Source organism: Tasmannia lanceolata, unplaced genomic scaffold (genome assembly GCF_043159265.1).
Source record: "Tasmannia lanceolata isolate RefF3 unplaced genomic scaffold, GAP_Taslan_0.1 ptg000003l, whole genome shotgun sequence".
NCBI lineage: Eukaryota > Viridiplantae > Streptophyta > Magnoliopsida > Canellales > Winteraceae > Tasmannia > Tasmannia lanceolata.
In genome coordinates, this window is record NW_027518680.1 from 13,810,925 (window position 1) to 13,883,013 (window position 72,089).

General features: G+C 38.3%; 2 protein-coding genes, 1 long non-coding RNA gene and 1 other non-coding gene across 7 annotated transcripts in view; 1 reads left to right on the forward strand and 3 right to left on the reverse strand.

The window, feature by feature from the left end:
* Positions 1 to 4,230: 4,230 nt before the first annotated feature.
* On the forward strand, positions 4,231 to 33,993 carry LOC143861391 (arginine--tRNA ligase, cytoplasmic-like). Of its 2 annotated transcripts, none has more exons than XM_077372316.1 (18): positions 4,231 to 4,389; positions 4,702 to 4,821; positions 6,724 to 6,854; positions 7,083 to 7,158; positions 7,289 to 7,390; positions 7,503 to 7,718; positions 9,455 to 9,535; positions 10,540 to 10,623; positions 10,803 to 10,907; positions 11,842 to 12,020; positions 12,145 to 12,229; positions 12,575 to 12,773; positions 13,017 to 13,086; positions 21,377 to 21,446; positions 22,843 to 22,932; positions 23,021 to 23,089; positions 33,084 to 33,182; positions 33,759 to 33,993. In XM_077372316.1, exons 2-18 carry the CDS (start codon positions 4,768 to 4,770, stop codon positions 33,867 to 33,869), a joined length of 1,821 nt encoding a protein of 606 aa, XP_077228431.1. In that variant the 5' UTR covers positions 4,231 to 4,389; positions 4,702 to 4,767; the 3' UTR covers positions 33,870 to 33,993. The 2 variants fall into 2 exon arrangements, with proteins under 2 accessions (XP_077228431.1, XP_077228429.1); XM_077372314.1 differs by having other exon boundaries at positions 4,235 to 4,389; positions 4,706 to 4,821.
* Positions 25,886 to 28,784, reverse strand: LOC143861385 (uncharacterized). Of its 3 annotated transcripts, XR_013239959.1 has the most exons (6): positions 28,761 to 28,784; positions 28,189 to 28,283; positions 27,798 to 27,899; positions 27,628 to 27,701; positions 27,431 to 27,482; positions 25,886 to 27,236 (listed from the first exon to the last, which is right to left on the reverse strand). It is a non-coding gene; the product is annotated as an uncharacterized LOC143861385 (long non-coding RNA). The 3 variants fall into 3 exon arrangements; XR_013239958.1 differs by having other exon boundaries at positions 27,798 to 28,283; XR_013239960.1 differs by lacking the exon at positions 28,189 to 28,283 and having other exon boundaries at positions 28,634 to 28,778.
* A 20,307-nt stretch (positions 33,994 to 54,300) lies between the features above and the next one.
* LOC143870198 (small nucleolar RNA snoR135) lies at positions 54,301 to 54,442 on the reverse strand. Its single transcript, XR_013244988.1, has one exon. It is a non-coding gene; the product is annotated as a small nucleolar RNA snoR135 (small nucleolar RNA).
* An 11,202-nt stretch (positions 54,443 to 65,644) lies between these two features.
* The window catches only part of MKK6 (MAP kinase kinase 6), a 12,920-nt gene continuing 6,475 nt past the window's right edge, over positions 65,645 to 72,089 (reverse strand). Inside the window, exons 7-8 of the mRNA XM_077361465.1 lie at positions 65,939 to 65,984; positions 65,645 to 65,859 (exon numbers count right to left, since the gene is read on the reverse strand). Coding sequence (XP_077217580.1) covers positions 65,767 to 65,859; positions 65,939 to 65,984 — 139 coding nt within the window. The 3' untranslated portion in view covers positions 65,645 to 65,766. The remainder of the gene's footprint in view (positions 65,860 to 65,938; positions 65,985 to 72,089) is intronic.

The window sequence follows — 72,089 nt, forward strand, 5'->3', positions numbered from 1 at the left end:
ACTAAATCAGTTGCTAAAGAGTACTTTGTGATAAAACTGTATCCTTTAAAAAGGATGGTAAAATAAACAAGTTTTGTGGGTGATGTCTTCCTCCTAGGAAAAGATAACTACAACAACAAATTTACAGGAGTGGGCATATCAAAATTAACAACAAGCATCACTCACGTCCCACCAAGTCTTCAGGATCTTCGAAGTTAGGATCCTTGGCGTCTATAGCTCCTTTCTTGAATTCCATTTCCACACCTGAGAAGCCATCACCAGACCAAGTGAACTTGCCCCCGTGACCTCCTTTTTTCGGGGCCCCGCTCATCCCAGTACCAGATTTTCTATCTTTCCTCCCTTCTTGACTAGATTTCGTTTGGGTCTTCTCACCTTTTCCATTACTCTTCATAATTCCTCCTTTTTCTCTCTTTGGTTTATGAGATGTTGCAGTAGAGAAGGTAAGGAAGAATGAGAGGGTGAATTATTTTATAGAAGATGAGAACATGGAGATTGCTTGGAGACAAAGGGATAAGAACACCGACGTTTAATTAAAAAACATGTCTTACATGGAGAGAAAACAAGAAGGCTGGTCTCATACCACCCACGGTTTTGTTTTCAGTTGAAAAAGTGGGAGAGGTGGGGACAAGTTGAGCTGGCACAATCTCCACGGTACAAGTGGCACTCGTATGATGATTAGATATGGTCAAAATGTGGGGCCTAAGTGGTGCTTATGTAAGCATGTGCACTCATATTGGCACTACCACGTTTTGATAATTGCCCTAACTCACCTTGTATTTTCGTTTTTAATTGGATTTCAAGAGCTTTTTTGGGAATCATAATCATCTTTGACGGCTCATTAAAAGGAAAAACAAGGTGAGTTAGTTAGTGCACTTATCAAAACAAGGTAGTGCCAATAATAGTAGCCTTTAAATATTGATGCTGATATCAGCACCCCTTGAAAATCTTCTCCCTAGGATGATCCTAACCCTCCAATTTAAGAAAAGTTTTAGCTTGTCACATTTTTAGCCTGGATACCGTTTGTGGTCCATTACTAATATCACCTTCAAACATAGGAAATTTGGCATTAAATTTTCTAAGCCATCTATTTTGCAGTAAATGTATGGGAGAGTTAAGAGAAGATTTTGGGGGCACAACATGTACATGGATGGGGACCTCTGAATGCTCTTAATTGGGCCTTCCAATATTTGAAGGAAAATTGTTCCATGGTAGCCAAACATGCTCTCAACGGCTATAATTTTTTGTAGTTTTGCGCATCTCAAATATACCGGGCAGGTCATGATATTATAAATTCCTTGACAACGATAAATTAAACATTTTTATGCATTTAATTTATCGATTTCTATCGGAAGGATGCCAATATTGATATGATATTGATATATAATAATACGGAAAACTGACCGTATTCGGTCGAGCTAAAAACAGTGGGGCCTGCATTGTTTGGGTGGTCAAAACCATTCATTTGAAAGGCCCTTGCCTACATAGGGTGTCCAGAAAAAAATAAGATCCATAGGATCATCCTAACCCCTCCAAATATTGAGGGAAAATGGGAAAAAATGGACAGACATATTTTGTTCACAAATCTGCCCATTTTATCCATTGTTGGATGGTTAGGATGATCCTATGGGGCTGATTTTTTGTGGACACCCTATCTAGGTAATGACCTTTCAAATGAATGGTTTGGATCACCCAAAATATGTGGCCCCACTGTCTTTAGCCGACCGAGTAGATAAGCTTATCTACTCGACCAAGTACGCTCACTTTTCCCTAATAATTTGCCTTATTTAAAACCATGTTAATAGCATAACAAGAAGAGAACACCTTAAACACATTCATTTGAGACACAATTACCTCTTTCATCCACAGGTCATCATCAATCTTTGTGTCAGGGTTACTTGTCAAAAGGGCAAAAGAAAGTTGACCATACGAAAACTTTCAAATAGGCAAGAGAAAATTGTAGAAATAGTTGGTAGGGAGATTGGTATTGCCACCCTTAGACCAGTTGGACTAGGTTATATGGTTGATTTCTTAGAAGGGTGGATAGCCGTGCTTGTCTTATTCTCTATTTGATACATGTCCGAATCCTAGAGAATCCTAGAGAAATCAAAAGCAAAAGAATATATAACTTTCTTGTTCCTCAAAATTTTCTCTTCCATTTTAGATGCATGAAAATTTTAGGTCTATCCGCACGACCATGTTTTGATAATGGGAATCTGACCCTGTCTTATACTTTATAATTGGCTACTGAGAGCTTTTTGGATTTTTATGGGGGATTTACTAGCGCCCTTCGCAGAAGGCACTTCATGGATGGTCTGTTGCATGTGAGAGCAGCCACCTCGTGAATGAAGACAAAATCTGCTGAAAAGTGAGCATGTGCAGCTGGTCTCACATGCAACAGACCATCCGCGGAATGCCTTTTGCGATGGACGCTAGCAAATCCCTTTTTTTGTTGTTGGAAAATAAATTTTCATCACTTGGTTAAGTCAATTATTTTAGGTTAGGACACCTAACCTGAAAGACGGCGTTATGGTCAAAACATGTCTGAGCTCTGCTCAAATCATTTTATTCTTTTCAAACAGGGTTAGACCATTCTTTAAACCCTAATATTCTTGTCAGCGGTATTTCCCTGTATTCATATAAGTCTTGGATCATAGGGGCAGACCTACTTCTTGACCCCTCATCAGTTCAAATTTGTAAAAATCATAAAATACAAAAACAAATGTTTTATCGCATTTTGATTCCCCGTCTCCTGTGTAGGTGGATCATGGACCCTCGAATGTTGGCTGATTGGATTCATAACTTCTATTCTGTTGAGAGTCTCGACTTTAACTAGTGGCTAACCAGTCCAACTGAGCAATTCTTTCCTTTGCTACCTTTTCATCGAGATTGATTAGAACCTCCTTAGGGCAGCTGCCTAGTTTTGGGATATGCTTATGCATAATCATGTCTTCCGATTCGGCTCAGAAGAAATCTATCTCACCTACAAGGAATTCTGCACCTTGCTTGGGGTTCTGCGTGAAGGTCCTACAGTCAAACCCACTATCAGGCCGGGCTACGTATGAGTAGTCAAGTGATTGTTCTGCTTGCAGTATCAAGATCCTGCCACATTCATGATCCCGTGCGATGAAAATTGTTTTTTCTTGTTTTCTAGGAAAATTGACAACCCTATTGTTCCGTGAAATTGTTTTTTTCCATGATATCTTTCCCCCATATCCAAATGTTCCCTAAGTGTTCCTGTTGGTCATATTGGATCATGTTAAATACCAAGAAATCCAATATCCCGAGATTTCTCGGTTGAGAAAGTTTTTTGCTTTTAAAATTATTTTCGAAACATATTGGTGGATAAATTCGAAAGAAACGGTCAATATTTTAAGAATATCAGAGGACACATTTATTCAAAAGACATTTTTGTTAAAAAAAGTCGTAGGATCTTTTTGTTTAAAAAAGTCCAATATATAATGTCTATTGACATAAGTAGTATTTTATGGATTAACTTGAAGTATTTTTCAAAAAGTTGATTTTTTTAACCAAACCTTAATTCTCAAATGGAATAAGAAAATGGCACGAGACAAGTTTTGGGGGAGGATGTGTGACCAAAGAGAATTTATATGGTGAATGCGCATGTAGATCAGTATTGGGGGTGAGACAGAAGCACCACCCTTGATATTTGATCCATCAGCCATGATTTTAAATTTTGATTTCGGATTAAATTTCGATGTAGGCCGAAACCAAAATTTCTGCCGAAATCCGGTAATAATAAAAAAACTATTATTTAATCGGTTACCAAATTTTGGCCAAAATTTCAGAGGCCGAAATGTCTGAAATTTCGGTTCGGTCTCAACCGAAATCTGGGCGGCCGAAATTTAAAATCATGCCATCAGTAGAGCACCTTAAAAAGTACACTGCTGTTGGATAAAATATAAAATCTACATGCCCATTCACCATATAAAATCTCATGTCCAAATAAGGTCCTAATTTTTCCCCTTTATATTTGTTATTTCATTAAAATACTGAGGTATTCTTATCATAAAAATATGATTATTAATGTAAGGCTTAAGGCAACTTCCCTAATACGAAGTATCTTCCTACCAGGTCTCATTTGGAACATTTTCACGTGTAAAAAAGAGTTTGGGAACAAACATATATTCCTTTTACAAAAGGTTCGGGGCGCGCCTATAAACTGTGGGGGGCGAAAATAGTAGTTTTTGCTCATAAAAATTCGTTAGCTTTTTTTCAATTGGGATAAAACCCTAAACAAGCGTAAGAGAAAGGGACAGAGAGGGTATTTAATAATGGCAGGGTCATCTTCCTTTTTACTGCCTCCCACCTCTTTTTCCTTTTCTCGCCTCCCTCATTTGCACTCTCGCCCCCTCTCCATCCCCAAAACTGGTAAGCACAAAACACCTTCTTCTCTATCTTTCCTGCTTTCATGGCCTTCTCCTTCTTTCTTTTTCCTTTTACATTTAGCTAGTGCATGTTGTCTTGGGTGGTTTTTTTTCTCTTTTCTGTCCTGGGTATTTTAGTATTGATTTAGCATAAATTAAGTGCAATGATTTTTATTTTATTTTTTTGAATTCCATTTGATTTGTTTGTTTTTCTTAATACTAGAGACAGTGACGAATACATTGTGTTTTTTTCATAAACTTTGATGAAAAATTGAGTATCAGTGGAAGTAATTTAGTGATGGTATTGTGAAATTAGACAGATTACTTGATTTCAAGAAGTAAAAGATTTCTTTCAAAGGGAAAAGTTCTGTTACCATCAGCCATGAGCAGTGAGGCCCAAATATCTGTTCCTTTGCAAGGAGGGGCTGTTGATACTGTAAGTAAAATTACCCACATTTATGATTTTTTTTTGAATGGTAAGATAATTTTGTTACTAAGAGAACAAGGGAACAACCATGACCAAGATGGTAGGACAATAAAAAAAGAAGAAGAATATAGAATACAAGAAAGCAAAGCCCCCCCTGATTTCAGGGTGGAAGAAAGGCAAAAACCTTCAAGAGGGGTCTAATAACCCCCACTCGGGCAAGCCTATCCGCTTCACTATTAGCGGTCCTTCTAACATGCCGGAAGGATATAGGGACGACCCCCACTAAATCCTGAATCTCATCCACCAGATACACAAACCTCCAAGCATCAATCTAATGACATTGAGGGAGTCCCACTCCATCAAAATAGCGGTCAAAACACTATCATTGGCAAGCCTAGTACCATGAAGGACCGATCATAGCCCAGTTTCATTAGAATCAGCTCTCCCAATCAGACCAGAGAAGCCCACTTGACTCCACCAATCTTGTATGGAGTCCTCCAACCTCGGCAGCCTTGGATTCTCCAAACTTGAGCCTTCAAAATTTAACTTGTACTTCCCAGGGTGAGGGGGATCCATCATTCTATATAGGGCGAGGAGTTTCCTATGGCTTTGCACTAACAATCCATAAGATTGTTCATGTGAGAAGGGAAAACCCACATGATCCCGATTCTTCGAAGGATAAGATCTCAAATGGTTCTGACGTACCTGCAATGAATAAAAATATGGTCTACTGATTCCCCTGCCTCTATGCAGTGGGAGCAACAACCAGTAATCAGCATTTGGCGATTTCTAAGGTGGTCCCTGTGAGAATTTTATCAAAGAAGGCTGTCCGCCCACATTTATAAGACTCAACTCAACTCAACTAAGACTTTGTCCCAAACTAGTTCGGGTCAGCTAATGAATCCTATAGAAAATTTTCATGAAGAAGGTGAAAGGATCTTCCCGGCTCAAATTGACTAAGTCTACTTCTGACACTAGTTGGGTTCATCTACATGGATCATTTTCTTCCATTCTATTCTATCCAAGGTCATGTTCTCTGTTATGTTCCTAGCCGTCAAGTCTTTCCTCACTATTTCTAGCCAAGTTGTTTTCGGTCTGCCCCTACCTCTTTTTACTCCATCAACTTGGCACGAGTCACTTCTTCTCACTGGAGCATCCAGAGGCCTACGTTGGATATGCCCAAACCATCTTAAGCGGTGCTCTCTCATCTTCTCCTCAATTGGTGCCACCCCCCACCTTTTTACGGATGTCTTCATTTTTAATTCGATCTAACCTTGTGTGGCCTCACATCCATCTAAGCATTCGCATCTCCTACACTCATCTTATGCACATGGTGCTTCTTGGTGGCCCAACATTCTGAGCCGTACAGCATGGCTGACCTCAAAGCTGTCTAATGCAACTTTCCCTTCAACTTGGTAGGTATTTTACGATCGCACAGAACTCCTGAAGCATGCTTCCACTTAAACCAACATGCTCTTATTTTGTGGTTAACATCCTCTTTAATCTCTCCTTCCTTATTTCTTTTGGTGGCTCAGCTATGCAGAATGGGTTTCTTGGGATTGAATTTGTGACCTTAAATATATCAACATTATGTTATAAGTAATAAGGTGCAGTGGTCGAATTTCAATGGGTTCGTTATCCCGATTGGAATTTTTGCTTAAAAGTAAGAATAGGAAGTAAAATACAATACACATCGCTATCATCCAACTGAAAATCCAATATCTATTGGCACAAGCTGATCCTTTAATCCATGTTCTTTACTCACAAATCAGCACAATATATTAGCACACCCATCCTTCTTTGTTTCTATTCTTTGTGCTTTCGATGGGTTTACTCTTGCAAACTATTCAACCTTGCTGCACTTATCTTGAAATGGAGCATGATCTTGTTTTGCTGATGTTGGTGGCACAGGATGGAGATGGAGTAGGAAGCGTTAAGCAACAACTTTCTGCATTATTCAAAGCATCTCTTAGAACCACATTCCCAGAGTTAGACATAGAGCCGATGATTGCTGCTTCTACAAAATTTGCCGATTACCAATGGTAGGATGTAATTTCTTTCCCCTTGCGCCCTATATTAAATTGTTGATTAATCTATGAACTTATGGAGGAAAGTAGATATTTTTACCTCTGGTTTATGTCTGCGTGTAGTTTTTAGTTTTAAAAAGCTTCTGTTCTTCACCTTTTTTGGGTGTAAGATCATTTTCAGTTGTAATTTGTGGTTTGTTTTAGTTTCATAGCTTAATCAGGGTGAACTGATTTTTTATGTAGTAATAATGCTATGAGCCTGTGGTCCAAGATAAAAGGCAACTCAACTGAATTCAGGAATCCCAATTCCATTGGGCAGGTACTAATGCCTTTCTTCATGAACAGCACTTTATTCTTATCTTTTGCTCATAAGACATTATTCATGTCTAGCAATGAATTCCTAATTACTGCTTGTATATATCATTGCAGAAACTTCTTTCCTTTTGCAGGCCATTGTGAGAAATCTTCCTCCATCTGAAATTATCGAACCTCCCTCTATTGCACCAGCTGGGTTCGTGAATCTTGTTTTGTCAAACAAATGGATAGCTAAGGTGCCAGCATAGCATTTAGGTTTTACAGAAGAAAATTATTTGTTTCTATGTGCATCTTTGCTTGTGCCGAATGGTACACTTTTTTTAACATGATGCTATTATTTTATTGCAGAGTATACAAAAGATGCTATTAAAAGGCATTGGAATGTGGGCACCAATGCTCCCAATTACTAGGGCAGTGGTTGATTTTTCTTCACCCAATATTGCAAAAGAGATGCACGTAGGCCATTTGAGATCAACAATCATTGGAGATACTCTTTCTCGAATGTTGGAGTTCTCGAATGTTCAGGTTCTCCGACGAAATCATGTTGGTGATTGGGGTACACAGGTAAACATGATAGTTGGAAATCTTGTTTGTCATCCTTGGTGGCCTTTTTATTTGGTTACCGTAATTTTATGTATGTGTTCTATTATATCTTGTTGCTGCCATCTTGTGAGTACCTATTAGGCAGTGATGCAATACATTATCAATGTGTCAATGTGCCTTCATCATTATGATATTTGTGGTGGGAATCACTTGTTTCAGATAAGATTCTCACGGAATGATTGCAAACATCTGATATGATCCCTCTTAGTCCCATTATGTCTGAAGCTCTCAGATTACATCCATTCATCTCATTTCATTTGTCAATTGATTTTTACATTCTCTTAGTTTGTATTGCATATATACTTCTTTTGACTATTTAATAAGAATGTAATTCTATATTGGTTGCCTAAATCTTAAGGCCGAAATTGGAATATTCTTCTATTGTTTTGCCAACTATGGTGCTTGATTTTCTTCTTTTGGACTATTAACTTTATAGTTGTGTGTTTGGGGGGGCTTTTGTGCCTCTGTTTATTCCATTGGTAGTTCTTTTGCATCTTCAAGGTTTTTTCTTTTCTTTTCTTTCTTTGGTGTAATGACGAAACCAAGATGCCTGATTTATAGAAGGGGGAGAATATCCCTATAATCTTTAGTTTTGAAAATTTTGCAATATGGAGCGGATGGTTGAGGGCTGTTCATCAAAGTGAGTAGAAGAGGAAGATCATTAATCAAAGTGAGTTTTTGAGGGCTATCTAGTTGTGTGTTGGTGGTTGAGGGCTGTTCTATTTATTTTTGGAACAAGGGGTAATTCACTAGTAACTATAGTAAGGGAACAGGGCATTTCATGTTCTTTCTGTTTGGCCATTTAGTTTGTCATCATCTTGTAGCTGTTTAAGCCCTATATACAGGGAAATCACTTAACAATCTCTGTCAAACCTGGAATCATCTAAGACGCAAAATATAATGAAGCTGAAGAAGTCTGGAAAGAGAGTCACAGTATTGGCTTGGTTGTTCATCCTTTTCAATACTGTTAATTTGGTATACCCGTTCTGAACTTGAAGCCGGTGACTGCCTTTGCAAAGAACAAATGGATACTTACGACATACAAGTTGCTCCAAAAAAAAAAAAGTGTTCCTAAAGCAACTTGATAGTTGAACATGCATGGGGTTAAAAGTTTAAAACTCTTATTTGTAGTTTCAGATCTTGGTAAACTAGAATATATCTGTTTCCAGATTCGTGGTTCTGTTAATTCAGCATGGATAGGCTGGCAAATTGGGGTACTGACACATATTTGAAATTCTAACGCTTAAATAGATCATGATGTCTACAATTTGTGGCGGCTCTTAGTTAAAGAGCACTTCCACAAAATGCTTGAGGTCTGTCTAATGATATTATTGCCCAGAAAAGGAAGATTGGATATTTCTGTTGTCATGTGCAATACTGCTAAGGGAAATAAATTGCGTCCTTCTTGGACTCAATTATCCGAATTTCTGCTTTTTTAAAAATTTTATCTTATCGCCATTTATAGAGCTTTTGGTGGTACCCTCATAGTAATATTGTTTAGTTTCATTGTCTCCTATGTGGATGTACTAGTCTCCTGAGAGAAATGTATTCTTTTTGCATGAAAATTTCCTGAGTTTAAAATCCTACTTATTGTTTACTTTTATCATCTCCTGTGTGGATGTACTAGTCTCCTGACAGAAATGTATTCTTTTTCCATGAAAATTTTCTGAGTTTAAAATCCTACGTATGCTGTGCAGTTTGGAATGCTGATTGAATACCTCTTTGAGGAGTTCCCAAACTGGGAGGATTCTGGGGAGCAAGCCATTGGAGATCTCCAGGTGAGCTAGGAAAGCATATTGATGCTTTTAAATTGTTTTATGGTAAGATCATAGTTTTGTGGTTCTTTTTTTAGGGTAATTGTTGTGCCATGATCCCACTATCAATGTGTGTGTGTGTGAGAGAGAGAGAGAGAGTGTGTGTGTGTGTGTGTGTGTGTGTGTGTTATATGCTTTAGTCCAACTAGGAATGCTAAGTTCTTTTTGAAAATATCATTGAAAAAAGTTCTTGCTGAAAAATTTCTCTGTGAACTTCTCATGTTTTGCAATTTTTTTTTGAACGGTAAGATTGATTCATTGAAGAAAACGGAGACCGAGGAGGTCCCATAAATTACGAAGAAAAGGGAGCAAATAAACCCGAAAATTAACAGAAAACAAAACAAAAGTAGCTAGGGAGGTAGGAAGTCGAAAATCTCCACTCTCTCCTTATGTACACCCTCTCTAGCAAGCTTGTCAGCCTCTCCATCTGCGGACCGCCTTATGTTATTGAAGCATATCGAGGATGATCCAATCCTGTCCCGAATTTCATCAAATAATGTGGCAAATCTCTAATGTGCAATATGCGAGCCTCTTAGCCACCTAGTGACATTGAGAGAATCCCCTTCAACCACCACCCTATTCATGTCTTCACTTTGAAGAAAATTGATTCCTTGGTGAATGGCTCGAACTTCCGCCTCATTAAAGTCTGCCCCCCCCCCTATTGGGCCACTAAATGCCCAAATCGCATCCCCATTCTCAAATAATGTTTTGCAATTTTTGATGATTCCAAAAATGAAAACTATCACATGGAGGGTTCAGAATGAGATGCTGCCTTACCCGCATCTTAAATGCAATTCCTTTTCTTCAGAAAGTCAACTGTTTTGGATTGGTTCAGTGTGGTTGGACTTTCTAAATGATAAAAGACATGGAAATGAAATTCTGCGTAAATTGAAAAATGTGATTTCTCCCAACCATACTCTTCTTTGTGGATGTTCATTTTGATTTCAATTTGGCCTGTGGTTTACCAGGCATTTTATAAGGCATCAAAAAAGAAGTTTGATGACGATCCTTCCTTTAAGGAAAGGGCACAGCAGGCGGTGGTCCGGCTGCAGGTAAGAGTTTCACTCCTGTTAATTTTACTTACTAAATGTAAGGGTAACAACATTATGGGTTTGATCAAGTTCTGTTAAAATAGAAAGAGCAATTCTTTTTCTTCTTCTTTTTTTTGGTTCTTGTCATTTTCTCATCTTGTCTATTGTTTCGTTTTTTCTTTTTACTTTTTATATGGCAGGGTGGTGATGCCCAGTATCGCAGGGCATGGAAACAGATATGTGAAATCAGCCGCAAGGAATTTGATCAGGTCTATGTGCGCCTGGGCGTACATCTGGAGGAAAAGGTAATATTCCCTTTACTGTACTCAATTTACTCGCTCTGAGGAGTTTCTTCATTTTACTGCACAGTTGCTTAGGTCGTGTTTGGATTACCCTGCTATTGATGTTGAAGTTGTGTGCACTGAGCCATTGCTGCAGTTGCTAGCTTGAAGCGTATGGGAGTGCACAAATGAAATTTGAAAATTTGTGCTTCCCATTCAATAGCCCACAAAATTGGTGGCCATTTGCACATTGAAGCATTTTAGCTCTGCTTGAAATGACTCCATCTGCACTTGGGGAATGTGTGCATGTGGGTTTTACCTTCAGTTTTTGAGACACCCAAACAGGTGCACAAGTGAAATTGGCAAATTTATGCTTCTTGTTCAAAATCCATCAAAATCAGTGCCCATTTGCACATGAGAGTATTTTAACTCTTAACTGAAATGAGTCCAAGTGCACCCAGGGGTGCACCCAGGGATGTGTGGATGTGGTGGCTTCACCCTCAGTTTTGGAGTCACCCAAACAGCACCTTAGTTCTTTTGGACATTTGATATATTTGGATTGCAAAACTGGTCTTTTTATATGATACTGCCTAGCTTGAAAGGTTGTGAACAACGCTCATCTTTGGCAAATAGTGTGCTTAATATAGATACAATGGCATAGCTTGATCTCACTGTCCTTGTCTATTAATATGTTGATGTACCCTTGATTAGATTTTTCGTTAACTGAGTGGGTTCTTACGATGTGATGAATTCTTTTATTGAAAAAATTATGTTTTTGGTATTTCAAATATCTGATTATGCATGAGTTTTGCAATTTTTCTTGGGAATTGAGATCCATGGATTTCAATCATAGGGTCATATTTGCTCTCTTATTTCATTAGCCCTTGTATCCAAACATAACTAATTTTACAATTAAGGTGCAATAATGTAACATGTAGAAATTTTAATGTTTTGGTAGGGGGAGAGCTTTTATAATCCGTTTATTCTTGGAGTTCTAGAGGAATTGACTAATAAAGGATTAATTGAGGAAAGCGAAGGTGCTCGTGTGATATTTATTGAAGGGCAACCAATCCCTTTTATTGTTGTGAAGAGGGATGGCGGGTTCAACTATGCTTCAACTGATCTAGCAGCTCTTTGGTTGGTACTTGGTATTTGGCAATTGAAGTTGATTTACTCTTTGGTTGGGTATTTGGCAATTGGAGTTAATTAAGAGTTGCTAGTTGGAAGTTTGCTTTTTGACATTGTTGCTTACCCTTCACAGGTACCGACTCAATGAAGAGAAAGCAGAGTGGATAATATACGTAACCGATGTTGGTCAGGCACAGCACTTTGAAATGCTATTCAGCGTATGTATCATATGCCACCTCTACTTATCCATTTTTGTCGTAATTGGCCGTATCTTAATAATATACGGTCGTTTTCTATATCTTATCTTTCCATTATGCCATGCCATACCATACCTTTTCCATCTGGGCATAGGAATATTTTTTTGTTCTAATCTAGATTGAAATATTATTTTCAAATGTCTGATCTGGCTGTGACTTCCAAAAGTCAATGTTTTGCATTAAACTGACATAAAAATGCTAAGTTCAAATGAATGCAATGGTCGTCACTTTCAGAAGCATTTTTTTTAAAAATATTGCTTTCCTCTGAATTAAAGGATTGTCGGTGACACTTGTTTCTTATTTTAGGCTGCCAAACGTGCTGGTTGGCTTCCAGTTAATGGTGGTTCATACCCAAAAACAAGCCATGTTGGGTTTGGTCTTGTTCTTGGATCGGATGGCAAGCGCTTTCGGACTCGCAGCTCTGAAGTTGTTCGATTAGTCGATTTACTTGATGAAGCGAAAACTCGTAGTAAAACGGAACTCAGTCAACGTCTTGAAAATAATGGTACTAATATGATCAAATTTATTTTTTCACCATTATCTTCGTGGGTCAGCTGTCTGTGTCACTTTTATATTTCTTGAATAATTATTGAGTTTATAACATCTATTTGTTTCAAACCCGAATAGTAAGAATCATGTTGTATAAGTCAACGTCTTGAATGTTTTATAAGCCATTTTATGTCTTTGCGATCATCCGAACTTTATGAGGCCGTTGAATGTTTTTAAGCCATTTTATGTATTTGGTCAGGTAAACTTGTAGAGTGGACCGATGAGGAGCTTGCACAAACTGCTGAAGCAGTGGGTTATGGGGCTGTTAAGTAAGTTCACTATACTTCCATGTTGTGTTTCATTTGAAGGATAAACTTCTGTTTTTCTCGAGGAATAAAATAAAGATAAACACGTTCCTTTTTAACATCTAAAGATTCTGAGCCCTTGAACATATATAATGGAGTGGCCAATACGTGGAATTTTTTTTTTAAGGAATGATTTTGTCTTCTAGTTGTAGAGTTTGCAAACAACTCTCAAGCTGCTCGTTTACAGCAGAATAGAAATATCACCTTCGATGAATTCCTTGTGAAACTATAATGCACTTTTTTGCCGAACTTCATGTTTTCATAAAATATGAAGTTATGAAAGTATAAATTCTGCTGGAGATAGGTTTCGAAGACTTTCCAAGTATCATTTCAGATCCAGCTAGTAAAATGACAGGTTTTTGGGGACCTTTGGGGACCACCGAGCTTCCTCTTTGCAAGTATCCTTGGAGCGTCGAAACCCCAAGGGTTTACAATCGCGGACTCAAGCCCATTTCTTTAGTTGCCTAAGGCCACGGGCCATCTAAGAATAAGTGACGCCCATTCTATATGTGGTCCACCCTAGGAATGGCTTTAGTTGCCTAAGGCCACGGGCCATCTAAGAATAAGTGACGCCCATTCTATATGTGGTCCACCCTAGGAATGTTAGTTTTAGCAGATGTAATCTATTTCTTTTAGAAGTTATCAGCTTCATTAGTTTAATAAGTTGTAAGATGTTTTATTTTCATTAGGAATTACATAGAGTTGAAATGGTTTGAAATGACTAGAGTCCACATGAGGGAGCCATGAAGCTGTTATCAAGGTTTTAAATTTCGGTTTCGGTTTCTGTCGTGACGGAAACAAGAACATTTTGGTTTTAATGGAAATTTCGGTGGAAATCTAGTAAAAGCACGGAAACGTATGGGAGTATATGCAAATGATGAAATTTTAAGATGAAACTTTGGGAAACGTTAGAATAAGCACAGATACATACTTTGAAACCATCACACAAGCAAGAAAGTCTCCATAATGGGTTAATCACATCAAACACCTTGTGACATGCGTTGCCGCACATGTCTGGAACAGTAAAGTCAATAAAGAAGTACATTGTATTGAAGTATAAGAAAGTACAATGACAAGTCTCCCCTCCAAGGACCCCTAACTCTGTCAATATCACATAGAGTTACGAGGTATTATTGGTCCCATTGCAATCTGACATCCCATGCATAAGATATGGCTACTTTGTTGTGACATCCCATGTATAAGATATACTTTGATGTGCAGTTCAATAACGTTGCTTACCAAATATCATTCTCTACATAATGAAATGAAATGCAAATCATAATATCTTTCCATTTTTTTTGTCGTTCAGACCATTTCGGTTGAATTTCTGGAATTTCAGTCGGAAATAATGACGTGGAAGGAATTTATTGAGGTTTTGTTTTGGTGGGTACGGAATCAGAAACATTTCGGTTGTTTCGGGGAAATATAAAACCATGGTTGTTATGATGCATGTGAAAGTTTGTTTGATGATATAAATTTATGAAAAAAGCTAAAAGTTTCTTCAATAATATAAATTTATGAAAAACAGCCACTGATTTCAGAGGTTCTTCTTTGGTAGATGCAACTCCTTTCTCTCTTAGTGATGAGATTCCATAAAGGATCCTTCCTAGAATAGTGAGCCTATATTCTAGATAGGCCCTACATGTGGCGTTCTATCTCTTTTCCATTGTTTTTCAATTCATATTGGTTGCTTTAGACCATTGAGTAGTTTTCTGATATTCTTGATTTAGATCTGCCCTAGACTCCTATTGTTTTATTATTTTCGTTGGCCTTCCTACATGAATTTGGTATCATAGCCAGGTTGAGCACTATCCTTACACAAAGTGGAAAATCAGCCTATGCCTCAAGAATGTCAGAAAGCCAACGTTATGAGTTATTTATTGTTGGAACTTGTGCATTAAAAAGGGAACTATCCGATCGGGTGGATTATATAGAGAGAGTGGTCCATCATAAATAGAATAACAAAACAAGTTTCAAACCTAAATCGAAACCCAAAATAAAATCAAGCACATACCTCTTAAAGGCGAGGAGAGCAAAATATTTTGTGCCTCAGAGAATATGATTTGGCCGACACTTCGAATTTATTGCCGACTCACGTGTCTTGCCGTGTCCGACACGACACACGTGTCCACAGGTGTTCACACGTGTTGACACTCCTTTGGACACTTGTACTTGTATTGCTGGAAGTGTTAGACTTAATGTGGGTGTGTGGACATGTTTTTGTACCGTGTCAAGTGTGACATTCTGTTTTTTTATTGAATATTGTGTTTACCTCATTTAGACAACTCGTATCCATGTCGAAACTGGACACACGAATCCATATCCACAAATCATGATTACATATACTTTCTATTTTAGCCGTGTCCCCGTTTCTAAAGTTTGGGGTTTTGCCGTGTTCGACACTCCGTTTCCGTGTCCACAAATCATTAGAATAAACTCTTTACATGAACTTCAATTTTCGTAATCTTCCATAAACCAATCCAAAGACCCTTACGTAGACCCCCATCTTGCCCTATTATGACTATAATCTTCCCAAGTGAAGACTCCTAATCCTATAAAATTTCCAGCTCTAAAAGTGTCCCAAAAGACTAAAAAACTAAATTGGATTCTTACTACACTTAAAAATAAAGACTTCCAATCTAAATCAGTTCATAAATAGGTCAAACTGAAACTTTCAAAACCCAAATAAAATCCATCCTAAAATTCAAATAAAATAAGAATCAACACCTTGCTCTGCCGACATGATCATTCAATAAGGCCACTTTCAATTCTTCTTCATTATCCAGATCTTGGTTGAGAGTTCCCCTACTTGGGTTAATGATTGGACTGCATCAATCCCCCTTGGTTGAGAAGAATTCGGCTCCGATGAATTAGTTCGAGCATATCTTTGGAAGATAGTTCTATCTTGCTTTCGCAACTCGTCTTCCCCAATCCGTGTGCTCTCAGTTGGTCCTTGTTCTTCCAATTAATGAGAAATGGAGTGTAAGTTCCTCCTTGGGTTCCCATGGTTCACATGTGTCAAGGATATCTTCAATCTCTTCATTAACTTTCTCTTGAAGCCGATCCCTTCGTTCATCAATATTTATGGCTTGTTCCTCATCATGCCCAACATAATCATATAAATCAGATATATTGAAGATAAGGCTGATGTTGATATAACTAGGAAGCTTGAGTAAATAGGCATATGGGCCTTCTTTCTTTAAAATCTTATATGGTCCAAACCAAGGAAGTAGGGAATCGCACCCTGCATTAGAGAATCGCGATTCCCCGGAACACAATTTCGATTCGAGAATCTCGACGTTTCCCAAAAAGTGAGAATTGCGCTTCCCTAAAATGGGAATCGCGCTTCCCAGTTGCTCCCCATCGTTTTAATTTTATGGGCATCACAAAAATGGAAAACACGCTTCCCCATTGCTTTCCCTTTGCGTTTCCCCGGCGCTTCTGCCGACGCATCCCCCGACCCATCACGCTTCCCACCATCCCGGGAGCCTTCGCTTCCTGCTCTGGCAACCTTGGTCCAGACCTTAGAAGCACGAAGAGCGTGCAGGAGCGGGGGCGGGGAAGCGTGGGGTCTAGAAGAGTTTAAGTTTGGAAGCGCCATAGGAGCGTGTATGTAATATTTTCTTTATTTATCTTTCAAAATTCAAGTTCATTATCATAGGTTTGATCTTTAGGTCTCCCTTGTTGATGTTTTGAAATGATTTGAAATCCCTTCTGTTTGAAAATCAAATCAAGATCAGGTCACAGGTTTCCTTCCGGCGAGGTCCTAGATGGATTGGAGGAGAGGATGGAATGGAGTATGGATTGGAGGAGAGGATGTCGAATTCCTATCCGATCATCAGCTCGACCAAAAGATTCAACGAATGCAATCTAATCTGGCTTTGCAATCCAAGTTACCAGACGGAGGTGCCAACTTCAAAGCCACTCTCACCTGCTTGGAAAAGGAGAGAGAGCGAAGGAAACCCTGCTGAGTGGACATGGTGAACTGTGACATGTCTGGAATGTGTAGAAGATTGTTGGGAAATGGCAATGGCGATCTGTCTGGAGTAGACAATAGAGGTTTCGTAGTGGGAGTCTCAGGCCAAAAAATTGTGGAGGGCACGCCTGATAACAGTGACATTGTACCTCTGGTGTCTATAAGCAATACCCGTCTGAGTTTATCGGGTATGATTCGGGAAGGCTGGTCTGGAAACATTCTGGCGCTTGAAAAATGGCTTAGACAAAGATGTGGCTCGAGAGCAACCCTAGATGTGTACAGGATGGACGTGCTAGAGGTAATGATAGTTCTTCCTCCGGGTTGAACATCCAGAGAACTCAAACCATTTGGAAATCTGCAAGGAACTCTCCGTTTGTAGAATTATTTCCTTGGGATGCAAAGTTTTCATCATCAGAGTCGAGAGATTGGTGGAGTATCTCCGGCATTCCCCCGCAGGCTTGGTGCGAGGAAAATTTCTTAAGGATTGGGAGAGTGGTTTCATCCGACTTCTTCTGTAAAGCTGGTAGAGGATATAAAACAGCAAAAATCCAAATTATTACAAGTGGTAATTGCCCAATCTCCGTTGTTGTTCCAACTTGTATGGATGGTACAATCCAGTGGGTGAAGCTTGAAAAAATGGCGGACTTGAATCGAGACGGTGTACCGGGAGGCTTGATTCCAGGTCCGATAGTGCCAGACATTGACAGATCATCGGAGGGTGAGTCGAAGGAAGGAGATCTGGATCGTTATTCGTCGGAAGATGGAGCATGGGAGAAGATGCCAGCGCACTCTAGCCAAATGTGCAGGGTGCACATTCTTCAGCGCAAGATAGAGAGCAGGCGCATTTTAACGAAGATTTTGAAATTCAAAGCTTGGAGCCAGCTGTTGCTCTGGTCTCCGTGCCAGCCCTTGGACACATGGTAGCTGATGCTGTTCCCCAAGAAAAGGAGCCACCCCAAATTAATTCAACTCTGGATGGTTCTTTGGAGAGTCCGCCAGCCTGGTTAGTGGTCCCTGATTTGAGTGTTTTCGTGGAAATGCAACCGGCTATTGAAAGTGGCAATATTGTAAAGGACTGGAGGTTACCAAATATAAGAAATCTTGGGCTTTTGAAGATGCCTTTGAACACAGCCCAATGGATCCATCCATTCTCAGAATCTGGGCCCGTGGGTCTTATTGGATACTTGAGTAATCTAATTAGTGTGCTGGTGGGCCTCATTAAGCACCTCAAAGAAGGAGAACCCATCCGGAGATCGGCATCTGGTTTGCCCCCTCTCGAGAGGGCTAGATCCCCCCTTATTTCCTTCTCGCCTAAGATTCGGGTCCTACCCATTCGGATCTGCATCTCAATTGCTCGAAGGGGGTCTGCAGCTCTCCATCTGTGGCTACGATGCTGAATTTTCTGGTAGGCGGCGTAGACGTGAGTATTGATGATATCCCTTTGGAGGCTGAGTCAGACGGGTGCCTTCCGAGAGTTGCCTCAGACTCTACTGATGTATCCAAGTTGCGGGACTCGACCTCGCTAGCTATTCCCAAGTCTCCACTAGTGCTGGAATCAAGTTCCGAGAAACTGCCTGAAGTTCTGGATTCTTCTGTTTGCACGCGAAAGACTTTCATGGTGATCGAAAATAGGGATCAAGATCGTAATCATGAATCAAAAAGCTTGGGGAAAGGAAAAAGAGAGCACAAAGCCTTACGACGCGCGAAGGTAAGGGGGTATTGTGGGAGGGGCACTCGTTTTCTCAAAAGAAGATCATAATTGGAAGATTAGGGATTTGGGGACGAAGAGGAAGAAGATGGTGGCAAAGGACATTCGCAATAGGAGAAATCCTGACATTTCTTGGTTTCATTGAATCTAAAGTTCGGGAGTAGCGGAGAATTCTATCAATGAGATTTGGGGTCAAAACAATTGTCATTGGTGCTCATAAGATGCAGTCGGAACCGTTGGGGGTATTATCGCAGTCTAGAAGGAGGATTTATTCCGATTAGATGAGCAAATGATTTGGGATATCAAGGACCTCGTTCGTGTAAATAGATCGATGATAGTACCAGGAGGAGGTTGGTAAATGTGATGGTAGATTGCTTGGCCAAAGAAGGTGTTTTTCCTGGAGGTCACGAGTATCTTTATCATACCTGACAGTGAGGATCACTGAATTGTATTCAGGGGGTTGTAATTACTGAATGGGCGTTATTATCATGGATATCGGGGACAGATCCTAGGAAGGTAGTAGAATTTGAAATTTTAGTTTTTTGTTTTAGACTGGTGACTGCAAAGATGAGGGTAATAGTTTTGGATTTTCTTTTAGGGCCCTGGAGTTATCTCCTAGGTCCTCATACAATGTAGTTCATGGGGGACTCGTGGTCCCTTCTTCATGTAATTCTCGTATGAATTATCAATATATTTCTGTCGCTTTTCAAAAAAAAAAATTCAGGTTCATTAACCATTTTCATATGTATATTTCAAAATTTGAGTACATAAAAAAGCAGTAATTTCTAACCATCTTCATTTTCGTGCACTCGTTCCTCGTGCCTTCTAAAGATGCAAAGCCTTTGTTTTTGTTCCAATGAAGTGCTTTGAAGAGTTGGAGGAGTTTGATGCAAGGAAGTTGGTGATGGTGGGACTTATGGAGTAATAGAAGCAAAATGGTAGCGTCATTGGAGCGGTTCTCGTCTCTTTGGGGTCGCGCTCCCTAGAAGCTCCTTCCTAAGGAGCGCCAAATTGAGGTTCCAAGGTGGGAGTGGCACCCTGAGGGAAGATTCCTGCTTCTAAGGTCCAGACTAGAATAGGGTTATGTACATTCTCATTATGAGAAGGGGTCATTCGAGCGTTGCTTTCCCGTCGAGCTTCCCCGGCACTTCCGTTGGTGCTTCCCTCGACCCTTCATGCTTCCCGCTTCCCGCTTCCCGCTTCCCACCGTCCCGGAAGCCTTCGCTTCCCGCTTCCCACCGTCCCGGAAGCCTTCGGTTCCCGCTCTAGCAACCTTGGTCCAAACTTCTTGGCTTGTAATTTGTAATAAGACCCTTGGAAAATATCTCCATACACAAATGCACCAATACCTGATCACATTCGTATTCTTTTGCTCATCGATGCTAATCAACAACCTTCGTATGCTTATCATTGCTTTCTTCTATGGCCCTTTGCACTTCTTCATGAGTGCTCCAAATAGTTCTCTTGAATCCATTTTCATACTTTATTTTGCCATCTGTTGGAGGAGAATCATCTGTCAAAAATTTTCATTTGCCTCGAACACCAAAATTATTTTTATAGATTGTTCCCAAATCAAATAATTTGTACGATCCAGTTTCACAGGGGTTTAATCCTAGCTTATCTACCACCAGCAAAAAAGAAGAAGAGGAAAATAGAAATTAATGAAAAAATATACATATTTCAGAGGTTCTGAACTGTTTGTTGGTAGGTGCGACTCCTTTCTCTCTTGATGGTGAGATTTGATTAAGGATCCATCCTAGAAATCTAGAATAGTGGGACACTATTCTAGATAGGCCCTACACATGAGGAGATGTTACGTTCTGTTGTTTTCCAATTTCTATTGATTGTTATAGATCTTAGAGTAGTTCTCTGCTTTTCTCTTTTTATATATGCCCTAAACTCTGGTTGTTTTATTCTTTTCATTGACCTTTGTACATCAATTATGTTAGAAATATACCCATTATGTGGCTATCAGTTCCTTAGTGTTAATGGATCATAATATGACAACAAGGCTATTCTTTTCATCATAGAAACAAATTTGGTGAAGCTATTTGAAAATTACTAATGATATTATTATTTTACACTTAGGCCAGTTTGGCAACCATGATTTTTTTTTACATTGAATATTAGCTTAACCATTGGTGAGAGAGGGTGAGGCCTGAGAGGTATCGAGTGCGGAGGGAGTAAGAAAATAGTGAAAAGGGGGGAAAAACCTCCACTCAAAATACGATTTTTTTTGCCTGTTTTTAGCCACTTCTCATCCCACTTTATTCATGCCTCTCAATCCCCCCCCCCCCCCCCCCCCCCCTCTCTCTCTCTCTCTCACACACACACACACACACACCCTCTACCACTTTCTGAACACTTGACAAACTAATATTCCTTGGACAAAATTCCATGGTTGCTAAATGTGGCCTATTTATTCAGATAATCAAATGATGTTACCAAAGCTGTGAACTTGTGTAGCTCATGGAGTTGTTGGATTTTTTTTGACTTGCTTACATCTCTGGATGTGTTCATCTAAGCCTTCCCCATTTTGTGTTGTTTGACTGGGATTTGAAATTGTACAGGTATGCAGACCTAAAGAACAATAGGCTGACCAATTACACATTCAGTTTCGATCAGATGCTTAATGATAAGGTTTGTTCATGTTAGCAGATTTTATTGACAACTTATATGAAGATGTAGTACAGTTTCATATAGATTGACGCAAATGGACATATGCAGACCTGTATTTATTTAATAGATATTATTTTTGAATTTTAAGATTTTTGCTAACTAGTCCCTACATGGCAAAATAATTGCTTAATAGTCCCTAAGAAACGCATATTATCCAAGCAGTCCTAGTTTTAGAAAATAATTGCTAAAACGTCCCTAAAACTAACATACGTCAATTTTCTCCGTTAAAAATTTTAAAATGGCAAATTTGCCCCAACCCTATTAAGCGGTTTTAGCCTATTTTGATTTCCCTTCAAACATTTTCTGAAATAAAAAATAGCAGAAGATAGGATCTCTTCCAATATTTTCGACAAAAGTCTTTCAACAAAAAATTAATTTAGATCAATTTCATAATAAATTGAAAACCCCTCTCTTTGGATCGGTTGGAGTTATCTTTTTTTTATGTGTAAATAAAGTAAGAAATTTTAGGAATATTTTTTCCTTTGAAATTTTTCCAGATAATTCCTATCCTAGTTGGATTCCAAGAAAATATTTCTGATGGAAAATTATTTCTTAGGAAATTTTTTTCATTAATGATTAAAAGGGGAATTATGTCTGATTAATTTAGAGGGATAACATCATAAACCGAGGGTAGAGTTACAATTCGATAACATGTTAACAACTTTGTAGGATTTTACAAGATTTTTGTCAAAAACATTGGAAGAGATATGCTTTTCTTAGGGACTATTAAGCAATTATTTTGCCATGTTGGGACTAATCATCAAAAATCACTTGAATTTTTTGTTTGGTTTCTATTTTCTCTGTTATATTAAAGCCTTTCTTCGTGGTAGGAAAAAAATTTCTTGTTATGAGTATTTTCTTTAGATGCGACCATGGTTTTAAATTTCGTCCGATTTCGGATTTCAGTTGGGTTTGAAACCGAAATTTAGCTGAAATCCGAAATTTTGCAAATTTCCAAATTTCTGAAATTTCAGTAATTACAGCCGAAATTTCGAAAAAATGATTTAAAAAAAAATTATTATTCTGAAATTTCGGCCTCAATTACCAAAATTTGGAAATTAATAAAATAAAGCTTTTTTTTTAATTACCGGATTTCGGCTGAAATTTCAGAATTGCTTCCAAAAATTCGGAATCGAATCGAAACTGAAATTTAAATCCATGGATGTAATACGAAACATATTGCATTTCATACATCTACTTTCTTTGTTTCCTCTAACTGGCCTGACATTATCATTCTTAGCTAGTGATACTATTTTTTATTTTTATTTTTTTATGTTAGTATCATATTTTTATTTTCCATTTCATTGGTCCTTTCCAGCCTAGCTGTCTTCTCTTATCTTGCAATTCTGATTAACAGGGAAATACTGCCGTTTATTTACTGTATGCGCATGCTCGTATTTGTTCAATCATACGTAAATCTGATAAAGATATAGAGGAGTTAAAGCAAGTAAGTTTTTTATTTCTTATGATGTGCCTTGTGAGATTGTTTCTTTCTTTTTTCCATGATTTGTGTTTCATATATTCTGGTCCATCAGACGGGAGACATTCTCATTGGCCATCCGGATGAGCGGGCTTTGGGACGTCACCTGATCCAATTCGCAGAGGTAGTAATTGGATTGCAGAACATATTTTTGCATATAGAATGATAGTTTGCATCTCTTTTGTATCATTTAAAGATTTTTCTGTTAGTCGGTCCATTACATTTCAGGTGGTAACATTCTAACATGAATGCTTAGTTCTCTGCTTCACACATCCGCAGAATCACTTGCAATCTTACGCGCGCGCGCACACACTCTCTCTCTCTCTCTATATATATATATATAGATATATATATATATATATATATATATAGAGAGAGAGAGAGAGAGAGAGAGAGAGGTTCCTGCGCAGATAGCTTATCTGCGCTCGAGTGCAGGAAACAAGGGTGGGGCCACATTGTTGGGGTGATCCTAAGCATTCATTTGAAAGGCCCCATCATGGATGGGGTGTGTACCAAAAATCAGCTTCATTGGATCATCATAGGGTGTCCATTTGCGGGGTGAAAATGGACAACTACTGTTTGTCCACTAAACTGCCCATTTTTTCACCCCACAAATGGACACCCTAAGATGATCCAATGGAGTGGACTCCCTATCCATGAAAGGGCCTTCCAAATGAATGCTTTGGATCCCCCCAACAATGTGGGCCCACCCCTGTTTTCTACACTCGAGCGCAAATAAGCTATCTGCTCTCGAGTGCAAATAAGCTATCTGCTCTCGAGCGCAGAAACAATATTCTCATTATATTGGATCATCCTAACCCTTCCATTTGTGAAGAGAAAAAATGGGCAGATTTGTGGACAAACAGTATCTGTCCATTTTTCCCTCCTCCCTCCACAAATGGACACCCTAAGATGATCCAATGGAGCTGATATTTGGTGGACACCCTATCCATGAAAGGACCTTCCAAATGAATGCTTTGGATCCCCCAACAATGTGGGCCCACCCCTGTTTTCTACACTCGAGCGCAGATAAGCTATCTGCGTTCGAGCACAGAAACAATATTCATTATATATATATATATATATATATATATATATGAGAAAACGGTTCCTACACATATGTGTAGATAAGTTATCTACACACTAGCTTAAAATACAGTGGGGGCCACATTATTTGGGTGATCCAAACCATTCATTTTTAAGGCCCTCACATAGATAGGGTGTCCATAAAAAATCAGATCCATAGGATCATCCTAACCATTCGAATTGTGGAGGCAAAAAATGAACTAATTTGTGAAGGTTTAAAGACATCCATTTTACCTCCACAAGTCGTAGGGTTGGGATGATCCTATGGATCTGATTTTTTGTAGACACATTATCTATGTGAGGGCCTTTAAAGTGGATGGCTTGGATCACCCAAACAATGTGGGCCCCCACTGTATTTTAAGCTAGTGTGTAGAGAACTCTCTACACATATGTGTAGGAACCGTTTTCTCTCTATATATATATGAGGAAATGGTTTGTGAGCAGCTGTTCGGATAGCTTATCTGAGCATGGATTTTTAAAACAGGGGTGGGCCCACATTTTGAGGGTGATCCTAAGCATTCATTTGGAAGGCCCCATCATGGATGGGGTGTGTACCAAAAATCAGCTCTATTGGATCATCCTAACCCTTCCATTTGTGGAGGGAAAAAATGGGCAAATTTGTGGACAAACAATATCTGTCCATTTTCCCTCCACAAATGGACACCCTAAGATGATCCAATGAAGCTGATTTTTAGTACACACCCCATCCATGATGGGGCCTTCCAAATGAATGCTTAGGATCACCCCCAAAATGTGGGCCCACCCTTGTTTTAAAAATCCATGCTCAGATAAGCTGTCTAAGCAGCTGCTCACAAACCATTTCCTCTCTCTCTCTCTCTCTCTCTATATATATATATATATATATATATATAGAGAGAGAGAGAGAGAGAGAAGGGTTGCTACTAACGTTAGCAGCACAAAACAAGGTCGGGCCCACATGTTTTGGGGATCCTAAGCATTCATCTCAAAGGCCCCATCATGGATGGGTGTGTACCAAAAATCAGCTCCATTGGATCATCCTAACCCTTCCATTTGTGGGGTGAAAAAAGGATCAGATTTGTGGACAAACAATATCTGTCCATTTCCCCACCCACAAATGGACACTCTAAGATGATCCATTGGAGCTGATTTTTGGTACACACCTGATGGGGCCTTTGAGATGAATGCTTAGGATCACCCAAAACATGTAGGCTCAACCTTGTTTAATGCACTCGTTAGCAGCTATCTTAGCTGCTAACGTTAGCAGCAACCCTTCTCTCTCTCTCTCTCTCTCTCTCACACACACACACACATACACACACACACACACACACACCACAACTTTGAATGCATACGGTTCAAAATAATAAGAAGGGATAGATTAAACAGCTTCTTGTTCCTAAAAGTGTTGCCACCTATATATATATATATATATATATATATATATATATATATGAGGAAAAGGATTGTACGCTCGAGCGTACCAAGCTTATGGTACGCTCGAGTGCCCAATCACATATGGCCCCACTTTATTAGGATGATCCAAAGCATTCATTTGAAAGTCCCTATCATAGATAGGGTGTGTACCAAAAATCAGCTCCATAGGATCATCCTAACCCATCCATTTGTGGAGGGCAAAATGGACAGACCACAAATCTGCCCATTTTTGCCCTCCACTTTTGGAGGGGTTAGGATGATTCAATGGAGCTGATTTTTGGTACACACCCTATCTATGATAGGGCCTTGCAAATGAATGCTTTGGATCACCACAAAAAATGTGGGGCCCATGTGATTGGGGCACTCGAGCATACCATAAGCTTGTGCGATGCACGGGCAACCAAAATGCAAAGGGCTATTTAATGGACTACATTACAAAAAAACTGTCATAATTATAATCTTCTTAAAACTTTTATTTGGGATAAATGAATGACAAAAAAGAGAAACTCACACTTATAGAAACAATTAAAAAGTTCAGATAGTGAAATTTGTCTGCAAATCACAGTAAACAGTAACAACGTTTTACTTCTACATAAATTGGAAAGCAAAAAAAGTCATTGGAGGAACAGAGTTGCACCACAAAAAATGAAATTAACCTTTTCCTTTGGTAGGTAAGCAGAGATTGAACCTCCGACCTCTAGGTTGAAGAATAAAGCCTTGATCATTGAAGAACAAAAGGAACAGCTAAACCTGTGGTGATGGCATCGTGCCTCTACCAAAATTTTCTAAATAATCAAGGATCCTTTGAAAATACAGGAAAAAATGTAAAAATGAACACTCAACAGCTATGCTTGTGCTAGTAGTATTGTGCTTCTGCTAAAATTTTCTAAATAATCGAAGAACCTTTGAAACATGTTACATTGACATACTATTCACAAATCTGTTTCAAAATGACATTAATAGTAGTAATTAATCATGATGCAGCAAGTATATACAATATTTTTTTATCTTCCTAAACATTGATACAATGAGAATATACATCAAAAAACAGCCATCAGATATAATGCATTCCAAATACAACATAGAATCCAAGAAGATGAGTAAAATAAAAAAGGAGAGACATAGATAACAGCACATCAACACCCTCCTCCAAAACCCTTCATCTTCAAAACCCTGAAGGGTCAAGTGTGATGATGGTTGATTTGAAATAGGTTTTGATAAATTCATGAAACATAAAATAGGGTTTAGACAGTAAGCCATTTTATATTAGGTTTTAATATTTAGGTTAAACAGTTTGTATTTTTCAGTTGTACTCCATGTAAATAAGGATGAAAGATAAAACCCATACTTGTGTTGTGCACTTTTCCTAAAATTTACTTTTGTCAGTACAAAACTGATTACTGTATTGAAAACTGCCTTATTTTGAGTCCAATAATCAGTTTTGGACTCAAAATCGATTCTCAAAATCCAAAACGATCGGGGCCTTTGGATTTTGAGAACTGATTGGGGGTCCAATATTTTGAGAACTGGTTGGGAGTCCAAAACTGATTAATGGACACAAAATTAAACGTAAATTCGAGTCCAATAATCTGCTTTGAACTCGCAATCGGTTCACAAAATCCAAAATAAACCGGGACTAACTTGAAAATAACTTGGAAAAGAGCAAATAATAATCTCAAAAGTCGGAATGAATGTTACCTGAAGTCATTACCTCATGATTAAAGCAACTGGGGCTGCAGCTAGCCCTATCATCCCACCCTACTAAAAAACTAAATAAAAAACAATTTCATTATTGATTCCAATGGTAAATTCCTCAGAATAAAGCATAAAGCATATAATTAATATATTAGAAAAGAAGAGATTTAAAAGAAAGAGATTTCTTGCATAGAGGACAAAAGAAAAATGAATGGAAGCAGGAATAATCTGATAGGAAGAACAACCTCTCTATACAAAGATGAATCACCATAATTTTTTCTTAATTATGCTGCATAAAGAGATGGGTTTAGCCCAAACACCTGCAAGAATTTCGGAAGTCTAATAATCAGCGATTAAGTATTAATTAACTACCATGTTGATAGTGATATAATACACATCAGAATCCTCAATCACAGGATGTAGGGTAAGTGTATATGTCCAAGATAAAAAGGAGGATATAAGTACACAATATTTAGCTCTGAAGCAACTGAAAAGCTATCATGGCACCTCAAATCCTTATGCTCCTGCATCACCTTCAGCTGCAAATAGAACAAAAATAAAAGGTACAGTCACCCATTAAAACGGTACGGAAAAATAAAAAACAAAGATCAGATTTGTTTCTCAGCAGCCCTTACCTTTGTGACAACATGGGCAAAGAGCATGACCAAATACTACAATGAAAACTCTCATTTGAAGCTTTTCTTCACTCGAACAACTCTTTCCAGCTCCAGCTTATGCTCTGTCAATATAAAAAAAGAAAAGAAAAGAAAAACAGTTAAATCTCCTCCGTTGGAGCAGCTATCAAACACTAAGGCCCAATGATCTATGCCAATCTTTTAACAAACAATAACTCTCTAAGGCATTTTCTCGAACACTTCCCCTGGAAACTTCATGGGTCTACCCATGCATTGGCATCGCATGAAAAACAGCAAAAATTACACCCACAACCACAAGTATACATGATAAAAAGGCCAAGCAACTGGATAGTAAGAAATGCTACTATGCATATGGGTTTAATAGCCTAACCTACGCATTCCCATAGAAGCATTGTCTCTGTGTGTGATCATAGAGGTAAAAAGAGCTTATCACCCAAACGAAATGTAAATGGATAATGCTGCAACCTACAAGTGAGCAGTTAGATTCCAGTCCCTGCAAGTGAGCAGTTAGAAAAGCAACAGAGTAATCCTAATTTCAGACTATTCCATCCCAAAAAAATGTCAGACTATATATATTTTTTAATGTAACAATCTAAAACAAAACAAAATCAAACTTGCAAAAGACAAATTTAAATGAATAATAAAAATTGGAGGATAAAAAACATAAAAAAGCTTAATCCTATAAAATACCCTAACCCTAGCTCCAATGAAGAGAAGCAGAAATGGTAAAAAAACCTAACCCTAAAATCATGGAAGACACTGTAACCCTAACCATAATGTCTTGAAAAGAAATGAAGGCATTAAAAAAATCCAACCTAAAAATTAGAGTATAACCCTAACCCAAAAGGCAAGAAAATGAAAGGGTGGCTTATCTCCTTGACCACATCGAGAAGCATAAGAAGAAAAACAGAGGTGGGTTACAGGTAAAGGTGAAAAACGTACCAAGTAGAGCAGTGAGGGATGAAGATGTCCACACATTGGTTGCTATAGCAGATGTGGAGGAGAAGGGTTTTTCAGAGAAATCAAGAGAGAGAGCCCAACGTTTAGGATGCGTAGAGGGTGAAAGACCCGTGGGAGGAATCTGGTCAAAATAAATATCCAAGAGACGTCTGGATACGGCTCACTGAACTTCCTATTTTATCCTTACATATGGATGTACATACAGTAGGGTAGTGAAGGGTTTTGTGGTAAAAAAAAGCCAAAACTAACGTGTAAATAGGAGAGAATTTTGCAGAAAATGAAGAAAATTCTGGGTTTTCTTTTTTGAAATGGAGAATTTTGCAGAAAATGAGAAAAATTCTGGGTTTTCTCTTCTGCTATATATATATATATATATATATATATATATAGAGAGAGAGAGAGAGAGTAATGTGTTCCTGCATAAGAGTGCAGACAAGCTTATCTGCACTCGAGTGCAGAAACAGGGTGGGGGCCTCTTCATAATGAAGCTGCTGCAGATGACAGCTACGGTCGCAATAGAAGCCTTTTTCATGTTCGTCAAAGAAATGCCATGGCAATATAGAATTTCTGGACCACTAGTTGTGTAGTAACTTCAACCCTATTGCAATGAATAAAGGTGATGAGTAGAGAAGGTCGGAAGACGTGTATCCTGTAAAAGGGGAGACGTTAAACAGGCACCAATTGAAACTTTTGTTGGGCATTTATAAGCAATGGCAATATAAATTGCCAGGACAACACTGAGAATAGCCTGGAACATGAAGGTGATGATGGAAGTCAGCATTCTTCAGAAGGCAAACATATTGTCGGTCAAACTGATAGATTCAGTTTTATAGCTGCACCGTTTCTAATGGCTACTAGGAAACTTAGCAGGGTAAAAGTTTGTCCCAAATAGAGGAACTCTGTGGAAGACGAGAGAAGATTGCCCTCCTGCCATACGTAGCAAGGGGCAGTAACACAAATGATATGGAATTTGTCCCATTGCAAGTATCAGAATTTGTCCCTGATAGAAAAAAGCATAAGGGGTTTTCAGGGATAGATGGGGGAGAGGAGAGGAAAGGAGAGGTGGATAGGCCGTACCGGGTAATAAGTTTTCTTTAAAAGAGGGGTTATTAACTCAAACTTCTGAGGGAACAGAAAATTAAGGGCACAGAGAGGGATGTCGTGGGGAGAGGGATGGAAGGAGGGTTTGAATGTTTTACTTGTACAAACAGGGATCTTAAAAGAGTTGGGCCTTAGAAGAAAAGAAGAGAGAGTTTTCTTTGTTTTCTATTATGAGAAAGTTTTCTTTTCTTGATTGATGTTATCGGCTCTAACATCCACTCAGTTGTGGTATAGAAATGACAAACAACCCAATTAGAAGTGCCTAATTATATTAGGAAATGGTTATGGAGTGACTGACAACAATGAGAAGAAGGAAGACAGTGTTGGCTTTGGTGCCTATATCTTTTTTTTTAATGGTATTTGGTGCTAATATCTGCGGGCTTACTATTGGGTTCTGGGCCATCCTCGCCAGGTCAGACTTTGAATAGGTTTGTAGCATTGTAGTTGTGGCAATGCTGAGTCGACAGAGATGGTGGTGCCACCGCCTTGGTTTTCAGGGTGGTTTGCACCAAACTTATGGGAGGCATTGACGGTTAGGGTCAGGTATTAACTAATGCTAGTGCAAGTGCATCTGAATTCGCCCACGTTGCCATTGGAATCATTAGTGAGGCGTTATGAAAGGAGAAAGGATGGGCCTCACTAATGTTTTGATTGTGCTAGCATTATTATTAGTAATTTTGATTTCCCAGTTGGAGAATAGGATATAGTAGATTAATTAGTGTTTCTTTGTTACATCCCTTACCTCTGTTGTTTCCCTTCGGTGAAATTAGTTCCATTGTTTTAACATCGTCTTGAAAAGAGTAACAAGCTGGGGCAACATTACCGTCCCTATTCCCAATACGTCACAATAAAACAAAATTGGGCATGTGTAGATATCAACCCCAAACACATACAAACAAATATATTTACTATATGAAATTTGCGCTGACAACTATAAATTTAGGAATTTTGCACTATGCTTGTTTGTTCTATTTGTTTTGCTTTTATTTTCTACTTATAGAGAAACTAATGTATGCATCTATCTTTATATTTAGAATTATCATCTGTATGTAAAAAATTTCATATGTTAGTTCTATATATTATGGGCTGTGTTGCATGGATTCGGATTCACGTGTCGAGATCTGACACGGATTCGAGGTGTCGGATTCGGCAAACCGCAAAAAGTAGGATTCATGGATTCGGTAATTTTTAAATAAAATAAAAATTTAAATATATATATATATATATATATATATATATATATATATATATATATATATATATATATATAGAGAGAGAGAGAGAGAGAGAGAGGAAAGTGTTGGTGAGCTTAAGCTCACCAAACTTATGGTGAGCTTAAGCGCCCCAATCACATGGGTCCCACATTTTCTATGGTGATCCAAACCATTCATTTGCAAGGCCCTATCATAGATAGGGTGTGTACCAAAAATCAGCTCCATAGGATCATCCTAACCCCTCCATTTGTGGAGGACAAAAATGGGCAGATTTGTGGAAAATAATGTCTGTCCATTTTGACCTCCACAAATGGATGGGTTAGGATGATCCTATGGAGCTGATTTTTGGTACACACCCCATCTATGTAAGGGCCTTTCAAATGAATGCTTTGGATCATCCTAACAAAGTAGGCCCCAATGTGATTGGGCGCTTAAGCTCACCAACACTTTCCTCATATATATATATATATATATATATATATATATATATATATATATATATATATATATATATATATATATATATATATATATATATATATATATATATATATATACAGAGAGAGAGAGAGAGAGAGAGAGAGAGAGGAAAGTGTTTCTAAGCACATGCTCAAAAACACATGTGGCCCACATTTTTTGGGGGATCCAAAGCATTCATTTGGAAGGCCCTTCCATGGATAGGGTGTGTACCAAAAATCAGCCCTATGGGATCATCCTAACCCTGCCATTTGTGGAGGGGAAAATGGGCAGAAACATGGACACACAGTGTTTGTCCATTTTCCACTCCAACTTTGATTGGGTTAGGATGATCCTATAGGGCTGATTTTTGGTACACACCCTATCCATGGAAGGGCCTTCCAAATGGATGCTTTGGATCCCCCAAAAGATGTGGGCCACATGTGTTTTTGAGCATGTTCTTAGAAACACTGTTCTCATATGAGGAAAAGGATTGTACGCTCGACCGTACCTAAAGTTAGGTACGGTAGAGTGCCAAATCACAGGGGTCCCACATTTTTGGTGGGCATCTAAACCATTCATTTGCAAGGCCTCATCATAGATAAGGTGCATACCAAAAATCAGCACTATTGAATCATCCTAACCCCTCCAAAACTGGAGGGCAAAATGGGCAGATTTGTGGACAAACACTGTCTGTCCATTTTGGCCTCCACCAAAAATGTGGGACCCATGTGATTTGGCACTCTACCGTACCTAACTTTAGGTACGGTCGAGCGTACCATCCTTTTCCTCATATATATATATATATATATATATATATATTTATTTATGAAAATTTTGAGGATGAAGGGTTGAGGCCTTAGTGTTTTATTAAGAGAGTTGAAGAAGAAGAAGAAAGGGGGCTCGATATTCTAGGGTCGGGGCTCTAGGGTTTTTAGTAAAAGAGTTTGGGTTGTGCTTTCGTATAAAAAAAATTAAGGAAACATGTTTAAAGGGAAAATATAAAGGATTCACATTTTAAAAGAGACAATGATGATCCATTCAAAAAAAAAGAAAAAAGAAACAATGATGAGTCGGATTCATCCGTAAAAACAGGATTCGTGCAAGACACGGTTATGACAAGAATCCGGGTGTGTCCCACATGAATCCGTATCCGATTCGCGTGTGGAGACGTGTCGACACAGATTCGGCATAAGGGGGCAAAGAATCCATTGAATGCATAATTGATGTACTTTGATTTGGAATATAAAGAGCAGACCATCCTCTTTTATGTTCGAAAGTAGCCGTCTTGTTTTCTATTGTTTGGCCAGCTGAGATGCACCAATCACATTTTGTATATAGTATATCCAACAAAGTTATTTTTCTTATATAATTTATATAATTCTATAATACCGTATTAATATGGAAGTGTTTGATTCGAGGATTCAAGATGGCCATTTTTTGCAGTCACAAAATCTCATACGTTTTCATTTTGAAGTTACCATAACTGATTCTTTTAATTTTGGTGGTTGTGAATGTTATTCTGTAATTTCAGATCGTTGAGGAGGCTTGCACCAATCTCTACCCGAATATTTTGTGCGAGTATCTCTACAACTTGTCTGAAAAGTTCACATCATTCTATACCAACTGCCAGGTATATCTATCCATCTTATCTATCTACCTTGTCCATCTGTACTCGATGCACTTCTTGGAACTGGGCCACTGCTTGATTGAATACCTGTTATTTTCCACTTATAACTTTGCTTCATGCAATCCCTAGTCAAGATAATGCATTTAACCCCAAACTAATTCAGATTCAAGCCTGAGTTGTACTGAAAACTTAACGGTCGAATACTTGGTTTAGTTTTTGGAGTGCTTTCCCAAGTTTATTTCCAGTCCTACCCGGTTATCAGTTTTTCTTATAACTTGAAACTGGGTCTAAATTAGGTGGGCTTAAACTGAGTTTCCCAAGCAAGTTCTTAAACAGGTATAGATCAATGACTGTGAAACTGGGTCTCAGTTGGGTGGACTTTTAAGTCTTTAACTGAGTTTCTCCAGCAAGTTCTTAACTGTAGAAAATAGAGAACCAAAGACAAATATATATGAAGGGCAGAACGATAACAAATTTGGGTGTCTCTTTTGTTTTCATCACCTTTGAAGAGGAACTGCTCAAAGCTTTACTGTCTACTCAAGCTTTTTTGTTTTTTTTTGTGGTTGTGAAATTGGGCAGGTTGTAGGATCTGCTGAAGAAACCAGCAGATTGTTGTTATGTGAGGCAACAGCTGTTGTGATGAGAAAATGCTTTTATCTTCTTGGGATTACCCCAGTATATAAAATATAACAAAAGTTATGATAGTTTTCCCCTCAAGTTAAGGGTTCTTCAAATTCAATGTAATTGTGGTTAGAGATATGTTGACAATTTAATCTTATTATATGAACAAAATTTTGGGTGATCAAATTCTCCTGATACTTGGGTGGAAGTGCCTGTTTTAAGGGTTATCAAAAACCTGAAAACAAGATTGCTTTTCTTAAAAAGGGGGCAATGGGATAAAATGACAACTATGCCCCCAGATCAGGGGTTAATGTTGAAAAAATACCACTTTCTTACACATCCCCATCGACTGGCAAGGAACAAGGACCAGAGTAGCACTGCCTGATCAATATGGCTCTTGGGAAAATCTTGGTTTGGCTAAAGGAGATCTGCTGCTTCTGAAATATAAATCTGAAACTTGGATTTTTACACATTTAGGATTAAAAAGTGGATTGTGTTAAAAACTCAGATTTTTGCACTTTTATGATTAAACAGTTGTGTTTTAGGCCAATAGGATTATAACATTGGATTTTTATTCTATTAGGATTTTACATGTTTAGGCTGATAGGATTTTATGTTGATACTGTTAAAAACTTAGGGGCCGTTTGGATACGAGGATTTTAGATTCCAGGTTTTAGTTTGAATACAGTGCAAAAGAGAGTTCATGATCAATCTGCTTTATGCTGTCCGGAGTCCGGACAGTGTTTCTTAGATTTTAAGTAAGAAATCCAGGTTTTAGAGATCTCTCCCCTATCGTGAGGTTTCTAAAACCTGGAAACAGGACGATCTTCTGGCTTGACGGAAAGAAGTGCGTGAAATCTGAAAATGACAGACGATCTCCTTCTCTCATCTTCCATCCAGGATTTTTGAGGAAATCTAGGATTCTAAAATCTGCGTATCCAAACGGCCCCTTAGATTTTTTTACACCTAGAATTAAAAGGTCAAATCTCCTGGAGCTTTACAAGCTTACGCTATAGTTTTAAAAACTTAGATTTTTACCAAAAAAAAAAAAGAAAAATTGAATTTTTAATTCTATTGGTACAAATCTGAATTTCTTTTTAAAATGCTAAAATTCTGAATTTTTAATCATGTGTATATATATATCTACATTTTTAATACATGAACATTTAAAACCGTAAGGGCCTAAAAGTCCTTCTTTTTAATCTTATTGGGGTAAAAATTCTACTTTTTAATCTTTAATGTCTAAATATTTGAACTTTTACTACTATCGACTTAAAATTATTATGGGCAAAATGGTTTAATAACGTTGAACACTGTGACAAGAAATCATTCATTATTGTGCATGTCTGGTAATTGAGTACATACCACATTTCACATGTAATTCACGTAGATATTTATAAATATAATTATGTAACACAGAGTATAACATAATACGCTTACGATTTTGCTCTCTGTGTACGTTTCGGTTCGGGTGTGCATTTCAATGGGGTTGAAAATGTAAGCATTTCGGTCGTTTTATGTTGGTTTCATTGAAAATTTAAAACCATAGTTGGGCCTTACTCTATATGACGAGCATACTTTTACCAATAATGTAAATTCCTAATAGCCAATCTTAATCGCAATGTATTAAAATGAGCTCCTTTTAGTGGTTTTTTTTTATCATCTCGCATCACATACACAACACTCGAAAAATGTTTGAAAACCTTGCTATTATTTAAGGGAAATAAGGAAAAACCTATGTAGTGACACGTGCGCAAGAGGACAAGTGACCTCCCTGTGAAATGCAAAAACATTGGAAATGACCGAATTTCAAAAAACATTTATGAGAGAAATTTTTTCTTGAAATTTTTCCACGATTTATAGGAGAATGATATTATTAAGGTTAATTTTGAGGGATATAATCATACCCTCTTGAGTAAAAATTGAATAGGGTTGGTTCAAGTTGTCTTTTTTCGTGTGAAAAAAAAAAGAGTAGAAAATTTAGAAATATTTTTCCTTTTCAAACTTTACCAAAAAAAATCCTGCAATCCAAACAGAGCTTGATAAATCTTCAATAGCTGCCAATGAATCTTCTCCGATGCCTCCTTCAGTAAAACAGCTTTCATTTCAAGCGCACACTAAAGATTTAGATGTCCTTGTGCTGCCCATATTATGAATAGGCATACATGGTCTTTAATGAAGAGTTCTCAATTTATGTATAAATCTCAATCCAAGCAAGCCCAAACTAGACACAAATTGGAAATTGGGTCACAACCTGCAGGCCTTAGTTACAAAGAAAATATGTGGAACTGATGCAATTTTATGTTTTAGCTCAGCTACAAATTGAAATTTGTTATCATAGAAATATGTAACACATATGTCAAAGGAATTTATTTGTATGAGATAAAATCTAGTCTTGAAATCCATTTAAACTCTCACATTTTATGTTTTGCTTCACAATTTTATAACAAAGACGATACCAGATTAAATTTCTTGCCTCTTTTCCATAAAAAGGACTTTGTAATACTCATCTCCCTGTTTTGTAGAATGGGTTTTGTAATGAAATCATGAGGGCAAAAATATCATAAGTTCTTGTGCATTGGATTGGCATGCCTAGTACCTAGAAAGCTGCTTCTCTTAGCCAGCAAAGATGGACAAGAAGCTCTGGAAGTCTTCTTTGATATGGTCCTTGAACAAGGCCCAGGTGTATATGATTTATGGTTATCCAATCCATCAACATTGCTCTTGCTTGACTTCATTTTCTTTCTGTGAGGACTCCTTTTAGCAAGATCTTCTAAGCATGTGACTTTGGATAGAGATGCAAAGGACTGGGACTTCCCTTGGTAAAAATTGGAAAGCCCTCTCCTGTTAGACCCAAGAAGAAATACGACCAAAATAATTCAGTAAGCTAAAGTACATGATTATGTCTTTGAGGAGAAAGATTTACAATTTTCTTATCCTAGCAAAATGCTTGGAATCTAAAGAGATGGAGATAATTAAGTAACAATTCTCTATAAGAGAGTGTAAATTTTCAATCAATTGCATGAGAGCATTTTGGGAAAAGGAGGTATATTTGCAATATAAAGGGAGAGGTCATCTTGGGAATGAAGAGGCTTTTCACAAGGGCAAGGGTGCCAATGGGCCAGAGGCTTTTCCCACACAAAATTTAATGCATAAAGGCATGTTGGGAATAAATTATGTAAGTAAGGGATTCAATTTGTAAGTAATAAGTGAGCACTTTTTGGGCCCCACAAGCTAATGGAGCCCAAAATTACTTTATGTATGACAGCATGAGAGCACTTTGGGAGTAAATGGTATAAATCAGGAGTGAAATTGCAATGCAGAAGGTGAGAACATTTTAGAAATAAATAAAAGATATACTTAAATAGCAAAAAATTAGCACCCTGGGCTGTTTGGATGCATAAAAAAAATTTCCATATTAAATGAATTTTACAGCATTGGTAAAACTTATTTTCTTTGGAAATTTTTTTCCAAAATAAAAAATTTTCCTTTTTTCATGGAAACAGAAAACCTGATTTTGAATATATATAATAGATATCTATGATTTTATCAAGTACCCATTCTAGAATTATGGTTAATTTTCACTATTAGTATAGGTAATAAGAGCCAAATCCTTGTATAAGGTATACTCACTTGATAGGGAGTTCCTCCATTAGCTCAGACATTTCGTATAGGGGCCCCTTCGAAACTAGCCGAGGTGAGGATGTTGATAATGGTAGTGAATTTGAGGTCGAGGAATTCACATCCTCTGTGAATTCTGATGAAGATGAGTCCATAGAAGCATTTGAATTTTCAGAAGTGGACATAGAATTGCATAGGCCATCTTCCCCATCCATGATCTTATGATCATCTAGCACGTCATCGGTAGATGAACTCTGGACCGTAGATGAGAACCCGCGAAGCATTTTGATTGTAACTTCACCCTTCAAATGTATGTCTACCTGAGGAGAAGAATCTGGATCGATGAAGCTAGTTTTCTTAACACAAAGACAATGAAAAGCCTATGATGTGGGTTTGTAAGATATGTTAAGCTAGTTTTCTTAACACTTGATAGCATTTTGATTATAGATATAGATTTGACAAACAGAATATTGCTAATGTGGTGTGGATGGAGTGAATGGTGGAAAACACAAGGGGATTATTTAAAGGAGCAAAAAGGGAAGTTGGGGTTTGTTTAGGATTTAGGTCAAGTTCTTTTCTATTGTTATTTTGAGATTCGACATTATCGTTTTTTTGTTTGATTTGCTTCACATTGTACTAGGGGAAAAAAGGTGGGAATGAGGAACAAAAGATAAGGACTTGACATGGAATTTATCCATATCCTACTCACCACCTTTTGCCCTAAATAAACCACTTCATTTTTTTAAATTCAAAGCCATTCATTGGAAAAAGACTTTTGTGTATGGATTGGGCAAAAGGAATCATCCACAATCCCTAGCAAACGTGCACATTTTTACCAAGTTTGAAGGTGGGCTCCAAGAAATTGTCCAACCTTGTAAAATCCAATAAGCCATGATCAAAGGTTGTTGAACCAATCCTTTGTAGAACTATATACTATACATAAACTCAATGTATAAGCAATCCATCCTACTATCCAATGTGTGCACTTGCCTATTGATCCAAACCATTCGTTTGATAAATCAGAGATTAAGTGGACCATATCTCCAAAATCGCACCAATCAAATAATTCTAAATATCAGATTAATGGGTTATTTCAGATTGTTGCCCATAACTTCTGGTACAATGGTACAACAAATAACTAGGTGGGATCATGCAGTGAATTTCTGTGTATAGCTCATAGACTTATATAATGGGTCAGCAGCAGCCAATGTTTTACATTCACTGTCAATGTTTTACATTCACTTGCTCCATAGCAAACCCATGAAAGCTAGAGAAAGTTGTAAATGTGAAGGACTCATCCTATTTTAGGAAAAAAGTGTAGAAAATGGCAATTTTCATCTGTTATTGGGAGTATAGTATACCTAAACCCTAAAATTGGACTCTCTCATTACCAAAGTGGGTCCCACAAGGTCATGAAAAGGGAATGAGAGTGGGGATAGATAAGGAAGGCCACTTTGCAACAGGTCAAGTTTTTTTTAATGGCAATCAAATTTCCACCACTCCTTATAACCCATCCTTATCTTTCTATATAGGAAACATCGCCAATGGTATTGAGTCCCACAGAAAGATTGCCATTGACCCAGAGTTGTTTTCTTCAAGGAAGAGAGAGAAGGAGAGAGCATGTGGGTCCCACAAAGCAAGAGAGAGGAGAGAGCATCTGGGTCCCACAAATGTTTCCTCCTACCAAACGATCGTAACAGTGCAATTGTGAATAGGCTATTCAGGGGACGTTTGAATCTAGGGAAAATGAAATTATGAAAAATAATGTGGAAAAAATGTTCAAGGTCCAAGGTTTACCAAAACCCACTTAACCCTAGATTTTCAACTAGAGTCTCCTTAACTTATATAATAAACAAAGTTATCCCTAATTCCCCCAAATCATTTAATCCATTTTAAAACAAGTTTGATCTTCTATTTTTATCATTTTAAACCAGTTAACCGGCTCGATTAGATTTTTAATTAATAATTGTTTAATATAGATTTTTGTTAAGAGGCTTTATGGCTTAATATAAATATATATTATATCACTTTCATCATTTTAAAACTTCATTGTCAAGGTGTCCCAAGTAATGAAAAGGGGCGGATATATCACTTCCCTTAAATACATCATCAGGGAGCTTTTGGTTTTATAGAAGACTGTCCAAATTAAAGATATGGCTTGTGGGAAAAAGGAAAAAATAAAGACTTTCTTGTAAAGAAATTCAAGAAAAAGAAAAGAACATATGAAATTAAAGTACAACAAATGCTCTGATGAGATGCATCTTATGAAAAAAACTGTGAGCTATTGTATGACTGGGACCATCATTTTACACCACCATATTTTAGACAGTTTAACTAGAGGGTTCCACAATGGAGATTTTATAGCCTGAAAACTACTGCATCAGTCTTGGAGGACGCATATAGTCCATTTGTTTTCCGATTGAAAAAAGATGGAGAGGCAATTTCCCGGAAAACCATTTTGCGGCCGATCGACTTTTGCATGAAAGAACAACCACACATGCTTGCCTTTTAGCAGATTTTGTCTTAGATATCTAAGGGATCCCCCAAAAACCACAGGGGGGGGGCACATTGTTTGGGTGATGTAAACCATTCATTTGATGGGCCCTGTGATAGATAGGGTATGCCCAAAAAATCAGCTCCATAAGATCATCCCAACCTTTCGATTTGTGGAGGTTAAAATGGACGAGTATGTATATGTATGTATGTATGTATGTGTATGTGTGTATATCTCTCTCTCTCTCTCTCTGTGTATTGGGGGGTGGGGGATTTGCTGGGGTCCATTGAAAAAGGCATTTCGCGGAATCATACAATGGCTCACTAATTGAGAGGATATTTGCTCAGTAGATTGTCAGAGATTTGCCTAGTGGCCGAGAGATGGATCATACAATGTCTAAGAACAAGACTAGCATGAGAAATCATAGGCCAAGAGATGTAGGTGGTGTTCTTAGAGATGAGAACGGATCGACAAGATGAGCCTTCTGTGGTCCCATTGGGATCACAGATTTTAACAAGACTGAGGTATGGGTGGTTCTCCATGAAATCAAGATAATAGAGGAAAATGATCTGGATTATCTAATTATGGAGGGGGATTTCCCTTGGAGATTTGCTCAGTGGATTGCAGAGGCCAAGATTGAGAGGAGGGCTCATCTATCTCTTACAACGCGCGAAAAGATTGGCTATTAGCATGGCTGGTAGGTTAGCTAGGGCAACAGTTTCCAGGGAGAGTCCAAAGATTTTTTATTTTTTTTCCTCCTGTACCAACCATCTCAATCCTCGTTTTCCTCTCTTTTTTTCTTAATACAATCCTTTGCCATTCAAATATACGTGTGCGTGTGTGTATTTTCCCAAATCTATTAGCACTGCGAAAAAATGTATATGTACCAAGTGTCTGTATATAATGTAGGAAGGATTAGGGTCTTCGCTAGTTCTGCAAGATAGATCAATCAAGAGATGTAATCTGCAAAAGTAGAAACCTTATAAGTGATCAAGTCACATGTCTAAACATGTCGTCCTTATGACCAAATGCCCTACATAAGTAAATCGCAATTGAATATAAAATGATTTGCAGCAATCGCCTTTAGATATAACAATTAGAGAAATTATATGATGCCCGACCGTCAAGTCACGTGAAGGTGGTACTTCAAAAGTACCACCCTTGCTTCAAAAGTACCACCCTTGATATTTGATCCAACAGCAGCATCTTAAAAAGTGGGCTGCTGTTGGATCAAATATCAAGGGTGGTACTTGACGGTCGGGCACCATATAAAAACTCTAACAACTAAATTCATTAATGGTCTGTACTTACGAGAAAATGATACTGCAAACACGGTTCTGCAAGACTTGCCCACATGAATGAAAATGACAGGCAAAATTGAGAAACGAGAAGAAAGAAGGTAGGGTTTCTGCCCCTACGATACGAAGAGAAGGAACTTCTCTTATATAGGCACAAATTGTGTAACGTCTCTAGCAAGTCATGGTTGTAACGCATGTTAATGGATAAGCATCTAGTCTGTCATATTAATTACGCTCTTAAAATAGAATATGGCTTTTAAATGCCTGGCCAAATGGATTTGATAAAGTGTTTATCAAATGGTTTTAGAAAACAATTGTTTATCTTAAAAGGATTTGCAAATGCATTTGCAGGCCATAGATCGAAAGGTATACCATTGGGTGGGCCCAGTGAGTAATTGATGTTCACCCTTCGTAGGACCAAACCCAGCAAATGACTGATTGGAGGAAGGATGCACACATTATTTGTTTTTAAGGGTATGCTGATCTAATGGCCATCTTCAGGGTAATGTCCTGGTGAGGACCTCTTGCCTAAGGCGACAGTAGTGGAACTACATTGTGTAGGTTGCAGTGAGGCCCATCTTGGGGCTATGCAGATCGACCATCGGACCCCTGCATCGATCCCACTCATTACTCGCTTGACCCGTTACAAACCTTGGGAGATCTGGGTTCCAGATTTATAGATTGCATGGATTGAACAGATTTACTGTATTGCATACATTGAGGATTTACATCTATGTACGGATTATGCACTTTAGTGCATATACGGTGTACATTAGTTGATTAATTAATTGTATTAATTAATTAACTAATTGGAGGAAAGTTGGAATTGCCTATTTTGTGGAGAATTCTATGGAAGAGATCAAGAAAGCGAGAGTTTCTAATTTATAGTAGTTCTTTTGGAAACAAATTGGAAAAGCCAATAAAACAATTTTAATCAAAATAGAAAGAAGAGTTTTTACGAAAGGTTGGGCGTCCAAGTCTCTTTGGATGTCCATAGTCTTTCCTTCTCGATATCTTCAAGGGAGGGAAGAGGAAACATGGGTTGAATGGTTTTTGCACTAGTTCCCCTTCTCTCCGCGCGTTTTTGCTCTCTTTCCTATCTCTCCAAGGTTTCAAGAAACTCTCTCTTGAAGAGGTAGAGAGGAAAAGTTCTTCTCCATATCCTCCATTGTCCGTGGCGATCAAAGGGAGCCATCACTCTAACTTTCGGGGCGTTCATGTTTGAAAAACATTGAAGCCGAGTAGGGAGTGGATCGATCAGAGGTTACTAGTCGGGTAACCAAATCGGTATTGTTTTCTTCATCTCCTGTATTTTAATTTTGTCACTATTAATACTCTAGTAGTCTAGGGATTCTAGGTTAAAGAACAAGGGAAATTTTTTATTTTTTTCCACGGCCACTACTCCGGGATCCCTCTTTCATCCAACATGGCATCTCATTCAATTATTGGTTAACAATTTTCTTTAAATATTTATGATTTTTGTACTTTTCTAAGGGTAGATGGGCTTTCTTTATTGGATTTCATCCTTCTCCTCTCTTTTTTTGTTCCAATTATTTCAAAGTAGCCCTGAAGACTGTTTTGCATCTCTAAGGTTATGTTTATTGTATGATATATTTCATGTTCTTTCATATCTATATTTTCAATATCAATATTTTATGTCTATGATGGACTATTACTTCTTGCCATCTATGCTCTTCTTGTCATTGTGTTGCCTAGTGATTCTTCATTGTGTTTGTTTATGCATAAATGGTAGAACTTAGGATTTTTGAAACAAAAAAAATTAAAACTAGAAGATCAGTTCAAATGAGCTTTGTTCCACTAAAGTTTGAAAATATTAGATGGTTTAAGTATACATTATATGCATGATTTAGAATTATTTTTATGAGTCCAATTAATTAATGATAACTATTGGTCAATAAATTATATAAGTCAAGGCAAGACAGTGATAAATTATCCATTCTTAGTGACTAGTATAGAATATAATAGAGAAGAAAGTTAATTGAAAATACTAAAAAAAATTACTCATTTGTATTTCTCTAATCTTTAGGGGCTTTAGTTACAATGTCTAGATAGAAATTATTGTGAAGATTAGTTAATAGAAGTTTAAAAATTAATAACCAATAGAACTTAGATGCTAAAAAGAGTTATATTAGGAATGAAATTCTAGATCAACTAAAAGTAGGAAGAGTTAAAGTTGAAACCTACTATTAAAGATAGCGATGGTTAACAGATCTCACACCCAAATTCTCTCCTAAGATGCCCTAAACTATTTAAAATATAAAAGGGGTCACATTTTTAAGGGGAGCATCATCTCTTAGAATTTGTTGGTACTCGGTAGTGATGTGATATGTACTTAGTGAGAAAAATAAAATGTTTGTGTGTACGTCTGTGTGTGTATGTGTGTGTGGAGAGAGAGAGAGAGAGAGAGAGAGAGAGAGAGAGAGTGCTGTGTGTGTGTGTGAGGACGATTTGATTGGATTTTTTTTATTTTTTGACGGGGATGATCCCTCTAGGTGGATTTAGCAAGTGAGGCTCTGTAATAGTACCACTTGTATGCAAAAGCACTTGGGAGACCGCTAACATAGGAAGATCTGATAGAAGCCTTGGGTACTTATTTTAGTCTGAATGGATTTGAGGATTGCATTACAACATCGGAAGATTTAAGGTAAACATCCAGCTTTAGGCAGTTCAAGCGCAATTTGAATGATTATCCAATCCTATAGAGTGAAAGAAGAGTTCTTCGTCGCCTATTTTGTATATGGGAATTGAAGGATGAGCTTTGTTTTGAAGTTCAGATGTTCTAGCCTCCAAGATGATAAACTTGAGGCATAAAAATGACAAGGGAAATGATAAATGCTCCCCTTTTCATCCCTTGGGAATCCCAGCAGCAGTGTATTAATAACTGCAGTGTACGTGGCAATCAATTCCCTTGAATCCTTCTCATGCGAAGTACATCAGCCCCATACATGGCAATCAATTCCCTTGAATCCTTCTAACGTGAAGTACATTAACCCCTCTGCAGTCATTAATACACTGGTGCAGGTTGTCCCAAGTGATGAAAAGGGGCTCATTTATCATTTCCCAAATGATAATTCAAACTTGGAGGAAGCAAGGCAATCTCTACAACTCTCACTTCAGTCACCACCAGAACATCCTCTTGTGCAGCGACTCACACCATTCCAAGCAAAAGAGAGGCAGGAGAAGGGCCTCTGCTACAACCATGATGAGAAGTTTCATCCCAACCACTAGTTTAAAATGTTAGGAAATAATCCTAACATTGGATGTGGCTTTTGCAAGATCAATGGTCGAGATCATTTGGTTAGTTAATTACTTTTGTGAAAAGTCATTAATGAAAAGACTTTATGTGAAAAGGTATAAACGTTTAAAAGAAACGTTTGGGCAGAGGGATCGGCGCGATGAGGAGTCGCATCTCTTCCCACAAACGCTTATAAAAAGAACTCTTGGGTCCTATTTGCACACAACGAATTTGTTTCCAAACTTTGAGAATCCACGCTTGAAGAGAAAGGAAACCGGTCCCCATCACCGACTATTGTGTAGCAAAGAGAAACCTTAAGAGAAAGAAAAACAAGATTCATGGCTTCCGGTATGTCTTTTTCTCATTTCAATTTATTCCATATTGTTATCTGTGATTTTCTCAATGTTGAATCGTTACCTGTTGCCGGTGTTCATATTGTATCGAACACTAACATGTGGTATCAGAGCCACGGTTCTAGCGAGAAAATGGCGAGAAAATCCGATTGAAATAGAGTTTGTGAAAATTTTATTTTTTTGGGGATTTTTTGACATCGCCGGAAAATGGCGTGCCGCCGGAAAACTGTTGCTCCGACCAGTGATTTTCCGGCATGGATGTGAAGTTCGTCGAAAGACGAGTCCAATGGAACAAACGGTTCCTAAATCCGATGTCAAACGAACCCAGAAAATGAAATCGAAATTTGTTGTTTTTTTTTCGGATTTTTCTGAAATTTTTTACAGAAATAATAATATTTTATTGCCAAGGAAGACGATGAACAGTGTTTATAGTTTAAAAGGGCATGAATAATTATACTCACACTCCCTGTTTTCATACTTGCACTCCACATGTTTTCTTAATTCAGATTGCCTACTAAGGGCATATTAGGAATTCTATATGGGAAGAGTCAAAAGTAGGGCTGCAACTCGAGCCGGGTAAAACCCGACCCGCATCGACCCGACCCGAAAATAGCCTGGGTCGGGTTCAGGTTTCATGGGTTTCGGGTCGAGCCGGGTTCAGCATTCAAAAGCCCGCATGAATCTCGGGTCGAGCCGGGTTTGAAGGGGCCCGACCCGACCCGAGTTACATAAGTTATAGTATGTATATTTTTTTCTATTGTTAGTTAAAAGTTAAAGGGATAATTACATTTACACCCCCTCTAGTTTCTGACACATCCACTTCCACCCCTATAGTTTAAAACGTGACAAATACACCCTTGTAGTTTCAATTTGTTTAAGGTAGGCCCCCTCAGCGGAAGGTTCGTCCATAGATTGAAGGGTTAGGATGATCCGATGGAGCTGATTTTTTGGGCACACCCTAACTATGTCAGGACCCATCAAATGAACGCTTTGGATCATCCAAACAATGTGGGCCCACATTATTTGGATGATTTTTTGGTAGTGTTTGGATTCGGGTAGGGGCCCACATTATTTGGATGATCCAAAGCGTTCATTTGATGGGTCCTGACATAGATATGGTGTGCCCGAAAAATCAGCTCCATCGGATCATCCTAACCCTTAAATCTATGGACGAACCTTCAGCTGAGGGGGTAAACCTTAAACAAATTGAAACTACAGGGGTGTATTTGTCACGTTTTAAACTATAGGGGTGGAAGTGGATGTGTCAGAAACTAGAGGGGGTGTAAATGTAATTATCCCAAAGTTAAAAGTGAAAACCCACGCACCCACTGTTACTGTATGTGAGTGTAATTTCTGCTTCTATGAGTTGAGTTGATTCAAGTGTTTGATTCAGCATTGTTTGATTGTAATTACAACATTGTTTGATTACAGCATTGTTTTATTCAAGTGTGATGTGAGTGTAATTACATCATTGTTTGATTCAAGTGTAATGTGAGTGTAATTTCTGCTTCTATGAGTTGAGTTGCCTTGCCAAACAAGAATTTTCCTTAAAAATTTGCGTCAACGTGAAAAAACCCGACCCGACCCGAACCGACCCGAGATTTATCATGGGTAGGGCCGGGTTTGGGAATCGTGGGTTTTCCGAAAAAAAACCCGACCCGACCCGACCCGAGATATTTCTCGGGTAGGGTTGGGTTCTCCAAAACCCGACCCGCCCGACCCGAGTTGCAGCCCTAGTCAAAAGTGCTATTATTATAATGGGATGAATAGTGTGTCCTATGTGACCGTTTAATTCTATATGGGAAGAGTCGAAAGAGCTATTATTATAATGGGATGAATAGTGTCATGCGGCCATTCAAAGCAAGAACTGTATTGCACAATTAAAAATAATAATAATAAAGATGACGTGATGAACAATGTTGCATGTGTAATATAATATTTATATTATACGGCGTCACCAACGTGTCCTGATGAGTCATGATGCTGTCACAACCCACCTAACCTCACAAAATCAGAACCGACCCAACCCAGTCATCATTTTGGCCGTTTCGGCCATTATTTTTATATTGTGACCAAGGTAGTACCGGTTCTTGGGGTTTTTGACCCTCATGAACCTATTTTTGACATCGGTTTTGGGTTTTGAAACTTGGTTTTCAAAGTTACAGTATAATTTTCAAAACTTTGGATTTTTAAAGTTTGGTTTTGAGTCAAATATTTGGTGATTCTATATAACCATCTATGGGACCAAAATTTTGACTTGAAAACGCATTGGTTTTGTCAAATATACCTAAAACCTTTGTCTTTTGATTATTGGATTGGTTGTGTATATCTTTCAAAATCCTTATGCATTGATTTTGATATATTATGAAACTTGATTCCCTCTGGGAAACGAAATCGGTTAGGGTTAGTGGTTTAAATAAAGAACAGTGTCACATATAGTGGCACATTATGAACTGCAAAACCACTTTAAGTTGCGTCTATTTGTCCAAGAGCAACACTCAGCCCAACGGATGACTGTTGCTTTGCACAAATAGGCGGTGTGAGAGGGCTAGGTCTGGATAACTTGGTTTGGGGTTGCGCTTCTGCCCAACGGTGATGTGTACCTTAAATATAGAGTTATTTGGCCCTAGTTAGTCTCATGGATGAGAACCAATTGTGTGTCGTGGCACGGACCAACAGACGACCCATAATGATACGATGGTGTCTCCCTAGAATCACATTTATGTGTTTCTGTGATTCCAGGCAATTGAACTGACTTCCCTAAAGATAAATTGACTTAAAAATGGAACCAATTGTGTATCGTGGCATGGCCCAACGGACATCCCACGGTGACACAACGGGTGTTCCATCAAGAAAACACTTATGTATTTTGTGTTTTTGTTTACTTTAGTCATTTATTTTAAAGTTGGATTACATTAAATCATGGATTTTACTGAATAAACTCATTTTGTGGATTTAAATGGTGTCTTAGATAGTGAGCAAAATTGTAACTGTCTATCTTTTTCGTCTACAGCATTGAACCCTAGTTCTATCTCTAGTTATTTCTCTGGGATCAAGGTTTTGAGTGGGACTAATTTCGGAAAATGGAAGGATCATATTCACATAGTCTTAGGGTGTTTGGACCTAGATTATGCACCTAGGAATGACAAACTTGAAGTGCCTTCTAATGAAAGTACTGCTGCGGATTTGGCTACCTATGAAAAATGGGAACGGTCAAACCGCATGAGCCTTATGATTATGAAAAGCACGATCTCTACCTCTATCCGAGGAGGCATTCTCGACTCAGAGGAAAATGAGGAATTTACTGCTAGAGAGTACCTACAGGCAGTAGAGTATCAGTTTAAGGGATCGTCTAAGGCTCTTGCCAGTACACTGATGATGAAGATGATCACTATGAAGTACAATGGTAGTAGTGGTGTGAGAGAGCACATTATGTGAATGAATGACATTGCCTCCCAGCTAAAGAAAATGAACATGGAGATCTCTGAGGGTTTCCTTGTTCATTTCATCATGACATCTCTTCCTGCGCAGTTTACTCCATTTAAAATTAATTACAATAGGCAGAAAGACAAGTGGGAAATGAGTGAACTCATAGCCATGTGTGTTCAAGAAGAAGAGAGGTTGAAGACCGAGCAACCTGAAAGTGCTCATTACACCACAGAGGGAACATCGAAGGGTCACTTCAAGAAGAAAACCAAAGGAAAGGGCTTTGGGAAAGGCAAGAAGAAGGTAGCAAGTGGTTCGGCTCAGCAGGGCTTGACCGGTGGGATGAAAAGTCGCATTAGGTGTCATTTCTGTAAGAAACTTGGTCACATAAAGAAAGAGTGCTCCAAGTATGAAGAGTGGCTGCATAAGAAAGGTAATAATTCAGTTTTTGTTTGTCATGAATCTTTCCTTGTAGATGCTCCTAGAAATACCTGGTGGATAGATACAGGTTCAACTATTCACATCTCGAATTCCTTGCAGGGATTTCAAGAGAGACGGAGACTCGGGAAGGGGGAGCGAACCATTAAGATGGGAAATGGACTAGAAGCAGACGTCAAGGCTATTGGCACTTTTCGTCTTGTATTAGATAGTGGCTTCATTATGTATTTGGAAGACACATTTTATGAACCTGCCATGAGCAGAAACCTTATATCTGTATCCAAACTTGATTCCTTTGGATTTGAATTTAAGTTTGGGAATAAAGGTTTTACATTTCTCCATGATTCCAATGTTGTTGGTTCTTGTCCTCTTATGGGCAATCTAAATATGATTAATTTAGATAGCTCGTTTGCACATTCTCTGTTATTCATGCATGTGAATGAGGAAATCAGTTATCGTGGAAATAAACGGGGTCGAGTTGATGAAAACTCTTCCAGTTTGTGGCATAAGCGTTTAGTCGTATGGAAAGACTGGTGAAGGATGGAGTTCTTCCTCCTCTTGACTTTTCTGATTTCGGGATTTGTAGGCAGTGTCTTAAGGGTAAACAAACCAAAACTAGTAAGAAGGGCGCCACTAGGAGTACCAGCCTGTTAGAAGTTATTCACACTGATATCTGTGGGCCATTTCCTACTCCTGCCCTAAGTGGCGAGAGATATTTCATTACCTTTATCGATGACTTTTCACGTTTTAGCTACGTCTATCTCATCAAAGAAAAGTTGGAAGCACTGGATACCTTTAAGATCTATAAGGCTGAGATTGAGTTACAACTTGACCGGAAGATTAAGGTTGTGAGGTCCGATAGAGGTGGGGAGTACTATGGCAGATATTCAGATACGGGCTGCAGTCCAGGTGCGTTCGCACTTTACCTGCAGGAGAACGGTATTGTCGCTCAGTACACAATGCCAGGTACACCTCAGCAAAATGGTGTTGCTGAGAGACGAAATCGTACTCTTATGGATATGGTGAGGAGCATGATTTGCAATTCACCATTGCCTGAGTCCTTGTGGGGAGAAGCATTGAAAACAGCCGTTCATATCCTAAACCGTGTACCGAGTAAAGCTGTGGCTAAGACCCCTTATGAGTTATGGGCCAGTAAAAAGCCTAAGGTAGGATATTTGCATGTTTGGGGCTGTATGGCTGAAGCCAAAATATATAACCCACAGCTGAGAAAGTTAGACGCTAGGACCTTCTCTTGTTACTTCATAGGTTACCCTGAACGGTCTAAGGGTTATAGGTTCTATAGTTCTACTCATAGCACCCGGATTGTAGAGACTAGATACGCTGTATTCTTAGAGGATGGTGATCTCAGTGGGAGTTCTGTGCCTAGATCACTTACTTTTTAGGAGAGCCGGGTATTTGTTCCAATACCTGTAATCCACGAAAGAGTAGTGTCGATTCCTCTACCTGAGGATATTGATGCACCAGATGGCACATTGGAGGTTTCGCCCCACATTCCTGATGCTCCAACGACGATTGTCGCTAAGCAACCTGTGCGTAGATCACAGAGAGAGAGGAGGTCAGCCATCTCAGATGACTATATTGTCTATTTAAACGAGTGTGACTACGACGGTGAAATGGATAATGATCCACTTTCATTTGGTCAGGCCATAAATAGTGACCGATCAGCTCAGTGGCTTGAAGCCATGAAGGATGAGTTGCTCTCGATGGAAAAGAACCGTGTCTGGGAACTCACCGAGTTACCTAAAGGGGTCAAGCCTGTAGGCTATAAATGGGTCTTCAAGACCAAAAGAGACTCTAAGGGTGGGATTGAAAGATATAAGGCCAGACTAGTCGCTAAGGGGTTCACTCAGAAAGAGGGAATAGACTACAAAGATACTTTCTCTCCAGTATCAAGGAAAGACTCTTTGAGGATAGTTATGGCTTTAGTGACTCATTATGACTTAGAGTTACACCAGATGGATGTGAAAACTGCATTTTTAAATGGTGATTTTCATGAGGTTGTCTATATGATTCAGCCTGAAGGTTTTAAGGCTGAGAGCGAAGAGCACCTAGTCTGTAGGCTTAAAAAGTCTATTTACTGACTTAAGCAGGCTTCTAGGCACTGGTATCTTAAATTTCATGAGGTAGTGACTAGTTTTGGGTTCAAGAAAAATGATGTAGATCAATACATATATCTTAAGGTTAGTGGGAGTCAATTCATCATCCTAGTATTATATGTTGATGATATACTACTTGTCAGTAGTAACCTAGGCATGCTGAAAGAAACAAAACAATTTCTCTCAAGGAATTTTGATATGAAAGATCTTGGTAAAGCTTCCTATGTCATAGGAATTGAGATTCATCGAGATAGGACTCGAGGATTGCTGAGCTTATCTCAGAAGACCTATATAGAGAAAGTCCTTAAGAGATTCAGCATGGATAAATGCTCCCATAGTCCTGCCCCTATAGTTAAGGGCGATATATTCAGTCAGTTACAATGTCCCAGGAACGCACTGGAACGGGATGAGATGAGACAGATTCCTTATGCTTCCGCTGTTGGTAGTCTCATGTATGCTCAAGTTTGTACCCGTCCAGATATTGCATTTGCAGTTGGCATGCTTGGGAGCTACCAGAGTGACCCAGGTTTGGATCACTGGAAGGCAGCCAAAAAGGTTATGCGTTACCTACGAGGGACTTTAGATTACATGCTCACATTTAGGAGATCAGATAACCTTGAGCTGATTGGCCATTCTGATTCCGACTTTGCTGGTTGTCGGGACAACCATCGGTCCACTTCTGGTTACATTTTTATGCTTTCAGGAGGACCTATTTCTTGGAGAAGCGTCAAGCAGAGAATGACGGCTTCATCCACTATGGAGGCGGAGTTTATTTCATGTTCGGAGGCTTCGGCTCACGCCTTATGGCGGAGGAATTTTATTTCAGGGCTTCATTTGATTGATTCTATTGAGAGGCCGCTGAAACTTCTCTGTGATAATTCCGCTGCGGTTTTCTTTTCCATGAACAACAAGTCAGGAGATGGCTCGAAGCATATAGATCTAAAGTATCTTGTTCTGAGGGAAAGAGTTCAGAATCAGCATGTATCCGTGGAATACATAAGCACCGCACTTATGTTGGCGGATCCCTTGACTAAAGGCTTGTCACCAAAGCTCTTCAGAGAGCATGTAGCGCGCATGGGATTGGTTGACACTTTTGATAGCCTATGATAGTGGGAGTCTGCATTTGGTATTGAGATACACTGTTGTGATCACATTATATTTTATGATTCTGATATATATTATGATTATTTTCTACCGCTTCATTTTGTGCACATTATGTAAATGGATTGTTAATAAGAGGTAGAATGTGTCTGTATGACTGTTTTGGACCATGTTTACATCTTATGCATGTATGCTTTTACCTTCATGTTAGTAAGAATTACTAATAATATAATCATGAGGTAGGCTATTGGGTAGAGTTGGTGATTCAATGGTTACATGGTTTATTGTTGGTAGTTTTTGCTGAACGAATGTTGTGTTTATTATCTAACTAACGTAAAGTTATGATCCTTATGTTTGGCTCAAAGATCTTGCTAGCCAAGTGGGAGAATGTTAGGAAATAATCCTAACGGTGGATGTGGCTTTTGCAAGATCGATGGTCGAGATCATTTGGTTAGTTAATTACTTTTGTGAAAAGTCATTAATGAAAAGACTTTATGTGAAAAGGTATAAACGTTTAAAAGAGACGTTTGGGCAGAGGGATCGGCGCGATGAGGAGTCGCATCTCTTCCCACAAACGCTTATAAAAAGAACTCTTGGGTCCTATTTGCACACAACGAATTTGTTTCCAAACTTTGAGAATCCATGCTTGAAGAGAAAGGAAACCGGTCCCCATCACCGACTATTGTGTAGCAAAGAGAAACCTTAAGAGAAACAAAAAAAGATTCATAGCTTCCGGTATGTCTTTTTCTCATTTCAATTTATTCCATATTGTTATCTGTGATTTTCTCAATGTTGAATCACTAAGATCCGTTGCCGGTGTTCATATTGTATCGAACACTAACATAAAACACAATGCTTATTTATCTTAGATGACCGATGGCTAGAGGATGTTTCAATGAAGAAAGAGGTTGATGAGCTACATAAACCAATGAGTACAGGGGGTTAAATTTCAAACTTATAGGAGCCAATGGGGATCAACTTCTGAGTGAAGGAAAATGAACTAATGACTGAACATTCAAGTATTCCCAACCGGTGATCAATTTGCTTGTGCTGCTTCTTGGGCATTATCTCGTGGCTCTAAGGGCCCATTGGTTACAAATATTGGGTCAAATACAATGTTTTTTTCTCTAATTTATCCACGAGGTTTAAGGTGATGAGCCAAGAACATTATCTCATTGGGGTATTTCCCTCATTCCCTCAGGAGGTTGATGGGGACACACTACATTTGTGTATAATAAGACTTGGCATAATCATCTTCATCACTTGAGAGTGGCTATATCTGCTCTCTTTTTTTTCTTTTCTGCTCTTTTTTTCTTAATAAGAGATAAGGTACACTGAGATAAATAATTGTTCTGACGGAACCTTCTCAAGATTGACCCTTGATACACGGTCCAGGTCATTAATTCCTTTCTATTCGTTATTATCTTTATTACCCAATAAAAAGGCCTCTTTAACATCATCTTTATGTGAAATTGTCTAGGTGTAGTTTTGGTTAGAGACAAGTACCTTGGGACGTCATTTCTGAGTGAATTGTTGTCGATCCCAATGCTCAACTCATGGGATTTCTTGGGGCTTACACTAACACCTAGTTCGTTTCAGCTTATGACAGCCGATTCTAAGCCCAAAACCTATTATTGGACTCAAAATTTTCATTTAAATCTGAGTCCAATAATAGGTTTAGGTCTCACAATTGGCTGTCATAGTCTGAAATGAAGAGGTCCTAAGTTTATAAAAGATTATGGGTTAATCACCGTCCCTCTCACCAACCTGCTAAAGAAGAATGCTTTTACTTAGAAGGAGCATGCCACTTCAACCTTTAATACCCTCCCTCCAGCCTGTTATAATTGGATGTAATGCATCATGAGAGCGAATTGAGGCAATGTGGATGCAAAACGAACTCTTAAAACTTAATCCAGCCTTCTTTTCTAATTGTAAGACCCGAATCCCTTTCTTTTTTAATTGTCAGTCCTGAAACAGGAAACACCTTCAAATCCAACTTCTAGGAAATCTGCAAAACGAGCTCATGAGAAAAGCCAACTTCTAGGAAATTAGCCCAATGCACTGTATAACTTGCTATGGACTGAGATATATAGGAGATAATTTCTGTGGCCTTATAGATCCTACCAACACTTGTCTATAAGCTAGATAAGTTGTCCCCAATATTTAACTCCCTATCAGTTCAATGTGGATCAGCTTGGCATTTCACATGAGCTTGCATCTGCTTCAACCTGTCTCTTAGGATTTTAACCAAGGTTTTAGATTTCGGCCGACAATTAGGACCGAAACCGAAGCGTATTAGATTACAACGATAAAACATGCATACTCAGTATGACATAATCCATAGAGAGATCTACCTAGACTGTAAAGAAGAAAGATTTGGGAAATTAGGATTGAATAAATATAGGGAAAAAGATTGTTGGGATTTCAATATAGATGAAACCCAACTGTCCATCTTCCCCAAATCCATTTTGCAGGGAATACTTTCGACAAGATATGCATAGGAAATAGCACAACGTCGATACACACAATCCCTGCGTTTTCAAAATAAAATTGTAAGATTAATGGGAAAAGAGAGAAAATAAGATTAGGGTTAGGGTTTTATGGGCCACATGCAGAGGAAGGGAAAAGAGACAGGCGTTAGGGTTTAATAGAGAGTAACTACTTTGTAGGCTATATAGATAGAGAAGATTAGGGTTAGGGTTTTATATTCCACTTGCGGGGGACTGTGATTAGGGTTTTGGGGACTGAGAATCGAAATTACGAAACAACCTCTTGTTTAATACTACGTCCTATGTCCGGTGCGACGAACTTTCCTTTATGTCCGTTGCGACATGTGAGCCGTTAGATCGAGTGTATGATTTGAGATTAAAATCTTAGATTATTAGCTATTCTTCTCAGAAAGCAACGGGGTGTTTTGAATTTGGATGTACATAGGGCTGCAACAGGGTGGTTGGGCCGGACTTTTCAAAACCTTAGCCCAACCCTGTTTCCCATTATCTCGGCCCTGGCCGCGGGCCTGAGTCTGGGCCTAAAAACCTAAACCCAATGCCCGCCATGCAGGGTATCACCCAGCCCTTGCCCCGCTCTGATTGGGCCGGTCCGGGCCGCGCCTGATTGACCCCAGTGAAAAAGAAAAAGATCTATCAATGGAAAACTCAATACTATCTAAAATAAAGTATACAAAGACAAGTTTTTTTTTTTTTTTTTTTTTTATGACGTAGGGTGTCCCCACCCCACTTTGTAGAGTGGGACTAATTCCCTCCGGATGCGCACAATCACCCGTAAACCGCGCGCAATCATCGGGTAAACCCAGGGGGATTCGAACTCTCGTCTCTGGGCAGCATACCCAAGACTTTAAGCCAAAGAGCCACACTTGTACGGGTTTACAAAGATAAGTTTGACAAGCATAAACAGGGTCGGGTCGGACTGGGTCAGGGGCAAAGTGTAAACAAGGTCGGGTGGGGCTGGCCCAAGGTATCAACCCTGAGCCCGACCCAGCCCTAAGTCAGGGCCTAAAACATGAATCCAAGCCCGCCCTTAGGGTTGGATTTTCCGGCCCTGACCTTGTTAGGGCTCAAGGCAGGTCAGGGTTCACATGGCCAAACTTGCACCCCTAGATGTATATATAAAAAAAAAAATTTGAGGCCTAGTGGGTTGCAATTTTCTAGAAAACAGGTATATTTATTTTTACTTTAGAAAAAAAAATCGATGAAAAATGAGCTAGGGAATTGCTAAAAAAACTCATTTTCCATCAAAACATTTTCCAATATCTAATTTGCATATGTTGGGACCATCCTACAACGGAATATCCAATTTGCTCAAATATGGGCACTTTTTTCCTCAAATATTGGTACTCGGACAATTTTCAAATGACACTAGTTTAATTTCTTTATGATTTAGATAAAAGGAAAAAAAACACTATGAGAAGCTTTAATATGAGAACTACAAGAGAAGCTTATCAAGGCTCGCCCACATGATGTAAGAGTGATTTCGAGTCCCTTTTGGTACGGGTGTCAATGGATCCAGATGGTTCGATGGATCCTCCGAATCCGAACGTTAATGAACAGGATCTAAACATATCAAAAGGAAAAAAAAACACTATGAGAAGCCTTAATAAGAGAACTACAAGATAAGCTTATCAAGGCTCGCCCACATGAAGGAAGAGTGATTTCGAATCCCTTTTGGTAGGGGTGTCAATGGATCCAGACGGTCCGATGGATCCTCCGAATCCGAACGTTAATGAACAGGATCTAAACATATCATAGGATCCATGGGCCTATTTTGGGTCATCAAATGTAGGATCCAAAAATTTTCAGATTGGATATGGGCTTGCAACAGATATCCATTGGATAGTCACGATCCAAACTGTTTTACCAAAATACCCTCCAAATTTTCATAATATTTATAATTCTTTGAAGGGTATTTTTGTCAAAACCTCTAATTAATGAAATGGAGTGCGATTTCACAACTCAAAAGCAACTTTTAGCCTCTCGTGTTTTAAGTTTTTTTTTCTTTTGCTGTGAGATTTCAAGAAGAGAGAGAGAGAGAGAGAGAGAAGAAATTTCGAGCTCCTCCGGCCACCGATCCCCTCCATCTCCCATCATACGCCACTTCCACCACCTCTTCTAAGTCCCTAGCCACCGCTCCATAATCTCCTCAAAACCGCAGCACTACCATTATGCTTTCATTATGCTAGTTTATTGAGCATATATGATATCATAAATATACTATTAGTTCATCATTTTGTTATTGCTAAATGTCATTGTTATACATCATATTCTTTGATAATACTTATACATTATTTTCATGTATGTAATTTAGATTAATTTTATTGTTTACAAGCATTATTTTACTTATAGATTGAACATAAATAAAATTTTAATTTATTTGAAGAAAATGCATAGAGACACTAAGAGTGGACTGACATTCTAACTCTCTTTTTCAAAAAAACTAATTGTGTATTTAGCTTAGTGGGACATAATAGGACACTCCGATGGACGGTCCGAATTAAAATGGATCGTGACCGTGACGTGGAAAGTAGGATCCGAATAACAATCTGAGTCCGATCCCACCGATAAGGAATTTGAATGGATCGTGACTGTGACATAGGTGGATCCAATCTGAAGTGGATCCGTTGACACCCCTACCTTTTGGTAGCCCTATTATGGAGATCACATGACTAAAAATTTATAGTTAGTGGGTAATCCCAGTTTATGATCAATGGCTTGCAAAGAAGGGTGAAGAAAAATACAAACAACAGTTTACAATCAAATGGTTCGAAACGTTGGACAAAGCTATATGCATTATATATGACAAATTGTTCATAAATTCAAAGGGAATGATACCATGAGAACCTCTTATGAAACCTAAGGTAAAAAATAAATTCGAGGGGAATGATACCATGAGAAAGATAAAAGACATAGAACATTCTTGATTAGGCTCTACAATATGACTTCAACATAATCTAGACAGTGGACCCCATTCATTGATAAGCACAACCCAAGAAATACTCCCACTAACAATCCTTAACTATCCAATGAATGCCTTGCAAATGGACAATCAGGAAAAATATAGTAGAGAATTCATAATGAGTTCCAATAGATGACCAGTCCATGTCATAAGGCCTATTTTCTCTAAGATCGACTGAATGACAACTTTATACCATAGTTACTAGAAACTTTCTAGTTGGTTGAGCACAAGGCAAATTCGAGGGGAATGATACCATGAGAAAGGTAAAAGACATAGAACATTCTTGATTAGGCTCTACAATATGACTTCAACATAATCTAGACAGTGTACCCCATTCATTGATAAGCACAACCCAAGAAATACTCAATGAATGCCTTGCAAATGGACGAAAAGGAAAAATATAGTAGAGAATTCATAATGAGTTCCAATAGATGACCAGTCCATGTCATAAGGCCTATTTTCTCCGAGAGAGCCTATTTGCTCTAAAGATTGAATGAATGACAACTTTATACCATAGTTACTAGAAACTTTCTAGTTGGTTGAGCACAAGGCAAATTCTTCTCGCTTCCCAAATTTAGAGGGAGTGTGCTTCCTACCACTCTCTTAATTAAGCGTATGGTTCCTATGTAGTTGATTATTTTTTTTCTTCTAAAAAGTGGTTTTCCCTTACGATAATATCAGAGGGTTTTTAAGGATTAAACTTCATCTCAAATTTCAAATAAAATTTATTTGGACCCTTTTTCCAAAAACTTAACATTAAACCTACATAAATAAAAAAAATTGAATGGACCTTTTTTAATTATACATATTATGTTATATAAATTAAACCTATGTGGATAAAACATATACAATTATAAATTCATAAAACCTGTAATTCTAATCAGGCACAAAGTCCTCTTTACTACACATAAACGACATTAATCCTACGTCCCTTACCTACTACCGCCCTTCTTTTTACATGCTTCTTCGTTTTCGGTGAGGTTTATTACATTCTTTATATTGACTTTCGGTGAATGTTCACACCCATTTCCCCATTACAAAGAGTTTTTCGCTTCCCACACTAGCAACTATACTTTAAAATATGCTAACCACAACCAAATTTCCATTAAACACTAGAAACATCCAAAATTTCTAGTTCCACACCCCTCCAAAATGAACCATGAAATTGCATGGAAATTTTGTTGAAAAAAAAAAATTGAGGGTACTGTTGTTGATAGAAAAAAGAAACTTGTTGCTTAAAGGCGTGATATCACTTTCCTTAAGACAAGATTCGCCCCCACTAGTAGTGTGCAAAGGGGATCCGCGAATTGCCTCCAAGATACAATGAAGCCTAGTAGGGAAGCCCTACTAATGTTTGATGACGCGTAGCACTAGCAGAATCAAATCCGAAATGCCCTTCCGAAATTTCAAGCCTTAGAGAAATTTCTAGATACTGTTTCTGCAGAAAAACAGTATCTAGAACAGTAAACAAAAGAAAAACAGTATGTAGAAATACTTGGGGATTTTGTATGAGTGTAGAAGAGAGTGTAAAGTCTGTCAGAATTGCCAATTCGTTTTCCTGCTATGAAATGATTGAATTCTGCACATTTTGTAGACCACATGGTGTCTTTTCAGTGTGGAAAATACCTCTACAGGGCACCTTTCCAGAATGTTTGAAATCTGACTGTTAGATCGCACCCATTGATATTGAACGGTCCTGATCGATCCTAGAGGTGACTGTTGGTTTGAGTAAAACCTCTCTCCAACCCAGTCATCGTTAGATCAACCATCTATGGTGTGAATCGCACCCCCTTGGCACTTGACCGTTGGGGGAAGGGACACAACCCATTTGATCACACTCTTTGACCGTTTGAGTCATGGGCCCGTTGGGCCGACCATTAGGCCCGAACTGAAGCCCAACCATTCGGCTTGATGGGCTTACGAACCATTTGACCCACCCATCCGACCGGTCCACCTTCATCTTGATCCAACGGCGCATATCAAATCTGAAAAAATTAAAGGCTCCAATCGCTCCTCACGACGTTGCGTACGTGCAAAGTGCAAAGTGCATCAATAAAGCGCTACTATGCGCCCTATAGCCCATTGCCCACACCGCGCGTGCGCGTGTGCGAACGGTGCGTTGCACCGTCCCGCGGGTCCAACCATGGGTTCAACCCAATGTGCAATCAACAAGTATTAGAGAAGTGTAGTGCTTTATAAGCCCTTCTCTTTCCTTTCTCTCATCCGGTAAGGGACTATCTTTTCAACTACACTTCTACATCCTTTTGTAAAAGCAAATCTTTCCAAGAAAATATTTTCTTTTTCCCAAACGCTTTTGATAAACATTTTCCAAAACACTAAAACATGCAAAATACATGATTTTGAAAATCCAAAATCACTAACAATCCCCCACCGTTTTCAAAATCAAAGAAAATTTTCTCATCAGGCTTGGAAATCTTATGCATAGATGAAGGTATCTCTCGATTTGAACCTTCACTTAGAGAGGACATATCAAAGTTAACCAGAATTGCATAGTAGACGTATCTTTGAACTAGCTATTCTATTTGGTTAACCGGATACGTCTCACACAAAAGATTTCACCTCTTTGGGCAATTTCTAAAACCGACACATGTACTGGCCTTGTGTCTATATCTTGGTTTCATGAGTGCTCTAGAGACTAGCCAGGTCTCATAAGAAGCGGCACCACTCCCACACTCACATAGGTAGGCTTATCAAGAGTGCCCATTTAACTAAAACACTCCAACACTATGTTATAAGTCTATTAAGAGTTTAAATACTCAGTCTTCTCCTTTTAAACATTACAGGTACCAAGCACTTTACCTTGGGATGGCAAATAATACAGATTATAGTGCTTGCAATCACTCCATATGATGTACTTTGAACTCATTGAATTCAAGACTTGATGTTTATTCAAGTGTTGAGTTGAAGTTCCATCATTGGTGACTATTGGTTAATGGCTTTAACCCCATCCCTAATGATGTTTTACACACCAGATCTCTTGCAAGAGCTTTAGTGAATGGATCAGCCAAGTTTTGGCTCGATCTCACAAAATCAATAGTTACTACTCCATTAGTAAGTAACTCTCTTATAGTACTATGTCTAAGTCCTATATGTCTGGACTTACCATTATAAACAAGATTATATGCCCTTGATAGTGTGGCCTGACTATCACAATGGACATAAATCGATGGCATTGGATCGATGTCATTGGTTTAGACCATAACGGAATTTCCAATAACAAATTCTGAAGCCATTCCGCCTCTTTACAGCATGCTGCCAGAGCTATAAACTCTGCTTCCATAGTTGAAGTTGTTATGCATATCTGTTTCTTAGAGGCCCAGGAGACTGCTCCCCCACCAAGGGTGAAAATCCACCAACTGGTTGATAAATGGTCTATACGCTCAGTTATCCAACTCGCATCAGTGTATCCTTCTATTACAGTTTGATACCCACTATAACATAAACCATAGTTTATAGTTTTCTTTAAATATTTTAAAACTCTATAGACTGCATTATAATGAGAAAAACTAGGATTACCGGTAAACCTACTAAGTTTACCTACAGCAAATGCTATGTCTGGCCTAGTACAAGTCATAGTATACATAAAACTACCAATTACACTAGCATACCCTAGTTGAGAAATAGTCCTACCAGTATTAAGATACAACTTTATATTTAGGTCAAAAGGTGTTGAAATGGGTGAACATTCAAAATGGTTAAACTTTTTGAGAACTTTCTCAATATAATATGATTGTCTTAGAATAAGACCATTATCCTGTCTTATGATTCTAATACCCAAAATCACATCAGCTTCACCCATATCTTTCATATCAAAGTTTTGAGAAAGAAATGATTTAGTACTTTGAATGCTTTCAATATCGGTACTAAAAATTAACATGTCATCAACATATAAACAAATAACATCACCTTTGCCAACCTTAAATTTATTGTATATACATTTATCTGACTCATGTATCTTATAACCATTTGACACTAAGACTTTATCAAATCTTTCATGCCATTGTTTAGGGGCTTGCTTAAGCCCATACAAAGATTTGATAAGCTTACATACTTTATGCTCTTGGCTTGGCAGAATAAATCCCTTAGGTTGTTCATATACACTTCTTCATCAAGTTCACCATTTAAGAATGCGGTTTTAACATCCATCTGGTGAATGTGAAGTTTGTATATGGAAGCAAGGGCAATCAACACTCTAATGGTAGATATCCTAGCAACTGGTGCATGTGTGTCAAAGTAATCAATACCGGGTTTTTGAGTAAACCCTTTGGCAACTAACCTTGCCTTAAACTTTTCTATGGTCCCATCTACTTTGATCTTCTTCTTGAAGATCCATTTACATCCTATATGTTTAGACCCAGGTGGTAGATCAACCAAAATCCAAGTTTTATTACCCATGATAAAATCTATTTCGTCATTAATTGCTTCTTTCCAAAAAGCATCTTGTGACTTTATGGCTTCTCCATAGGTTTGAGGGTCACTTTCTATACTTAAGTTTAACAAGACAGAACCTTGGAGTTTTTCTCTTGTCCCTTCTACCAGATAGGTTACAAAGTCAGGGCCAAAACTCCTATCCCTTCTATCTCTTGAACTTCTTCTTATTTTACTAGGTTGTACACTAGGTTCACCAACTTCTGTTTGTGATTCTAAATGATGATCTACAGAAGTTGTAGGTTCAATTTCTTTAGGAATTGAAGTGAACCTATTTTCATAGAAAATGGCATCTCTAGACTCAATTATGGTATTGACATCTATAAAATCATTAGGTTCTATAACTAAGAACCTATAGGCCTTACTGTAACTAGCATATCCCAAAAAGATACACTCAATACCATTTTCACCTAATTTCCTTAACTTAGGTTTAGGGACTTTAACTATAGATCTACAGCCCCAAACTTTAAGGTAAATTAAGTTTGGTTTCCTTTTCTTCCACAATTCATAAGGGGTTATATTAGATTTCTTACTAGGTACCCTATTCAAAATGTGACAAGCCGTAAGGCTTCACCCCAAAAACTCTTATTTAAACCAGAATTAACAAGCATAGCATTAATCTTTTCAGTAAGTGTCATATTCTTCCTTTCTGCTACACAATTTTGTTGTGGTGTATAAGGGGCAGAAGTTTCATGGACTATGCCTACTGATTCACAGAAATGAGGAAAGTGATATTCACCACCTCTATCTGATCTGAGACGTTTAATGCTTGTTTTACATTGGTTTTCGACTTCAGTTTTATAAATCTTAAATTTTTCTAAAACCTCATCTTTATGACTAAGTAGATAAACATAACAGTACTTAGAATAATCATCAATAAATGTAACAAAGTACTTTTTACCTCCCTTTGTGGGAAAACTATGTATGTCACATACATCACTATGTATTAAATCTAATAAGTTAGAAGTTCTATCTACTTTAGAAAATGACTTAGTGATTATCTTGGTTTACATGCATGTTTTACATCTATCTACTAAGCCATTTTCATATTTAGGAATTAAGGTAACTTAACTATATCATTCATTTTCCTAGTATTTACATGTCCTAAACGATTATGCAATAAAGATAAAGAAGAATCCAAAACATAATCAAAGACATTCGCTTTATTGATATTAAGTTTGAACATCCCTTCATACATATATCCCTTCGTAACAAAAGTACCCCCCTTAGAAAGAATGAACTTGTCAGATTCAAATACAAGTTTGAAGCCATTGAGAATGCTTCCAGACACTAAATTCTTTCTAACTTCTGGTACATGGTAGACATCGGTTAGAGTGAGTCGCTTGCCGGATGTGAACTCAAGTTCCACCTTGCCCTTCCCTTTGACTTCTGTTGTCGACGAATTTTCCATGCATAACACGCTTCCATCTTCAACTGTTTCATAAGTTGAAAACAGGTTCCTGTCTTTACAGACATGCATCGTCGCACCAGAGTCAATCCACCAATCATTACCATCTTCAAGCATATTTCCCTCTGAAATCATGGCGACAAACTTTTCTTTGTCTGTTGGTGCACCCGATTTCTTATCCTTAAGAAGTCGGCACTCACTCTTGTAATGGCCTGGTTTGCCACATTTGAAACAAGCACCATTTCTTTTCTTATTCTTATTAGTCTTCTTTTCAGGGTATTTGTTTCTCTTCCGATTGTCTTTTTCTTATTAGTTCGAATTCTTGACATTTTCCACCAAATGGATCTTAGAGGATACAGTTTCATCTTCTTTCTTGTCTCCGATTCTTGACTCTTCCTCAATCATGAGGCATTGAGCCAAGTCTTCAATGGACATTTCCTCTTTCTTGTGTTTTAGACTTTTTCTAAAGTCTTTCCAAGTTGGTGGAAGTTTGTCAATAATTGAAGGGACAATGAATGAATCGTCAAGAAGGATGCCTTGCAAATGAATTTGACTAATTACACTCTACCAAAAATCGACTCACAGTGAATTTCTTGCTACTGGCATCTTCCGCCAAGTATTTGGCTTCAAGTGCATTCCAGGTTTCACTTGCTGATCCCATGCCTTTATATATGTCAAATAGTGTATCTGACATAGCATTTAGGATGTGCCATTTGCAAATGTAGTCATCATGTTCCCACTTCATCCTTGCACGAGCCTCAGCCAAAGTTTCATTTTCATTTGCTGCCGGCTTTAGAGTAGTGAGAACCCGGACCACTTTGAGTGATGTCAAAATGAAGTGCAACTTCTTCTGCCAGCACCTGAAATTTCCTTTGTCGAAACGTTCGAGTTTGACAAAGTCTTGGGTCATTTGACGAACCGAATAAAGTGCCATTGAAACAACAATAGAAAATCTTGTCTTAAGATTGTTGAAAAAAAAAATTTGAGGGTATTGTTGTTGATAGAAAAAAGAAACTTGTTGCTTAAAGGCGTGATATCACTTTCCTTAAGACAAGATTCGCCCCCACTATTAGTGTGCAAAGGGGATCCGCAAATTGCCTCCAAGATACAATGAAGCCTAGTAGGGAAGCCCTACTAATGTTTTATGATGCGTAGCACTAGCGGAATCAAACCCGAAATGCCATTCCGAAATTTCAAGCCTTAGAAAAATTTATAGATACTGTTTCTGCAGAAAAACAGTATCTAGAACAGTAAACAAAAGAAAAACAGTATGTAGAAATACTTGGGGATTTTGTAGGAGTGTAGAAGAGAGTGTAAAGTCTGTTAGAATTGCCAATTCGTTTTCCTGTTATGAAATAACTGAATTCTGCACATTTTGTAGACCACCTGGTGTCTTTTCAGGGTGGAAAACACCTCTACAGGGCACCTTTCCAGAATGTTTGAGATCTGACTGTTAGATCGCACCCATTGATATTGAACGGTCATGATCGATCCTAGAGGTGACTGTTGGTTTGAGTAAAACCTCTCTCCAACCCAGTCATCGTTAGATCAACCATCCATGGTGTGGATCGCACCGCCTTGGCACTTGACCGTTGGGGGAAGGGACACAACCCATTTGATCACACTCTTTGACCGTTGGAGTTATGGGCCCGTTGGGCCGACCATTAGGCCCGAACCGAAGCCCAACCCAACCCAACCATTCGGCTTGATGGGCCTACGAACCATTTGACCCACCCATCCGACCGGTCCACCTTCATCTTGATCCAACGGCGCAGATCAAATCTGGAAAAATTAAAGGCTCCAATCGCTCCTCGCGACGTTGCGTACGTGCAAAGTGCAAAGTGCAAAGTGCGCCTAAAAAGCGCCACTATGCGCCCTATAGTCCATTGCCCACACCGCGCGTGCGCGTGTGCGAACGGTGCGTTGCACCGTCCCGCGGGTCCAACCATGGGTTCAACCCAATGTGCAATCAACAAGTATTAGAGAAGTGTAATGCCTTTATAAGCCCTTCTCTTTCCTTTCTCTCATCCGGTAAGGGACTATCTTTTCAACTACACTTCTACATCCTTTTGTAAAAGCAAATCTTTCCAAGAAAACATTTTCTTTTTCCCAAACGCTTTTGATAAAACATTTTCCAAAACACTAAAACATGCAAAATACATGATTTTGAAAATCCAAAATCACTAACAAATTTTCCAACCAATACTTCTAAAATCAATCTTAAAATATTCCTACAAATTCAAAGACAATTATTGAAAACATGAAGGAAGCGAAATATAATTGTAGTACGAATTTTTGAGGTTTCCATTAACTTGAATTTTCCAAGAACATGCTTGGTGTCCGTACAATATTTATACTGAATCTTTACCAAGTTTCAATATAAGTAAGTATGGAGGCATCATAATAACGAAATGAATCATAAAGTTACCCTTTCAGCTGCTATAATGGCTTAATCTCAGAGGACATTTAGCCAAAACTGTCAATTATTGATTAAATATGATACCATTTTTACAGTCAATCATTACGAAAATACAAATTACCTTGGAAAATTTACAGGAGGCTCTAAGCTGTTCACCAGAATTCCGAGATCGATGTCTTTGTCCTCAAATTTTTTGATGAATGGATGACTCTGGAAAAGCCAAAATATTCATCAAGAAACCCTCTAAAACAATGAAAACAGAAATGAAATGGGAAAAAAAAACACTAACCAGAAGATCCAGCGACGACATTCTGTCTCGAGGGTCCTTTTGAATGCTGTAAGCAGATGGAACAAGATTGAGTTATGAATAGTTTTGAAAAGTTTCAAGAACTGACTCTAGTACAAACATGTACAGTCAATATTTGGGATATATCAGACAGACTATAGAATTCAAGTAAAAGCACCTAGAATCATGGAATCAAATAATTCCAGACTTTGTCTACTGCAAAATGCATGAACTCAAAATTCAAATAAGATTGTCCTTAATTAAGAGTGCATTTCTTAATGATCTTGTGATTTTTGAGTAGTGAATGCAGTTAAGACTCAGTTCACTCATTTCCAGATGACAACCCAATCAATTCATTACTAAGAACTGAAAAAGTTTAATTTTGCCTGAGTGAAAATTGCTAGAGCACCGACACTCACACGTGATCATATGAATGCCATCAAAAAAGCCCTTAGTTTCAGCATTGCCAACAAATTTCCACACTTCTCCAGAATACAAATTGATTATTGACTTCTGGAAAATTGGAAAAAGTGCATTGCAAAGAGACCATACTTCTAAATTCTAATGGAATGCAAGCAGCATAATAATTTATCTTAAGCAGGGTATGTATCTGATGTAGTGGCAATCGAAGTAGAAACTCCAGCAGGAAAAACACATTTTAGAAGTAAATATAACAGTACTACCCCTGCTCATGTAAGCTAAAGAACATTACTCATAAAAATAATCAGAAAAATGACTCAAGAGAGCAACAGTATTCATTTCTCTCTTTACTCCGTCCATGTATAATGTGCCCACTTCATAGACATAATAGCATTTTGTCCTGATTTCTTGGACAAAAGGTGTCATTAAGCTTTGAAACTAAAGGATGAAGTAAGAGCATTATTATTTTGCTGAAAGATTTTCGCATATTCTCGAGGACTTCCGATAATTGAAGTTGATTCAACTAATGTAATCTCTTGGGCAAACAGGAAAGCAGGAGGGACATGAAAAATTAAAAAGTGTAATTGCTGAAATATCAGAATTATGCTTCAAGATTAATCTAGCAATCCATCACGTGAGGAGATCGGAAAATGAATTGGCGGATAAGATAGCAAAAGAAAGGGTCGAAACGGAGAACTTAGTAATTGGCAGTGCACTATCTCTATAGTCTCAGTCAACAGTTGAGTTCTTAACTGTTGGTCCATTATGGAAGCAGAGACGGGTTCTTTTTATACATTTGGCAGCTGTACTTTTCCTGTTCTAGTCCAAGGAGCCAACTTTCAGGACTGCAGGATTGTTTGGAATCAGGGATTTGTTTCTTATTTTCTATTTTCTGGTGTAGAAGAGATGCCTTGTCTCTAGTTAGATTAGATGGTTGTATTCCTTGTTGTAAATTTGAAATTTGCAATAAAATTACCATTATCTTTAAAAAAAATAGGATGAAGGACATGGGCATCTTGGTCATTTTCATCGTTTAATTTTAACTTTATTTTTCTTTTATAGTCATCTTCTTCCCCTCTCTCTCCCAACCAACAAGAGCATGGGCATTTTGATCGTTTCATTTTAAGTTTTTCTCTCTCCCAACCAACAAACCCTGCCACCATTTCATCCCATTGACTGTAACAACTTCCCCACATTGCCTTAAACCCCTTCAAGCAAGTGATTTTAAGCTTTTTAAAACCATTTGTTACATGGGTTTTGGCAGAAATAAACTCTCTTGTCAATATATCACCCTTGCAGCAATCAACCAACCTCTCTAAAATATAAATAGGCCACACGTGCCGCATAAGTGCGTGACACATAAGTGTCTTCTTACATGGAATGGAATGTGCCATCTTAGAAAACCAGTCAATATAAAAAAAAATGGATTGCATACCTAGCTGAGTATGTTTTTTTAAGACCCCGACGTCCACACTCATGTCCTCCCATGGGCCTTCGGGAATTGGCAAAGGTGTGTAAAGTTCAATTTTTAGAGATTAGCCTTTCAAACCATAGTTTTAAAACTCACCCGAGTCAACTCTCTTTTCCCTTGGCCACGTTCAGCGTTTTGCCGCAACGTTCTGCGTTTTGCCCTACAGAGTCGATAAAAAATCCTTTGACTCTCCTAATTTATGAGTTATGACCACGTCAACCAAGAACTCAGCCACGTCAACAGCGTTCTTGGCCGCATCTGAGCTGAGTTGACAAGGATTTTTCTTGGGCACATTTTGACCCGCATCCGCATTTTTAAACAATGCTTCAAACTTCACTAACATGACACTTCTTAACATAAATTCCCATGTATCGTCACACCATAGGCCACAGTATCACGCTCCTTCACCAATGACGTGGTCTTGTAGCGGCCCTAATGTTTGCTGAGACCTTCTCCGTGTAGCCGCGTAATAATACCTTTTCAAGGGAGCAATCAGAAGCACAAACAATTGTCTTGAAGAGAGCAAATCAACATGTTGTGCACAAACACAACTGGTCCGCATCACACGACAATCATGATCAAACTCAAATTACCTGATTTGTTTAAACCCGACCACTTGTGTACCAACTGTAATGAGTAGAGAATTGCAATGACTTTCGTGACTGCCAATTGCTTATGTGCTCCCGCCTTCTCCTTCAGAACAAAGTGAATGCTTGGAAACAGGCTATCCACTTGGCATGTCCACAATTAATAGTACATTGCAAATTAATGTGTCATAGAGCATCGTGATATGATAATAGCACAAAGCTGGGAAAAAACTGGGAGAAAAATTTCTGAAGGGAATTCTAAAGGAAGACAAACTCCTGAACATTCCAGAATGTTCTAGAAATTCCGTTGGGACACCTTGTTCTGGAGTCTGGACTGAACCAACGGAAACACATCACCCAAACATTCTGAAATGGTGGATTCAGGCCATTTTCACTCAAAAACTTAGATAGGTTAGTTGAAATAATAAATCAAAGAAAGATAGAAAGAAGATTGTAGAGATCAATGAAAGATAGCGATGGGGACCATTCTAGGGCATATATTCGAATGTTTATGTGTTATGCAAGTGTCTTTTTAAGTCCCTTAAGTTATAAGAGGCGCATCAGGATCTTTTCCCACCAATATCACTAGGTTTCTTTAAGTTGTAGGTGTTTAAAATGGGGCTCACAACATCATAAGTGATAGGAGCATTTAAGTCATTTGCAATTAATCACTTAAGTTGGTAAGTGACCTCAAGGGCCCACCTTGCAACATAAAAGAAGTCATTGTAGTTTATATGTGGTAGGAAATATTATGCACTGGGAGTCTTAAGTCATTAGAAATTTGAGTTGAATTAGGAGTTTTATTTGAAAAAAAGCAGTATATTTGTCGTAGGATTAGATATTGTCCCTGAAAAGAGAGAATAGGAGTCCTAATTATACTATAAGTTGTTATGCAATAAGGATTAGAATTTTTTTTTTTCCAATTTCACATGACCTGCATAGCCTATAAATATGACAGGCCTGATGGCTCTGAAAACATTTGAATATGAATGAAAATTGAGGGTTTCTTATGTTGAATGGGTGTGATGCCTTTTCTTAAATGTGATGATACATATCCTAAGATGTGATGCCTAGGATAACCGTGGTGTGAATCAAGGTAAGTTTTCTATCACTATACTTTTTATTCCTTTTTTCTCTCTTTCTCCACCTTTTTTTGCCTTCATTTCCCCCACTTCTCCAGACTTCTTTTCAAGTATTTTCCTAGTTTTGCTAATCTTTCATTCCCAACCGAATAGTCAATCCACCTGATATCCCCACCAACTACAACACTGTAACAGGCTTTCAGAGATATGTGACAGATTTTTTCATTCCAGAACTATTACAGACTTTTGTTACAAAACTTACTATCCTTTACCTATACACTATAATTGTTAAAAAATGTGTCAAATTTCCTGCAAACTGCTCCTAACCAGGTCCATAGTTGCCACAGTGGGAAGTGAGTGCGAGAAGCGACGCGGGAAGCGAGGGCTTTAGAAAATAGAGAATGCGGGAAGCAAAAAGTTCTAAAGAAAGTAATGATAAAATGTGTGGGAAGCGTCATTGAAATTCAAAATGAATCTTAAAAGCGGACAAGATGTACATAGAAAGAGTAGTATTGTAGTAGTTTATGGAGCAAGGGTTAATATAGATAAGGATTGAGACTCTGCAACTAATTAGAATTAAAAGTTTTAGGAATTTATAGTTTCACATGTTTTATTCGTGTATATTAATGTGGCCAGATATGGGAAGGATTGGGTGGCAAGCACACTGTCAATGAAGTAGAGGAGGCTCAGGGTGACCTTGCACTTGCAAGACGGCTCGAAGGAGGAAGCCGAGACGTCAAGTCTTAATTCGAGCGGAGATGAAGACCACTAAGTTTTTGGAAAAAGAAGCACATAATTTTCATTTGAAACCTAAGATGAGTTTTCAAGTTTTAAATGTACTTTTTTAAAAAATATATGCACTCTCAACATTATCAAAAGGAGGAAATATTCTTTTAAGAAAAAATAATCACCTAAAGAGGAAACGTGGGAAACACGTAGGAAGCACACTCCCCTAAATTTGGGAAGCGAGAAGAACTTAGCTTTCGAAGCGAGTTTCGTGGGAAATGAGCTTCCCATCCGACAAGAAAGTTTCTGGCAACTATGAGTCTATGTCCAGGTCTTATCCAAAGTATTCCAAACTTGTTACAGGTTTGAAAGAGTCCTAAAAGGCTAAAACCATTACCTGAAGAAGAAAAACACCTTTCCCAGCCAAAATACCTCCTAACATTTGCTACTACCATGTTACCCAAAACTGTGCAGTAACAATCCTACTTCTTGGACTGCACAACGTGTGAAGCATCCAATCAGCTCTATATCGCCACTCCTAAACCCTTTAAGCAGTCTTATACCTACAATAAACCGAACCCATACCCTTTACTATCAATTGTCAAACAGATTTAACCTGCCAAAACACGTTACAATTCTACTTTAAACCCTTTTACAGTTCACTATAACCTGTAACAATCAATATAAAAACCTATGACAGCTGTCCTACCAATTGCCTAGACTTTTTCTCTTAATCCTCACACACAAATCAGCTCAAATCTGATCCTAAGACCATACGATATCCTCTCTCTTGACCTTCCTACATCAGTCGGTATCAGAGCTACATTTACAGTGATCTTCCCTTATCCGTCCTACATCATTTTGGTATTGAAGCTGCAAATTAGCATTTCCTTGGCCCTCCTCCTATCTCAATTGGTTTCAGTTAGGGGTGCAACTTGGGTCGGGCTCAACCTGAACCTGACAGGTTCAATCCGATTTTCGCTTGGGTTGGGCTGGGTTAGGGTTGGGGAAAGCCGACCCGATTTAATTTCAGACCCAGTTTCTTACAATTTCCACATTTGTGCTCTTGCTGAAAACCTCAGTCGTAGTAACAAAACGTGAACAAATCACTCCAGAAACTAGTTTCTAACTTATGAAGTGATGATCTACTTCAATATGTTTAGTCCTGTCATGTTGAGCGGGGTTATTTGCAATGCTAATGTCTACTTTGTTGTCGCAACACAAGTTCATAGGCATGAGAACATGACACCCCAACTTCTAACAATATTTGCAACCATAGTCACTCACATATACCATGTGCAATGGACCTAAATTGAGCTTCTACACTAGATCTACACAGATTTTATATCAGTTGCTTCCTCGCTTTTCTCCCTATCACCTCAAGTGTTTGGTTGAGTCTGTTTTGCTCAAAGTCAGGGATGATCTAGAGGGAAACTTGATCCCAAGTCCTTGAAGTATGCATTCTTGGGATACTCATCGACACAAAAGGATACAAACATTATCATCCTCCAACAAGGGAGAAGTTTGTGAGCATATTTGTGACATTTTTTGAATCCATGGCCCATTTTCTAGCCTAAATACTCCTCTACAAGGGAAAGTGAAAGTGAGGTGAAGAGTTGTCTTCTCTACCTCAATCAATACTTCAAATCATTGCCTTTACCGTTGCAAACATTCAGGCTGGTCCTCGGGTCAGGTCAAAACTATAGCAAGATTTCCTTTCATAAAAAATGGTAGGACTCCATATACTAAGTGTTATAAAAGATAAATAACGCCTTTCTCCAACAGCTTAAGCTTTTGGAGAAGTTGGTAAGTTAACATGGTATCAAAGCCAAAGGTCTCGAGTTCAAACCTCCCGGATAGCAAAAATC

Bases quoted from the DNA above. Each gene is read 5' to 3' on its own strand.
- LOC143861391 (XM_077372314.1), top strand. From the start codon at position 4,293: ATGGCAGGGTCATCTTCCTTTTTACTGCCTCCCACCTCTTTTTCCTTT. The intron at 4,390-4,705 runs GTAAGCACAAAA...GAAATTAGACAG, and splicing joins CCTCTCCATCCCCAAAACTG to ATTACTTGATTTCAAGAAGT. The intron at 12,021-12,144 runs GTTGGTACTTGG...TACCCTTCACAG, and splicing joins ACTGATCTAGCAGCTCTTTG to GTACCGACTCAATGAAGAGA.